This window comes from Hypanus sabinus, chromosome 5 (genome assembly GCF_030144855.1).
Source record: "Hypanus sabinus isolate sHypSab1 chromosome 5, sHypSab1.hap1, whole genome shotgun sequence".
NCBI lineage: Eukaryota > Metazoa > Chordata > Chondrichthyes > Myliobatiformes > Dasyatidae > Hypanus > Hypanus sabinus.
Genome location: NC_082710.1, coordinates 5566458 through 5638546, shown reverse-complemented (window position 1 = coordinate 5638546; position 72089 = coordinate 5566458). Strand labels below are relative to the sequence as shown.

At 41.9% G+C, this 72089-nt stretch overlaps 1 long non-coding RNA gene across 1 annotated transcript; it reads left to right on the top strand.

Annotated features, from left to right (window-relative positions):
* Positions 1 to 19912: 19912 nt before the first annotated feature.
* On the top strand, positions 19913 to 59245 carry LOC132393900 (uncharacterized). The gene is made up of 5 exons (XR_009512096.1): positions 19913 to 20066; positions 20554 to 20612; positions 46411 to 46598; positions 51137 to 51250; positions 58258 to 59245. It is a non-coding gene; the product is annotated as an uncharacterized LOC132393900 (long non-coding RNA).
* The last annotated feature ends 12844 nt before the right edge of the window (positions 59246 to 72089 follow it).

Genomic DNA, 72089 nt, shown 5'->3' with positions numbered 1-72089 from the left:
GATCTCCAGTGTTCACTGGGTGCTGCCCTCTGGTGTTTGAATGGAGCTGATCTCCAGTGTTCACTCGGTGCTGCCCTCTGGTGTTTGAATGGAGCTGATCTCCAGTGTTCACTGGGTGCTGCCCTCTGGTGTTTGAATGGAGCTGATCTCCAGTGTTCACTCGGTGCTGCCCTCTGGTGTTTGAATGGAGCTGATCTCCAGTGTTCACTCAGTGCTGCCCTCTGGTGTTTGAATGGAGCTGATCTCCGGTGTTCACTCGGTGCTGCCCTCTGGTGTTTGAATGGAGCTGATCTCCGGTGTTCACTCGGTGCTGCCCTCTGGTGTTTGAATGGAGCTGATCTCCGGTGTTCACTCGGTGCTGCCCTCTGGTGTTTGAATGGAGCTGATCTCCGGTGTTCACTCGGTGCTGCCCTCTGGTGTTTGAATGGAGCTGATCTCCGGTGTTCACTCGGTGCTGCCCTCTGGTGTTTGAATGGAGCTGATCTCCGGTGTTCACTCGGTGCTGCCCTCTGGTGTTTGAATGGAGCTGATCTCCGGTGTTCACTCGGTGCTGCCCTCTGGTGTTTGAATGGAGCTGATCTCCGGTGTTCACTCGGTGCTGCCCTCTGGTGTTTGAATGGAGCTGATCTCCGGTGTTCACTCGGTGCTGCCCTCTGGTGTTTGAATGGAGCTGATCTCCGGTGTTCACTCGGTGCTGCCCTCTTGTGTTTGAATGGAGCTGATCTCCGGTGTTCACTCGGTGCTGCCCCTCTGGTGTTTGAATGGAGCTGATCTCCGGTGTTCACTCGGTGCTGCCCTCTGGTGTTTGAATGGAGCTGATCTCCGGTGTTCACTCGGTGCTGCCCTTCGGCATTCACTTGGTGCTGCTCTGCAGTCCGGTGTTTGCTTGGTGGACGAGCAAGCTGGGCTAGGACAGAATCTTATGCACCACCATTCTGCAGGTCATGCCACTCAGAGACTTAGGTTATATATTTTTTTGTGACTGTTTTCTGCTATCATACCTATGTGTGCTATGTACTGTTGGCAATGTGGCTTGCACCTTGGCCCCAGAGGAATGCTGTTTCATTCAGCTATATTCATGTATCGTTGAATGATAATTAAATTTGAACTTGAAATTAAACATCTCTGACTCAAATGGTTCTGTTTATTATCAGAGAATCTGTACAGTATACAACCTGTAATACTTGTCTTCATAGACATCCAGGAAAAACAGAGGAACTCCAAAAGAACAAACACCAGAAAAACATTATAGCACCAAAGCCCCCTCCCCTTCCCCTGCACAAGCAGCAACACGCATGAATGTATCACTCTAGACCCTCCCTCTGCCTGTTTCAGCAAAAAGCGACAGCACCCACCACCCACCAAGTGACAGCAAAGCCCCCATGATCTGCACTCAACAAAATCTATTGTTTACCCATCAGTTTGACATGCCATTGTCTCTCTCTCTCTCTCTCTCTCACTCTCTCTCTCTCTCTCTCTCTCTCTCTCTCTCTCTCTCTCTCTCTCTCTCTCTCTCTCTCTCTCTCTCTCTCTCTCTCTCTCTCTCTCTCTCTCTCACTAACAAAGGACGGAGAGATATAATCCATTTCACAGTCACTGTTGTAATGTTACACTCCGCTGTGGCACCTTTTATTCTGAGATTCTCCGACTCGTGAACAGGCAGCAAACTCTCCCACCATCGAGAGAGAGAGAGAGAGAGAGAGAGAGAGAGAGAGATTGAGAGAGAGAGAGAGAGAGAGAGTGAGAGAGTGAGAGAGAGAGTGAGAGAGAGAGAGAAACAGAGAGAGAGTGAGTGAGAGAGAGTGAGAGAGAGTGAGAGTGAGAGAGAGAGAGAGAGAGTGAGAGAGAGAGTGAGTGAGTGTGAGAGAGAGAGAGAGAGAGAGAGAGAGTGCAACTGCTTGACCATAGGGACCTCCGTCCATACATCCGCCACAGCAAAGTCCTGACATTTCTTCTCCCATGACGCCTCAGTTGGCAACACTGACATGGAATCAGCTGTCCACCCCGGAGCACCACCTTCCAAGCCACACCTGGAGAATGTCATAAAATGGTTGGCTGGCAAGCTCCAGGAATGGGCAATAAGTTGCTGTAACAAAATGCAGTTTGAGTGTCTAGCAGATCAGGACCAGCCATCTTGACAAGGAAAAACGAGACTTCAAAGAACGGAATTTAAGCTGTTTGTGCAGATGAGCTTGAAGAGGCAGTCACTTGGTGCTACCTTAACTCCACCCTCTGTACTCATTGCATTGTGAATATTAGTATTTGATTAAGGGATGAATATTGAAAAAGACAACAGTGGTAAGTTCCATTCTCTTCTCCAGAAGCAGAATATTTCACACTCCCCAGGGAGACCAGGTGGGGTTCTCAACAACATTTCATCACAACTGAGGCTTCTGTGAAAGTGCAGTTCTCCCTCAACACTGCCCAGAAGTATTGTTCAGGATTTCTGTAATCGAGTCATTGGCATGGGTCCTAAACATGGGTGACAGTGGGTACTAAGTCAGCCACAACTGAAACTAATGTTTTTTTTAAATGAAAACTAATAATAACATCAATTTCTCCTTCTGGTGATTTTTTTTCCCCCTCTTCCTTGACCTCTTCTAATCCCCACTCTGAACCTTTCTCCTCACCGCCTAGCACCTCTCTCTGGTGCCCCTCCTTCTTCCCTTTCTCCTGTGGTACACTCTCCTCTCCTATCAGATTCCTTCTTCTCCAGCCCTTGACCTTCCCAACCCACCTGGCTTCACCTATTTCCCTCGAGCTGGCCCCTCTCCCTCCCACCACCTTTTTATTTTGGCAGTTCCTCCTTTCTTTCCAGCCCTGATAGAGGGTTTCTGCTGAAACGTTGACTGTTGATTCAATTCTGCCTGATCTGCTGAGTTCCTCCAGTGTTCTGTGTGTGTTGCTCAAGTGAAAATAAAATACAAAACGAAAAGCCTGTGACTTTAGAGCACTTATTATATATAACCCTTAGTGCATGGATCTTCCAACTGAACTTTTAGAATGTTTTCTATAGTAAATATGAATATAAATACATTAGACATTTTATTCTGTAGCTATTTAGTGTCAGCCACTGAAAAGTGAAGGGAGGTCGAAGATCTTGATTTATGACTGTATTGGGATTCTTTCGAGCAGGAAATTTGCAATTGCAGAGTCGGAGATGGTTTGAGTTCATTCGCAGAAATGGTGAAGATTAAAATCTAAGACCATAAGACCATAAGACATAGCAGCAGAATTAGGCCATTCGGCCCATTGATTCTCTTCTGCTATTCTATCATGGCTGATTTATTTTTCCTCTAAACCCCATTTTCCTGTCTTCTCCCCATAACAAGGCATTGGTAAGGCCAAATTTGGAGTATTGTGTACAGTTAGTTCTGGTCACCGAATTATAGGAAAGATGTCAACAAATTAGAGAAAGTACAGAGGAGATTTACTAGAATGTTACCTGGGTTTCAGCATCTAGGTTACAGAGAAAGGTTGAATAAGTTAGGGCTTTATTCTTTGGAGCGTAGAAGGTTGAGGGTGGACTTGATAGAGGTATTTAAAATTATGAGGGGGATGGACAGAGTTGACATGGATGGGTTTTTTCCATTGAGAGTAGGGGAGATTTAAACAAGAGGACATGATTTGAGAGTTAAGGGGCAAAAGTTTAGGGGTAACACGAGGGGGAACTTCTTTACTCAGAGAGTGATAGCTGTGTGGAACGAGCTTCCAGTCGAAGTGGTAGAGGCAGGTTTGATTTTGTCATTTAAAGTAAAATTGGATAGGTATATGGACAGGAAAGGAATGGAGGGTTATGGACTGAGTGCAGGTCGGTGGGACTAGGTGAGAGTAAGCGTCCGGCACGGACTAGAAGGGCTGAGATGACCTGTTTACGTGCTGTATTTGTTATATGGTTATATGGTGATAACCTTTGACATCCTTACTAATCAAAAACCTATCCACCTCTGTGTTAAATAGACCCAATGACTCAACCTCTGTAGCTGTCTGTGGCAATGAATTCCACTGATACACTGCCCTCTGGCTCATGGTAGTTCTGAATGAATGCCCCTTTACTCTGAAGCTGTGCCCTCTTGTCCTAGACTCACCCATTGTTAGCAAGCATCTTCTCTACATCCACTCCATTTAGGTTTCTCAGTAATTGAAAGGTTTCAATTGTTTGAGTCATAGAGTCATGGGATGCTACAACACAGAAGTACCTCCTCTTTGACCATGCTGAACTATTAATCTGCAAGTCCCATCAACCTGCACCTGGACTGTAGCCCTCCCTACCCTCCTACCTGTGTACCTATCCAAACTTCCCTGAACTGTTGAAATAAAACTGCATCCGCCACTTCCTCTGACAGCTTGTTGCCATCTTCTGCCATTCTCCGTGAGACCCTCAAATATTTCACCTTTTGTCCGTAACCCATGGTCCCTAGATCAAATCTCACCCAACCCCTGTGGAAAGAGCTGGTTTGCTTTTACCCTATCTACGCCAGTCATAATTTTGACCTCTAATTAATCTACCTCAAAGACATAATCAAGGCAGTTACTATATTATAAAAGATGAGTAGGAACTTTTATCAAAGTGAAACCATTTTTTGGATACACCTATAAAAATTCATATAAGTAATATTGAAACCATATCAAATCTTGGGGCCAATGTATGAAAAGTATTTGCAATCAACAATTATAAATTATCGCATATTATTCTATTTATAATAGCTTTTATTTTATCTTATTGTAGTTCTTAACAGTCTGGTATAACTTCAACTAAAATTGTTTGAAACAAAGTAGACACATCGTCATTTTAACCCATTTCCCTGTTTTCAAAGTTCAAAGTTCAAATAAATGTATTATCTCAGTCCATATATGTCACCATAGACGACCCTGAGATTCATTTTCTTGCAGGCATTCACAGTAAATACAGAAAACACAATGGAATCAATGAAAGACCGCACCCAACAGGACAGACAAATAACCAATATGCAAAAGACAATGAACGGTGCAAATACAAAAAGAAAGAATAGTAAGATGATGCTCCATGGAAGACACCCCCCCCCCCCCCCCCCCCCCCATGACCTGAGCAGACTAAACTCCAACAAGGACGTGCTGAGCTCCTGGCTCAGAGTTGGAGACCTCTTCCCAGAAACAGAGGGGTACTTTGTGGTGATACAGGGCCGGGTGGTTAACACAAAAAATGATCAGAATGATAAAGGACCGTCATCCTTTATTATGATAAAGCACCTACGCATTCAAGATGATAAATGCTGAAAATGCCAAGAGAAAGCAAAATATCCAACACATTAGAGGATCCTGCAGAAGTCTAACTCAATCAATACACAGGCAAACATCATTCACCAAAATTTTGCTTTAAAATACAAACACGTAGAAGACACCCTACTTTACTATAAACACAAGCCTCACCCAGTTTTAGAGTTTGAGTCTCATAAATGATACTATGACTGATCTATTAGTACAGATAGGACAATCTACAATTATTGTCCACATATAATTTTACAGGATAAACAAGCAAGAATAACTTGCTTAATAGATACAGACATTCCAAACACACACAACATACTGAAATCAATAAGTGATAAACACCAGGAATATGTTGAATTAAAAGAGGAAATTGAAAAACTTTGGAACATGAACAGGGTATAAATTGTCCCAACAGTAATATCTACAGCTAGTATCATCCCAAAGTCACTACACAATAGCATTAAACAGTTAGGGCTACACAGCGATATCTATGTAAACCTTCAGAAAGCCACAATATTAAACACATTTAGAACTGTCTAAAAGTTCCTAGCGATTGAGAAATGAGCACTCTTGCCTATGCTTGTACCTCAGGTTTTACCAGCTTGAGCTGAGAAACAATGTACAAAAAAGCAACGAATACTGAGAACATGAGAACATGCTATTGGGATCATCGGTGTATTTAATACGGAGGTTGCTAGGTTCCTGATAAGTCAGAATGGGAAAGGTTCGGGGGAGAAGGCAGGAGAATGTGTTTGAGAGGGAAATGGATCAGCTGTGATGGAATGGCAAAGCAGACTTCCTTATCTATGGTCTTTGAAAGTGAGTGGATAGGCTTTGGGAACAGTTCAGTGATGGGCCAAGTTGAGTAAAGTTATTCCCTTTACAAAATGCAATTAAATCACAAAAGAAACTCTTTAAGCTGCACTAACTTCAGGATTTCAAGCAGTCTATTCAACAATCAAAGCATGACACACGACAGTATTTTCTAGAAATTATAGCTGGAAAGAAATAAAACTAAGTCCAGAAATGTTTTGCAAATCTAAGCTGCATTACCAAATGAAAAAGAAGTTGCTAAAGATTCTCATTCATTCCATTGGGATATTTCTCTTCACATTTACTGAATTTGCTTTCCCTCATTAATTATTTATTAATCCATTCATCATCTTACAATGTATTAGTGACATCAAGATTATAAATTATCATGTTGCTTTGAAGAACCTTCAAATTAATTCATTACCAAGTACATTTGTTGCATAAATCAAAAATAATCTTTGGACAGGTAGCCAGTTTTTAAAAGTAAAGTCACAAGCCCTAACAGTCAAGAATATTAGCCTGTATATATTAATAAATGTTGCAAATTATAACAATTTTCGTGATACTATTTAGAATGTAGCATAAAGACAGGTTATTTTCCCAAAAACAGGCTTCTCCTTAAAGGCTAGCAGAACCTTATGTGCAGACACACCTGTGCCTAGTTTTAAATTATGGACATGCAACCAGTCTATGTATATAAGCTATTCTACGTATTTATAGTTAATGCATTTTTATTGTGTTTATTATCTTATTGTTTGGATATTGCAACTCTACAAATCTCTGGTGAGACCACACAGAGTATTGTGTTCAGTTCTGATCACCTCATTGTAGGAAAGATGTGGAAGCTATGGAGAGGGTGCAGAGGAGATTTACCAGGATGTTGCCTGGTTTGGAGAACAAGTCATATGAAGCAAGGTTAGCAGAGCTGGGACTTTTCTCTTTGGAGCGTAGAAGAATTAGAGGGGACTTGATAGAGGTCTACAAGATTATGAGAGGCATAGGTAGGGTGGATAGTCAGTACCTGTTTCCCAGGGCACCAATAGCAAACACCAGAGGGCATATGTACAAATTTAAGGGAGGGAAGTTTAGGGAAGACATCAGGGGTAAGTTTTTTACACAGAGGGTTGTGAGTGCCTGGAATGACTTGCCAGGGATGGTGGTGGAGGCTAAAACATTGGGGGTATTTAAGAGCTTCTTGGACAGGCACATGGATGAAAGAAAAATGGAGGGTTATGGGGTAGTGTGGGCTTAGTACTTTTTGTTAAGGATTAAATGGGTCAGCACAACATGAAGGGCTGAAGGGCCTGTACTGTGCTGTAGTCTTCTATGGTTCTGAATATAATATTGATGTAAATATAGAACAGGAACAGGCCATTCGGCCCACAACACTGTGCTGAATCAGCTAAAAAGCAAATCACAAACACTCAAACACTGATCCCTCCTACCTACACAGTGACTATATCCCCCCTCATATTCTTGTGCCTCTCCAAACGCCTCTTAAAAGCCTCTAATGTATTTGCCTCTACCACCACACCAGTCCGCGCATTCCAGCCATCCATGACTCTCAGAGTAAAACACTTACCCCTCACATCGCTCTTGTGTGCCGCATTGGATTCAGAGTAGCAACTATTTGGCTCTCCGTTACTCCTGTGTACTGGAAATGGCATTAAACAATCTAAATCACTTTAAAATACAATGCGGCATAAAGAAAGATATGACCCAAATTTGCGGGTCACTACTACCTCTATCTTTATCAGTGTTATATTCTGAGCCATTACCATTAGGTAAGTCTTCAGTGCACAGAATTAGGAGAACTAATATATCAGTCCAACTGAGTTAACATTGTCCAAGATGTCTGAACCGCTGAACAGATCTGGATCCCACAGAGAGTGTGAAATCACTTGACCCCTGGCATTAACCTTTACTGAATGAATAGACACTGCTTTCCACATCATGGGACAAAGGCGGAATAGCATTGACACCACATTCACTTGATATTAAACACGGGCTGAACTCACTCCTTGCATTCTCACTTCCAGGGGAGAGAGCAGGGTCTCGGGAGGATGCATGTTTGTAAGTCAGAGCAATATTTTCTTGCCGCTTTTTTTTTCTCCTCATATCAATAACCGATTGCCATGATCATCTATAAGTACAAATTTATTGTTGATTGTGACCTTTGTGTTCAATCACCTGAGGTGAGGGGTCACAATGTGTAACTAATATTGTCATGGTAGCTCTAGGCATAAATTGTTTTCCTGACCTTAAAGCAGCCCTTAAGAACGGTGCAAGATCCCATCAGGTTTGCCACGCACACTAAAAAAACTTAAAAGGCCTTTGATCTGCTATCAAGAAGGTATGCGGATTAGTCAGTTATATTTGGGCTGTGGATTACAATTCTTCAAAAAAATTGCATTACAAGATGCATATTTATGTGCCAAATACACCCCAGTGCAGTGCAATACTGTGAGGAATTGTTGATGTTTCATGCTTAGGTTCAGTATAATTTTGAAATTTTCCAGTCATGCACTCAATGGCCACTTTATTACTATCTTTATTTACTGACATACAGAGCGGAATAGGCCCTTCTGGCTCTGCAAGCTGTGCTGCCTGATCACCTGATCTAATCCTAGCCTGATCGCAGGATAGCTTACAACTACCAATTCACCTACTAACCGGCACGTCTTTAGACTGCGGGAGGAAACCGGAACTCCCAGAAGAAACTCACCTGGTCATGGCGAGAGCAACCAAGCTTCTTACAGAGAGCTGTGGGAACTGAATCCAGGTTTCAGATAATCTGAAGTGTTGTGCTAACCATGACACCACTGCGTCACCTTCTCTACCTAATAAAGTGGCCACAGAGTGTGTGTTCATGGTCTTCTGCTGCTGTAGCCCATCCACTTCAAGGTTCGACATGTTGTGCATTCAGAGATGTTCTTCTGCACACCTTCCCGTCAGCTTGGCCGTCCTCCCATTAACAAGGCATTTTTGCTCACAGGACAGCTGCTCACTGGTGTTTTCTTTTGTTATTTGCACCAAACTCCAGAGATCGCTATGTGTGAAAATCCCAGGAGATCAGCCATTTCTGAGATACTCAAATCACCCTGTCTGGCACCAACAATCATTCCATGGTCAAAGTCACTTAGATCACATTTCTTCCCCATTCTGATGTTTGGTCTGAATAACGGCTGAACTTCTTGACCACCTCTGTATGCTTTTCTACACTGAGTTGCGGCCACAGATATTTGCATTAATGAACAGGAGTACAGGGGTAACTAATAAAGTGGCCTCTGGGTATATCCATGTACAATTGGAATATTGCAAGGGATTGCTAATATTTTATATACAACTTCAGTATAGTAAGTTTTCCAGTCATATATGCAAGGTTTATAATGAAATAGAACATGATATCAATTCAATTAAAATCACATAATTTAATTTTCAAAGCAATAAACATTGACATTGTAAAAAACACTTATCAGCAGGTCAGGCAGCATCTGTGGTAAAGAATAAATGGAATTAAAATGGGTGGTCCCTGGGAGACCCCACTTTTTCTGGCAGATGGAGCATAGGTGCTTGGTGAAGCGGTCTCCCAACTTATGTCGGGTCTCACCAATACACAGGAGGCCATACTGGGAGCAGTATATGGCCCCAACATACTCACAGGTGAAATGTTGCTTCATCTGGAAGGACTGTCTGGGCCCCTGAATGACGGCGAAGGAGGAGGTGTAGGGGCAGGTGTAGCACTTGTTCCACTTGTAAGGATAAATGCTAGGTGGGAGATCAGTAGGGAGGGATCAATGGACAAGGGATTTGGGTAGGGCACAATCCATTTGGAAAGCAGAAAGTTGGGGGAAGGAAATATGTGCTTGGTGGTGGGATCCGATTGGAGGTGCCAGAATTCAGAGAATTATGTGGTGGACACGGAGGCTGGTGGGGTGGTAGATGAACACAAGAGGAACCCTATCCCTGGTAGGATGTGGGAGAATGGTGTGAGAGCAGACGTGCATGAAATGGAAGAGATGTGATTGAGGACAGCATTGATGGTGGAGGAAGGGAAGCCCCTTTCTTTGAAGAAGAAGGAAATCTCATTTGTGCTGGAATGAAAAGCCTCATCCTGAGAGTAGATGCGGCAGAGATGGAGGAATTAAGAGAAGAGGATGGTGTTTTTACATGTAACAGGGTGGGAAGAGGTTTAGTCCAGGTAGCTGTGAGAGTCTGTGGCATAGGCATCAGTGGATAAGTAGAATCCAAAGAGATTGAGAAAGGGGAGTGAGGGGTCAGAAATGGACCAGGTAAATTTGAGGGCAGGGTGGAAGTTGGATGCAGAGTTAATGAAGTAACGAGCTCCGCATGGGTGTAGGAGTCAGCAGCAATGCAGTCATCAATGTAGCATGATAAAAGTGGGGGATGGACTACCAGTGTAGACTTGGAACATAGACTGTACCACGTATCTGCAAACAGGCAGGTATAGCTGGGACCCACGTGAGTGCCGATGGCCATGCCTTTTGTTTGAAGGAAGTGAGAGTACCCAAAGGAGAAATTATTGAGAGTATGGACAAGTTCTGCTAGACAGAGTAGGGTGGAGGGGAATTGGTTGGTTCTGGTGTCCAGAAAGAAGCGGAGAGCTTTGAGGCCTTCCTGGTGGGGGATGGAGGTGTATAGGGACTGGTATCCATAGTAAAAAGATGATGGGGGCCAGGGAACTTGAAATCCTCAAAAAGATCCAGATCTAGTGATGTAGGTAGGAAGGACTGAACTAGGAGGATAAGACAGAGTTGAGGTATGCAGATATGAGTTCAGTGGGGCGAGAACAAGCTGAAACACAGTTGGACAGGCTGGTTTGTGGATCTTGGGTAGGAAGTGGAAATGGGAGGTGGAGGGTGCAGGAACTATGAGGTTGGTGGCAATGGATGGGAGATCCCCAGAGCTAATAAGGTCAGCGATGGTGTGGGAGACATTGGTCTGGTGCTCCTTAGTGGGGTCCTGTTCGAGGGGTAAGTAAGAGGAGGTGTCTGAGAGGTCAGTCTACCAGACTACTACAGCACCCCCCTTATCTTCAGGTTTGGCAGTGAGGTTAGGATTAGTGTGGAGGGAGTGGAGAGCAGAGTGTTTGGAAGGATTGAGGCTGGAATTGGAGAGGGGAGTAGTGGAATCGAGATGGTTGATGTCCCGTCAGCAGATGGCAATGAAAAGATCTAGAGCAGGTAGACGACCAGACCTTTGTGTCCCTGTGCACACACCTCTGTGAGTTCCACGCCCACCACGATGCTGAGCTCTTCTGCCTCCTCCATCTCAGTGCCTACTTCTTTGGCAATGACTCTCCAGCCTGCATCGATGACCTCTTCTCCCATTTTCAACCCTCCTCCACTTTCTGGACACCCTACTCTGGATAAGTACCAGGAGAGAAAACAGAGTCACGTGAGGAATGATTCCTACTTCTGGTGCTCCTCTGCCTTCCCTTTCTTCCATGGTCTTCTACCCTCTCTTATCAGAGTCCCTCTTCTTCTGCCCTTCATCTTTCACCTGTCAGCTTCCCAACACTCTTCCCCCTCTCTTGGTTTCAACTATCTCCTACCACCTGGTACTTGCTCCTCCCCTCCACCACCTTCTTGCTCTGACTCTTATCGTTTTTTCCCAGTCCTGATGAAGAGTCTCAGCCTGAAATGTTGACTGTGCTCTTTTCCATCGATTCTGCCTGGCCTGCTGAGTTCCTCCAGCATTTTGTGTTTGGTTCTCAGTTTAGGAGGAAGGGCTTTGAAACTCCTCTGCTCCAACTTCTCCCGACTTCGCAGGCCCTGAATCCATCTCACCCTGCCTCGACATTGCTCTGACCACTTCTTCTCGAACCTACCTTAAACTTTGATCCAACTATGCCTCGCACCTGCATGCCTCGGCCCTCCAGTCAGCCTTTGCTTTTGCTCGGCCCTTCATTGTTTGCAAAGATCGTTTACCTCAGTTTTCCACAGAAAAAAGTGTTATTAATAAAATACTTAATTGTATTTCTTACTTTAGGAATTGCCAGTAAACTGCCTCCCATCTTTTGTAGCATGGTCTTAAACCAGCAGCTTGTGTGCTGGACCCGTGACAGGTCGTCTGAAGTGATAACACCATGGAATTTAAAGTTGCTGACATTTTTCACCTGTGATCCACCAATGAGGACTGGCTCATGGATTTGCCAGCATTGAGTGAGAGGTTGTTGATATGGCACCACTCAGCCAGATTTTCAGTCTCCCTCCTATATGCTGATTCATCTCTTGGGCGAAGATCTTTTCTCTCCCAGGGTTGAGGTCTTTGGAGCTTCTGTTGGGTTTCTGTAGCTCTGGGTTTTTAAGGATGGTGTTGCTAGCCCCATGCCCGACTCTCCTCCTTTCACAGCCAGGCTTGGGATCATCCTTGGCAGAGTTATATACACATCCTTCAGTACAATACCAACACATCAAAGCTATTTTTTGAGTTGCTAAGTACAATTAGGCACAACTGTTGGACTTGCTACTGTTTTGCACTTCTAATCTGAGGCAAAAGAACAGCTTTTTACAGGTAGATTTGGCAAGTTTATCTTTGATCTTCAGTCATGATTCATAACCAAAATAAAAATGATCTATTGTTCAGAATCAAATTCAGGTTTAATATCACTGGCATATGTCATGAAATTTGTTGTTCTGCAGCAGCAGTACATTGCAATACATGGTAGTAAAATCTTTAAATTACAATAAGAAGGATATATAAAAAATAAATAGGTAGTGCAAATGTGAGCGAAAACATAGTGAGGTAGTGTTCATGAATTCATCATCTGCTCAGAGACCTAACGCAGAGGGGAAGAAGCTGCTTCATGAAACAGTGAATCTGTGTCTTCAGACTCCTCTATCTCCTCCCTGATGGTGGCAATGAGAAGAGGACATGCCCTGGGTGATGGGGTCCTTAATGATAGACGACTCATTTTTTGCCTTTTGAAGGTGTCCTGGGTGCTGGGGTGGTTCGTGTCCACGATGGAGCTGGCTGAGTTTATTCTGCAGCTTTTTCCAATCCTGTGCAGAGGCCTGAGGGTACTAGGGGGTGATGCAACCAGTTATAATGTTTGCTTTGGTGCCACTGTAGAAAGTTATGAGTACCTTTGGAGACATACCAAGCCTTTATTGATTACCTTTCATTATATTAAACATGTTTGAGCTTTCCATTTGATAATTTGATAAATTGGTTGATGACAAGCTGCAAAGGAGGAAACAGACATTTTGAGCCATGACACTCAGGTATAATTCCCTTTATTGACTGAAACCTCTCGCTGGTTCAGACCTTCTGTCTGAGCTTCTACAGGTACCTTTTCAAGATTCAAGATTCAAGTGACACCAGGCTGTACATAAGGTAACTGACAGGAAATAAAAACGTAGTGTTGGAGTGAGTGGGTAGAGATGTTGATCAGCCTTATACTTGTGAGTATGGGCATAGCCTACACTGTAGGCCTGATTTTCACTTCTGCGTAGGCTCCACGCCGTAGCGAGCATGCGTTGGTGTGCGCCAAAATGCTAGCTGGTGGTGGGGTTTCTATGCCACTGTGTTGAGCTTGTTCATGAGAGACATGGATGAGGAAATGCATTTCAAACATTTTCGCATGTCGGCAGGTATGTTTGACGATTTGGTTCATCTATTTTGCATCAGTGTATCTCCTATCTGATGGTAAGCGTGAGAAAAGGGCATGACCTGGGTGCTGGAGGTCCTTAATAATGGACGCTACCTTTCTGAGACATCGCTCCTTAAAGATGTCCTGGATACTTTGTAGGCCGGTACCCAAGATGGAGCTGACTAAATTTACAACCCTCTGCAGCTTCTTTCGGTCCTGTGGAGTAGCTGCTACCACCAACACCCCCCGCCCCCCATACCAGTCAGTGATGTAGCCTGTCAGAATGCTCTCCACGGTACATCTATAGAAGGTTTTGAATGTACTTGTTGACATACAAAATCTCTTCAAACTCCTAATGAAGTATGGTTGCTGTCTTGCCTTCTTTATGACTACATCGATATGTTAGGACCAGGTTAGATCCTCAGAGATCTTGACACCCAGGAACTTGAAACTGCTCACCCTCTCCACTTCTGATCCTCTATGAGGATTGGTATGTGTTCCTTCATCTTACCCTTCCTGAAGTCCACAATCAGCTCTTTCATCTTACTGATGTTGAGTGCCAGGTTGTTGCTGTGACACCACTCTACTTGTTGGCATATCTCACTCCTGTACACCCTCTCGTCACCACCTGAGATTCTACCAACAATGGTTGTATCATCAGCAAATTTATAGATGGTATTTGAGCTATGCCTAGTCGCAGAGTCATGGGTATCAAGAGAGTAGAGCAGTGGGCTAAGCACACATCCCTGAGGTACATCAGTATTGATCGTCAGCGAGGAAGAGATGCATTCCCAGTGGGTCAGTGACAGCTTTTGGAAAAAATGCTTCTGAAATTGCTCATGAAATTGCTCATGGTGCAGAAGCAAACATTCATATGTCATACGTATCGGCATTTAAAAAAAATGATGCCTACGTGCACCTGTAGCAAAGTGGTTAGCACAACACTTACAATGGGACATTGGAGCTCTGAGTTCCTACCCAATGTTCTCTGTACATTCCTGTCCATAAGTGCGTGTTCACTCTGGGTGCTCTGCTTTCCTCCCATGGTCCAAAGACATATTAGGTAGTAAGTTAATTGGTCATTGTAAATTTTCCCATGATTAGGCTATGGTTAAGTCAGTGGGTTGCTGGGCAGCGTAACTTGAAGGGCTGGGAGGGCCTGTTCTGCCTTGTATCTCTAAATAATAATTAATAATACTGTATGGTTCATATTATTAATGATAATAAAAAGATTGAAAAATAAAGAAAGAAATAATAATTAATAAAAGCTCATGTGGGCATTTTTAAAAATCCTCATCTGAGGCAATCTTGGCCCAAATATGCAAATAGTTTTCCTTATTGTGTGTCATCTACTATGTATCAATAGATATACTACTTATACAAAAAACTTCCTACTATTTACAGTCTAGTGCAGAGATTTGAAGATACAGTTTAGATGCGGTTATGGCGGTACTGTAGCATAGTGGTTAGTAATTACAGCGCCAATGAAGGGATTCAATTCCCACCGCTGTCAGTCAGCAGTCTGTATGTTCTCCCTGTGACCACGTGGGTTTTCTCTGGGTGTTCCATTTTCCACCCACATTCCATTAGTAGGTTGATTGGTCTAATCATGCAGTGTGGGCATCTTGAGCTAGAAGGGCCTGCTACGTCTCTAAATAAAAAACAAAATTGCATGAAAAGACTACAAACAGCTTCAGATGACAGAGTGCTATAGAATTAAGCACAAGGTTAGGAGATGATTATTCTCTATATAACATAATGCACTTAATCAAAACAAGGTTTGTAGCTCACAACCTGAATCTATTGTCATCGTCTCTGGCTGTCATCTGATGACAGAGACTAGATATCTTACACCAGATTAAACCTGGAAAGAAATAATACTGTTTGAAAGTATTGTGAAATAATAAAATAGTATGAAATAATAATGAATTTGCAGCAATCATAATATAAAAAAGAGTGCTGGCTGAATGATCAACTGTTCATTTATCTCCATGGATGCTGCCTGACCTGCTGAGTTCCTCCAGCATTTGGGGTGTGTTGTTCTGGATCTCCAGCATCTGCAGAATCTCTTGTGTTTATGAAGTTAAATTGAATTGTTAAGCCAACAAGTCTACAACTATATGTAATTTCTTACTAAAATTTACGGATTTCGTTATAATGTATTGCAAAGCACAGCTGCTGGAAAACTAAGTTTTACCACATATACCAGTGATATATTAAACCTGATTCTGATTCAGTGTTATTATAGGAATATTTACTTCAGGTCGCATTAAAATTCACAAACTATATAACTCTGTTGATTGGTAGTGATCATGGAAGTTGCGACCCAACTGTTTACATGATATGCAAGCCGGGGTATTACGATGCAGAGAGCAAGTTGTAGCTCATGCAGCAGGCTCCTTTTCTCCACACAGCTGATGAATCCAAAGGAACGGCAAGCTCAATACAATTTGGCACCAGCGGCATATTGGGAGTTACCAGTCAGTGTTGAGCTCGATGTAGGACTGCCTTGGGGACTAGCACTGGATTTTCCCTCAGGGTTTACTCCTGAAACTTCCCCATGACTGGGCACAGCTGCAAGACAGCGGATATTCGAGATCAGAGATTTCCTACTCCTAGATGAACTGCCAACCACGGCTGATGAGTCCCATCAGCCCGAAGCGACTGGTTTTAAGGTGCCAGTAACCTGTCTTTACCTCTTCTCCTGATAGTAGAAATGGCTGTGCTGGGTTTAGTAGCTAAGCTTCAAGTGAAGGCCAGGACCCGGACTTGGTTGGCAGAGGCTATTTGAGACACGTGTTATTGGGAACATTGAATAGGCAGTGGGAGCTTATCCCCACTACAACACCCTCCCAAACTTAAGGAACCCTTTGTTTGATTATAATAGTACATTAAATAACAGAGAAAAATTGGATGTTAAAATTAATGTATTATTGATTTTAATTGCAGTAAGACTCTCCCACGGTGGAAGAGTCAAGGCTCAAAGAGGCACAGCCTCAGAACTGAAGAAAATCCTTTTAGAACAGAGACGCGGAGGAGTTTTTTTAGCCAGAGGGCGGTGAATCTATCGGGTTTGTTGCCTCAGTTGGCTGTGGAGGTCAAGTCATTGGGTGTACGTAAAGCAGAAGTTGATATGTTCTTGATTATTAAAGATGGCAAAGGTTATGGGGAGAAGACAGGATAATAGGGTGGAGAGGGAAAATAAATCAGCCATGATCGAATGGCAGAGCAGTCTCGATGGGCTGATTGGCCTAGTTTGCACTTATGGACTGCAGAAGCAGTAATACTGTACGGGAGGGCATTCTAACTGGTTGCATCTCTCTTGTATGGAGGGGCCACTGCACAGGATTGGAAAAAGCTGCAGGAAGTTGCAAAACTCAGCCAACTCGATCATGGACACAATTCCTGATGTACTGCATATTGGTGATATTAAACCTAATTATGGTTCTGATTCTGACTGAGGTGCAGAATTGGGTTACCATTATGTAACGATATTGACTGTTTTCAACTTTAATGTAAATTAGAATAAGTAGAGTTGTCTACATCAAAATGTTGGTGATCATTACTTTTGTATAGGATCGGTTTCTGCGAGCTCATGGCCAAGAATTTAAAAAAGGATAAACTGTTAATGAGCCAGATTTTGTAAACAGCTTAGTTTGGCTTCCTCCAGCATTTTGTGTGTGTTGCTTTGGATTTCCAGCACCTACATTCTCAATTATCTGATGCAACTATTACCACTGCAAAATCTCCTTGAGGGATGCCTACCCTGAAAAAGTTTAACTCTTCCCCTCGAGAGTTCAGTGATCCCCTTTCTCACTGCTCCCTCTCACCTAGAACCTTGTTCTTCTTCCAGCCCTTTCCTCACCTTCTTACTCCGACTTCTCTTCCCTTCCAGTCCTGATGAAGAGTCTCATCCTGGAACACCGACGGTACTCTTTTCCCTAGATGCTGCCTGGCCTGCTGAGTTCCTCCAGTATTTTGAGTGTATTACTTTAAACTTCCAGCATCTATACACTTTCTTATGTTTATAGTTGGTTTGCTTACTTCAGCCAATCATTCCTACTGGAATACAGGCTGCTGACAGCTGCTCACCAGTGTGCTCTGTCCTGGGTCGAAGGCTGATCAGCCCTGCGACTTCCCCTTTCACCGCACAACTTTATTCATCTTCCAGATGAAGATCCTTCTTTTCCCAGGGATAAGAGCTTTGGAGCTTCTGTTGGTGTTTCTGTAGCTCTGTTGTTTTACGGGATGGGGTTGCTAGACCCCTCCTTTCATAGCCAGGCTTCGGACAGTCCATGGCAGAGTTCAGCTTAGCAGTGTGTGAATAGTTAGCATCTGGCCAGTGTGGGCCAGGCTCAGGTAGGAGATCTTGGCTGACATGGAGTAGTGAGTTTGACTTCTGCTCTCGGCTTCTACACCTTAATCACTTTTCAATCAATTAATGTCAATTGCATGCAAGCAATTAAAAGTAACACATTCATTTTAACATCTATTTTTTTCCTGTCCTAATGCTACGACATTACATCTATGAGTTCTAAAACCTTCTTAATCCACCTATAAGTTATCTTGCTTAGGTCACAAACAGGTAGAAATAGGCAATTCAGCCCCATTGAGCCTGCTCTGCCACTCTGATCCAGCATTCCTGAAGTCCGCTGTCAAGATCACGTTCAAATTCAGTTTATTGCCATTCAACTGTACAGGTGCATGCCACCAAATGAAACAATGTTCCTCTGGAACAAGTTAAACAACATGGTACATATAACTCATACACATCACATAAAGTAATATTACCACAAATAAATTAACAAATAATAACATGAATTTATGACACAAATTAAAAAGTAAACAGTATAAAGCTAATGGTGTTTCATATGTGATGAGACTCATATGTTGGCTGGGGGATCAGCAGTCTCACAGCCTGGGAGAAAAACTGGTTTCTCATCCTAACAGCTCATGTCCTAATGCTACAGTACCTCCTACCTCCTGCCATCTTCTTTGAAGATGGAAGGGCTGGAGAGTTTTGAGCTGAATGTGGGCAAATGGAACGAAGAGGAAGGGTGCTGTGGTCACCGTGGACTAGTTGGGCATAAGGGCCTGCTTCTGTTCTGTATTACGGGGAAAAACCTGTCTTGCATATGGTTCCTGGAGATGAAACCACTGCACAGTGCATTGAGTTAGAACAAGGTACAAGGACAATGCAGAATAAAGTGTAACAGCTGCAGAGAAAATTAAACAATAAAGTAAGATCATAAAGTGGATGAATCCTTTATATCATACTAGGGAACCTTTAATAGGTTTTTAAAGAAGGTTAGAAGCTGTCTGTGACCCTGCTGGTATGTGCTTTCAGGCTTGTTTATCTTCTGCCCAGTGGAAACAGGAGAAGAGAGAATGCCTGGGGTGGGAGGGGGCATTGACATTGCTTTACAGAGGCAAAGATAAACGTAGAAGTAGATAAATGGTTCCTATGATGTACGGACCTGTGTCCACAACTCTCTGTAGTTGCTTACAATCATGTACAGAACAGTTTGCCATACCAAGCCATGAAACATTCAGATAGGGTCCTTTCTACAGTAATTCGAGAAATATTGGTAAGGGTCTATTTTCTTAGGGATGGGATTCACTCACATTTGGAAAAGAAAGGCTTTGTATGGGGCAGGTTGTGATACACAAACCTGATAGCTTTTATTGAGGCTTTTCTTTTAGTAAGAATCCATTATAGTCAAGTACAAAATAGTTGGTCATACCAAGCCATCAGACATTCAGAAATGATGCTTTAATAAAAATTGGTAAGGGTTCATTTTCATTTCTTAGTTTTTATTCCAAAGGATTTAGTTACCAGAGATGAAGGCTGGTTAGAAGAGATAAGGCTGGATGCATAGCAGTTGTGCAGCTTTCTTCCTGAGCTCTTTCTGCTATTCCTCAACCAATTTCATTCCAAAAACTTCCTCAATAGAAGTAATTTTGACTGAGCTTTTAGTAATTAATTTCATGTAAGAAGTCCACGATAGTATTGGACCCACCAATTTGTGAAGAAAGAATACATATTTGTTTTTGTAGTTGCATCTGTCATGTTTTGGAAAAGGGAAGTTAAGCTGAAAGTGTCTCAAGTTAACCACCAGGTCTAGTGGAAATTAATGAGTTATCAGTTCACCGTCTGCCTACTGGCTGCGGTAAAAATTGCACTGCTATGTGAAGTCAATAAAGTGGTTCTTTAATTATTTCTTTTAGAGTAACAGTACTGTCGCGGTTAGTGCAACGCTATTACAGCTCGGGGTGCCGGATTTTGGAGTTCAATCCCAATGTCCTCTCTAAGGAATTTGTACGTCTTCCTCGTGGAATGTGTGGGTTTTCTTCAGGTCCTCTGGTGTCCTTCCACAGTCCAAAGACATCGGTAAGTACAAACATTTGTAGGTTAATTGGCCATTGTAAATTGTCCTGTGATTAGGGTAGGGTTAAATGGGAGGTTGCTGGGCGGTGTGGCTCTTTGGGCCGGAAGGGCCTATTCTACGCTGTATCTCTAAATAAATAAATTACAGGAGACTTGAAAATAGTCTGACGTTCACTGATAACAAAAGTCATTGCAAAGCTGTATGATGTACTCTTACAGAACTGTAATGCTGGCCCATTTGTCATCTGATAAACACCTGTGGCATAACTTAAGATTGTTAAAGTCAGGATGGGGTTATGGACCACCATCACCAGTAGAGATATTTAACATATTTATCTCTCCACTGCCAAGAACATATTCTGTTTATAATGCATGCTATGTTTTCAACTGGAAATAATGAATTTTAATGAGTATTCTTGTAGCCCAAGTAAGCCCTATTAGACTCTACAATTCTATAGAAATCTTAATCAGTTTTCACCCTCTCTACTAGCATACAACGATATATTTGGAATTTTTCTGGGAAGATATGAAGGCACCGTTGTCCCAGAAGTAAGTTATCATATTTACAAACATATGTTGAATAGAACAACTTCAAATCAAAATCAACTTTACTTTGAAGTGTATTAAATTAACATTTCCACAAACACAACATAATCCTCATATCTATTCTATTATCTCACACGCAGTCAGAAAACGATTTAAAGACCATTAAGTTTCTAGTGAAGATGTTGACTTTGCAGTTTAAACTTGGTTGCTGTGATGCAAAACAGCCTGAAGTTGTAGCTATCTTAAACAGATTTACCATAAACCAGGCGGATGCCGTGGATAAGAACTCACAAAAGGAAATAGCTCAAACACAAGATGCCTGGAAGAAAAGATGACCAGGATCTCATTAGCACTTAATCACAACATTTAGAAATTATAATAAAAAATGAATTAACCACTGGTAAATGAATATTTGTAAAGGTGCAAACTCAGTTTATGTGAGTAATTTCTGTAATGTGCTTTAATGTAGCAAATAATTTAAAAATGCTGCAGTAGGTCTTCAAAGTTTACCTTTAGCGTGAATGTTTTTAGCAGAATTCTGCATTGGTTCAGTTTGTCATTAATAATGGATGAGGAGTGCGGCAGTGCAGAGTGCTGGTGTACTAGAGAACTGTATCACACAGGAGTAAGATGTGAATGTGCCATCACAGTCTCCCATATGTCACATCCTCCATCTCTTCCATGCTGTCAGGAAATACCAATAGTATGCCAAGAATTTTTTTTTGATGACAGGGATGAAGGGACACCAGGAAGAACAAAAGAAGAAGAAAAGAGAAATCTCGCCATTGGGTATAAGAAGAGTTTATGTGACACACTCCATTTTACGCTAATTTATATCAGCATTGTCTCGGCAGCGACAGGAAGGAATGTTAGTCTCTGTTGCAGTTCCTTTGAATAGGGAACAATGAGGTGATCTATGCAAGACAGGTTACTGTGTTTTTGATCCAAGAGAGCCACGGTAGCACAGAATTCTATTTATTTATTTATTTATTTATTTATTGAACTACAGCGTGTCATAGGACCTTCTGGCCCTTGAAGCCATGCTGCCCAGCAATTCCCCCATTTAATGCTAGCCTAATCATTGGACAATTTACAATGACAAATTAATCTCCTAACTGGTATATCTTTGGACTGTGTGAGGAAACCGGAGCACCTGGAGGAGATCCATGCGGTTACTATAAATTGTCTTCTAGTCAGGCTAGGGTTAAATCAGGGGTTGCTAGGCAGTGCAACCTGAGGTACAGGAAGGGCCAAAATAAATAAAAATAAAGAGAAAGAGAAAGGAAGGAGCAAAAGCTCAGGAGAGATGATGAACATTAAAAAAACATATGGCTCCACTCAGCAGTGCACAGACTACAGACTGTTACAGAGATGGAATAATGCAACTCGTTTGATTTAGGTAGTGACCATAACACAGTAAAATGCTCCAAAAGAATGGGAGAACAATCAATAAGTGGAAGGACTTCACAAACGGTAAACCAAACTGCAATACATGGAATAAGTTATTGAACGTTTGGTTAAAGTGGCAACTGTTGAGGTCGTTTTTATGAAGTGAAGCTATATGTGGAAAGACAGAAGCTAGCTCCAGATATGCCTTGGATAACTCTGCCATGGAAGCTCCCAAGCTCATCTGCGAAAGGAGGAGGGTTCGGTATGGGGAGAAAATCCAAAAATCTGAGATGTAAAGGGACTTGGGAGTCCTTGTGCAGAACCTTCTAAAGGTTAACTTGCAGGTGAGGAAGGGAAATGCAATGTTAGCATTCATTTCAAGAGGTCTAGGATACATGAGCAGGGATCTGATGCTGAGGCTTTATAAGGCACAGGTGAGGATTCACCTTGCGTATTGTGAACACTTTTGGGCTCTTCATCTAAGGAAGTATTTGTCGGCTTTGGAGAGAGTTCAGAGGAGGTATACAAGGATGATTCCAGGAATGAAAGGGTTATTAGATGAGGAACGTTTGATAGCTCTGGGTCTATACCCACCGGAATTTAGAAGGATGGGGGGAATATCATTGAAACCTTTCAAATGTTGAAAGATCTAGACAGAATAGATGTGTAAAGGATGTTCCCCATGGTGGGGGTGTCTAGGACAAGAGGAAAGAGCTATAGGATAGAGGTGTGTCCATTTAAAACAGAGATGTGGAGAAATTTCTTTAACCAGAGGGTGATGAATTTGTGGAATTCATTGCCACAGGCAGCTGTGGAGTTCATGTCATTGGGAGTACTTAAGGCAGAGCTTGATCATTTCTTGATTGGACTTGGCATTGAAGGCTGGGGAGTGGGGCTGAGGAAGGGGTAAAAGGACCTATGGGCCAAATGACCTATTTCTGATCCTATGTCTATGCTCTTATGGTTTTATGGTCTAGAACCATGTAGTCTCAGAAACACTAACAGATCTTCCTAAAACCTCATCCCTGGGATGGAAGTATACACCAAGAAGGTTTGTTACACCTAGACTCAACATGAAAGACTGTCCAAGGACAGAGGACTCTGGTAGGCTGCTGTCAGTGGCCTAGGCCCCCCTGGAGGGGTGATGGGCTTAAGAAGAGGAAGAGTGATCTTGGATATGAAAGTTCTCCCACCAAAGGTAATACGATATAAGAGTGACACGGAGAACTACAGCACAGAAACAGAAGCTTCAGCCCATCTAGCCCATGCCAAACTATTATTTTGCCTCTTCCAAATGTACAGTGACATGTATTGTTTGCATATTATGTAAGCCTTGGCTGGTTGTGATAATTTCTTCCCAATACGTGGTACTCACTGCAGTCATTGTTCATCAGTGTTGAAAGGAGGGGGTATTTAGGTGATTGATGGGTTGACAGTCAAGTGAGCTGCTTTCACTGTTGTTGAACCTCTTGTCTGTTGTTGGAATTGTACTCTGTCAAGTAAGGAGCCATGAGTGTGTGTCGGATTTGATCCTTTGCAGGGTCAGGAGGTGAATTACTTAGAAAATAGAAATGGAAGAATACAGTACAGTACAGGCCTTTCAGCCCACAGTGTTATGCCAAGTTTTTAACCTAATCCAAGATCAATCTAACCTTCCCTCCTACAAACCCCTCCAGTTTTCTATCATCCATGTACCTAACTGAGAGCTTCTTAAATGGCCTTAATGCCTACCAGCACCTCTGGCAGGGTATTCCATGCACCCACCACTCCCTGTGTAAAAAAACTTACCTTCTTTCCCTATGCTTTCCTCCAATCATGTTAAAATTATGACCCCTCATTTTGGCCATTTCCATCCTGGGAAAAATGTTTGGCTATCCACTCAATCTCTGCCTCTTATCATTCAAGCTCAAGTTCAGATTTAATTATAATTCAACCATGCATGAATATAGCCAACCAAATCAACATTCCTTCAGGGCCAAGGTGCAAAATACGTTACCCACAGCACACAGCACTCTGTACACAGCACATGACAAAAATAGCACATATGCTTACGATTTCAAAAAAACAAAGATAAAAATAATGTAGCCAAGTGCCTGAGTGGCATGACTGTAGATTGTCCTGGCCCAGCTTGTGCTTCCCCTGAATCAACACTTGAGAGCAGCACCGAGCGAACACTGGAGAGCAGCAAGCCCCAACCCAGTATGGATTCCAGCACATCCTGCAGAGTCCTCTGCTCTCTCCCATACCATCTCCAGCTTCGCCACCCCTGTGAGACTGTAACAGGAAAGCCCCATGGCCTGGGCCTAGTCCTCACATTAACTGAGGCAATGCAGTTCTGCTGCCGTCCACCTCACCAATAAGCCAGTGAACAAGACTTGCCATATTCAATGTTAGCAATATTCAATAGGGTCTTGTGATCATGTCCAAGGCAATCACTCACTTCGATTGCTGCACACCTCGATCAAGTCAGAGAACATCCAGCCCCTTCTATTCGCAGCAAGTACATAACAGGTCCATGGAAGTTCCTGGCCAATGTTAAGCCCTGGGATGGAAATGCAGGATGATTCAGCTATTATTGAATGACCAAATGAGGGATGTTATTGCCTCCCAGCTGTGCGTATTGAATGTCACTTGCCATTTATCAGTGCAAGTCAGGGCATTTCACAATTAGAGTCAAGTTTAATATCATTGGCAGATGTCATGGCTTTGAGGCAGCAGTACACCACCATGCATAATAATTAAAAATTATGAATGACAATAGGTATATATTAAAAAAATATACCTATAGTGTGTGCAAAACAAAAGGAAAATAAATAGTGAGGTGGTGCCCATGGGTTCATTTCCATTCAGAAATCTGACAGCAGAGGGAAAGGAACTGTTTCTGAAATGTTGGGTGTGTGGTTTCAGGCTCCTGTAACTCCTCACTGATTTTAGCAAAGAAAAGAGGGTATGTCCTGGGTGAAAGGGGTCTTTAATGATGGATGTTGCATTTTTGAGGCATCACCTTTTGAAGGTGTCCTCGATGAGGCGAGTGCCCATGATGGAGCTGGTTGAGCTTACAACTTTCAGCGGCTTTTTCTGATCCTGTGGTGTGGTCCCACCATACCAGACTGCAGTGCAACCAGTTAGAATGCTCTCCACAGTACATCTTTAGAAATTTGCGAGAGTCTTTGGTGACATATCAAGTCTCTTCAAATTTCTGATGAAATATAGCCACTGTCATGCCTACTTTGTAATTGCATCAATATGTTGGGTCCAGGATAGATCTTCAAAAATATCAATATCCAGGAACTTGAAAGTGCTCACCCATTCAGCTGCTGATCCCTTGATGAGGACTGGTGTGTGTCCCCTCAACTTGCCCTTCTTGAAGTCCACAGCTAGTGCCTTGGTCTTACTGACATTGAGTGCAAAGTTGTTGTTGCGACACCACTCCACCAGCTGATCCAGCTCAGCCACATATTGTCTCCTATTAGAAAAATCCTTTAGAATCTGAACTATTGACTGTCAAAGGGTTGCAGTCTAACTACTTATTTTGTCCTTTATGCATTTAAGCAATGTGCATCAAACCCTTGGTCACAATGAATTCCTGTTTACACCTAATTGTTATGATGAAAATTTGTATCATTATTTCCATAATCTAACGTTAAATTGTAATAGCAGTTCCACGTACTAATTTGCAGTTCAACACTTTACATTTTAATTTCAAATTCCCTCAATTCATTAGTTTTTTTGTGATCTGCATTTATCTTTTTCTCAACTGATTTATAGAGGGAAAATGGGTCAGCCATGATAAAATGTTGGAGAAGACTCAATGGGCCAAATGGCCTTACTCTTATGGTCTTGATAGGCCTGACAGTTTTAAAAATTAAGCACGAGAGATTTTACAGATGCTGGAAATCCAGAGCAACACACACAAAATGCTGGAAGAAATCAGCAGGTCAGGCAGCATCAATAGAAATAAATAAGCATTTAACGTTTCAGGCTGAGACCCTTCATTAAGGCTGCATCATCAGGAAAAGTTAACTTATTTTTCTCCATATTAGAAGTAAAACTTGTGTTTATTCAACAATAGCTTGTTCATTCAGTTTTAAATTGGAAATACGTATTCGATAAGTTTAATATTAAAAAGGGCATATTTCTAAAAGATGTTTATCTTTGCTAAACAATATAGTCTTTACAATTCCACAGGATTTAATTTCACTTCGAATGCCAGTCTCCCATGAAGGTTAAATTTTAATTCCTAGTAATAAAGCCCTTTAGAAAATAACTAAAATTACATTTTATATTATTTAGTTTTGACATTTAAAATGCATTTCAAGATTTCAAGATTGTTTAATGCCATTTCCTGTATACAAGTGTAAAGGAGAATGAAATAATTGTTACTCTGGATCCAAAACAGTACCTAAACACACACAATAAGGTAAAGACCACAATAATAATTATAAATAAAACATAATAAATATAAATATAGAAACATTGAAAACTTACAGCACAATACAGGTCCATCAGTCCACATTGCTGTGCTGAACATGTACTCACTTTAGAAATTACTTAGGGTTACCCATAGCCCTCTATTTTTCTGAGCTTAAAAGACCCTATCATACCCGCCTCCACCACTGCCCCCGGCAGCCCATTCCATACACTCACCACTCTCTGCATAAAAGACTTACCCCTGACATCTCCTGGATGATTGCCTGAGAGGAAGCCAAACATAATTTCATTGCATCTTTGTATAATGACAATAAAGATCATTCATTCATTCATTCTCTGTACTTACTTCCAAGCACCTTAAAATGATGCCCTCTCGTGTTAGCCCTTTCAGCCCTGGAAAAAAGCCTCTGACTGTCCACATCACACGATCAATGCCTCTTAGCATCTTGTACAGCTCTATCAAGTCACCTCTCATCCTCCATCGCACCAAGGAGAAAAAGTAGAGTTCACTCAACCTATTCTCATAAGGCATGCTCCCCAGTCCAGGCAACATCCTTGTAAATCTCCTCTGTACCCTTTCTATAGTTTCCACATCCTTCCTGTAGTGAGGTGACCAGAACTGAGCACAGTACTTCAAGTGGGGTCTGAACAGGGTCCTATTTAGTTGTAATATTACCTCTTGGCTCTTAAACTCAATCTCACAGTTGATGAATATTCTGCATCATAGTTGACCTACAAAAATGAACCACCCCACACTTATCTGGGTTGAACTCCATCTGCCACTGCTCAGCCCAGTTTTGCATCCTATCAATGTTCTGCTGTAACCTCAGACAGCCCTCCACACTATCCACAACACCCCCAACCTTTGTGTCATCAGCAAATTTTCTAACCCATCCCACCACTTTCTCATACAAGTCATTTATAAAAATCACAAAGAGAATGGGTCCCAGAACAGATCCCTGAGGCACACCAATGGTCACTGACCTCCATGCAGAATATGACCCGTCTACAGCCACTCTTTGCCTTCTGTGAGCAAGCCAATTCTGGATCCACAAATCATATTATGCATCTCCAAATGTTCATAAATCCTGCTTCTCAGGATCTTCTCCATCAACTTACCAAGCACTGAAGTAAGGCTCGCTGGTCTATAATTTCCTGGGCTATCTCTACTTCCTTTCTTGTACAAGAGAACAACATCTGCAACCCTCCAATCCTCTGAAACCTCTCCCGTCCCCATTGATTATGCAAAGATCATTACCAGAGGCTCAGCAATCTCCTCCCTCACCTCCTACAGTGGCCAGGGATACATCTCATCCAGTCCCGGATTCTTATCCAACTTGATGCTTTTCAATCCTCTGTATTTCATCTCTACAATTGCCATAATCCTTTACCATAGTGAATTCTGTGGCAAAGTATTCATTAAGTATCTCTGCTATCTCCTCTGGTTCCATACACACTTTTCCACTGTTGCACTTGATTGGTCCTATTCTCTCATGTCTTATCCTCTTGCCCTTCACATAATTGTGGAATGCCTTGGGATTTTCCTTAATCCTGTCTGCCAATGCCTTCTCATGGCTCCTTCTAGCTCTCCTAATTTCATTCCTAACATATAAGAATGAAATATATTCTATATATATAGAATCTAGGCTGCAGAGATCGTGGATGCATTGGTAATCATTTTCCAATGTTCTATAGATTCAGGAACAGTTCCTGCTGATTGGAGGGTGGCTAATGTTGTCCCACTTTTCAAGAAAGGAGGGAGAGAGAAAACAGGGAATTATAGACTGCTTAGCCCGACGTCAGTGGTGGGAAAGATGCTGGAGTCAATTATAAAAGAGGAAATTATGACACATTTGGATAGCAGTAGAAGGATCAGTCCGAGTCAGCATGGATTTATGAAGGGAAAGTCATGCTTGACTAATCTTCTGGAGTTTTTTGAGGATATAACTATGAAAATGGACAAGGGAGAGCCAGTGGATGTAGTGTACCTGGACTTCCAGAAAGCTTTTGATAAAGTCCCACATAAGAGATTAGTGGGCAAAATTAGGGCACATGGTATTGGGGGCAGAGTACTGACATGGATTGAAAATTGGCTGGCTGACAGTAAACAAAGAGTAGCGATTAACGGGTCCCTTTAGGAATGGCAGGCTGTGAACAGTGGGGTACCTCAAGGTTCGGTGCTGGGACCACAGCTGTTTACAATATACATTAATGATTTAGATGAAGGGATTAAAAGTAACATTAGCAAATTTGCTGATGACACAAAGCTGGGTGGCAGTGTGAAATGTCAGGAGGATGTTATGAGAATGCAGGATGACTTGGACAGGTTGGGTGAGTGGGCAAATGTATGGCAGATGCAGTTTAATGTGGATAAATGTGAGGTTATCCACTTTGGTGGCAAGAACAGGAAGGCAGATTACTATCTAAATGGAGTCAAGTTAGGAAAAGGGGAAGTACAATGAGATCTAGGTGTTCTCGTACATCAGTCAATGAAAGCAAGCATGCAGGTACAGCAAGCAGTGAAGTAAGCTAATGGAATTCTGGCCTTTATAACAAGAGGAATTGAGTATAGGAGTAAAGAGGTCCTTCTGCAGCTGTACAGGGCCCTGGTGAGACCCCACCTGGAGTATTGTGTGCAGTTTTGGTCTCCAAATTTGAGGAAGGATATTCTTGCCATTGAAGGAGTGCAGCGTAGGTTCACGGGGTTAATTCCTGGAATGGCAGGATTGTCTTATGTTGAAAGATTGGAGTGACTGGGCTTGTATACACTGGAATTTACAAGGATGAGAAGGGCTCTGATTGAAACATATAAGATTATTAAGGGATTGGACACATTGGAGGCAGGAAGCATGTTCCCGCTGATGGGTGAGTCCAGAACTAGAGACCGCAGTTTAAGAATAAGGGGTAGGCCATTTAGAACAGAGATGTGGAAAAACTTTTTCACCCAGAGATATGTGGATATGTGGAATGCTCTGCCCCAGAAGGCAGTGGAGACCAAGTCTCTCGATACATTCAAGAGAGAGTTAGATAGAGCTCTTATAGATAACGGGGTCAAGGGATATGGGGAGAGAGCAGGAACGGGGTACTGATTGTGTATGATCAGCCATGATCACAGTGAATGGCGTTGCTGGCTAGAAGGGCCGAATGGCCTCCTGTCTATTGTCTATATGAATATATATAAAATATTTTTTAAGAATATATATATATCCTTAAAAATATAAGGGAACTAAAATAAATAGATTGATTTATGTCCATAGAGAGACACCAGACTGACAGGAAATAATAAAGTAGTGGTGGAGTTAGTGGAAGGAGGTGTTGATCAGCCTCACTGTTTGGGGAAGGTAATTCTGTTTGAGTCTGCTGGTCCTGGTGGGAACACTACATAGCCTCCTCCCTGTAACTTATGTTACAAATCCAATCTTGGAATGGTTTTCCTTCAAATTAAGTAATGTATTATTTATTACTTTAGCAGTGAGGCATAATATACAAACATACATTGCAAAAACAAAGCCTTAATGCATTCAGATATGGAAAATGTCAACCCCTCAGTGACTTCAATTTTATACTTATTTGATTTAAAGGTGGAAATGAGAGTTGGGGGGGGGGTTCTCATTGAAACTGATTGCATATTGAAAGGCCTGGATTGAGTAGACATGGAGAGTGGGGGTTGTGGGGGGGGGGGTGGAATTCTAGGACCATAAGGCACAGCCTCAGAGTTGAAGGACATCCTTTTAGAATAGAGATGAGGACCTTAGGCAGAGGGTGGTGAATCTGTGGAATTCATTGGCTGAGACAGCTGTGGAGCTCAAGGCATTGGGTGTATTTAAATTGGCGGTTGATAGGTTCTTAATTAGTAAGGGTGTCAAAGGTTATGGGGAGAAACCAGGAGAATGGGGTTGAGAGGGATAATAAATCACCTATAATGAAATGGCATACTAGGCTTGATGGGCCAAGTAGTCCAATACTGCTCCTTTATGGTCTTGTGGTGTTAAAATAATGCATTATGAGATCCGTTAAATATTCTTTGTTTGTGTCACATTATTTCACCTTTACAATTCATCATTGTAACAAACTATATGGTTAATTGATATGATCATACTGTGGTAATAAAATGTTAAATAGGCCAAAACCTTTGTTCAGGTAATGGAACTACTTAAAATTTTGACCATTCATGTGATTATTTTTGTCTGGTAGTTCAGGTTTGCTTATATGTATATTGATTTTGGAGTAAAAGTTACTGTGTTGCTGTTAGTGCAATCGTTTTATAGCACGAGTGATCACTGATCAGGGATTGATTCTCACTGCTGTCTCTAAGGAGTTTGTACTTTCTTCTGCAAGCCATGTAGGTTTCCTCCGGGTGCTCTGGTTTCCTCCCACATTCCAAAGAGGTGTGGTGTAGGAGCCATGTGCCTGTTTCTTGTCTGCATTGTATTTTGCGCTTTGTGTTTATTATGGGTAGTTAGTCTCGCAGGGTGGGGTGTCGCAGAAGCAAAGAGGTTAGTTATGTATTCATTTATTCCCTTTGAAGTTCAGTAGTGCTAGGGTTTTTCGTTGCCCGCTGAATTTCGCTTAAGTCCGTTTAAGTTAGCTTAATTACACTTAATTACATTGAAGCAAACTCAAGTACGTTTAATCTGCTAAGACTGTTTATTTTTCACTACATTTAGTTTCATTAGCCTTTATCATTTCAAGATTGTTTGTTTTGCGAGGATTGAATGTACTCTTTGGCTTTGGAACCTTGCTGTTACAGGATTGGAAAACGGGTCATACAAGATCAACCCCACCCCTGTGCTTGCTCTCCAAAAGGTTTTGGTTTGTTTGACTTAGGGTTTGGGTAAACGAGTTGTGGATGCTATGTTGGTGCTAGAAGTGTGGCAACACATCTGCACTTCCCCTAGGCAATGTTGCAAACGAAACATTTCTTTGCATGTACATGTGGCAAATAGAGCTCTTCATTATCTTTATCATTATCTTTATATCTGCTTACTCTGAGGACGACGACTTTGTCGTGGTTTGGAGACTTATGTGTCTCAATGACCTGGAGAGCTATGCTGGCTGGAGTTAGGAATTTACGCCTTGGCTCTTGGTACGGTCACCCATGCCAAACAGGTCAAAGGGCAGAGACCAGACTAGGAGTGGTCCACCAGTCCTCCAGCTCAAGGCAAACAACCTTGTCTAGTAAAAGAAAACTGCTATCGAGTCAGCAATGAAGAATCCTGCTATACAGACAGAGATGGAGGACCTTTATTGCTGCCCTAAGTGTCAATGGCATAATGGACAGGAAGTAAGTTGTATACTGTATATTTGTGTCCCATAAATTTATGATTTTGCAGAAACAGAACCATTGTAAATTGAAATTCTTCTCCCAGCTGCTTTTAACATGCATGCATCAATTTAGGTTCCTCTGGTGTTTGGGGGAAAGTATTTGAGTTAACAAATCATGTTGTTCCTAGGTCAGTTTATTAACAAACACAGGTTAAACTAATGAGACTTGGGAATAAAACGTATTTAAATTAAACTGTTGGTTTTAAACACCAAGTCTTTTTCTGCCATCTCAATAATGAGGCTACTCCTGAGATATCAAAGACTTTTTCAATGTTTTTCTCTTTACTAACTTTCTCTGGAGCTATGCTTATGGTAATTATGACTTCCATATTTATTATTTATTAGCCTTATTAGCTGGCAAGATTATTCATTTGATAAAAAAGAAATCTATTAATTCAATACAGATGCAGAGCAGAGAGCACCCTAGCATGCTGCATCACTGCGTGGTACTGAAACTGCAATGCAGAGGACAGGAATGCTCTACAATGGGTAGTCAAAACTGCCCAACGTGTCACTGGTACCAACCTACCAGTCACTGAGGACGTAGATACAGAAAGATTCCGGAAGAGGGCTGGTATCATCAAAAAGGATCCCAGCCACCCTGCTCATGGACTCTTTGTCACACTCCCATCAGGGAGGAGGCTACAGAACATCCACACCAGAACCACCAGACTCAAAAAAAGTTACTTTTCACAAGCAGTATGGCTGATCAATACCTCCACTCACTAACCCAACCCTCCAGACCCTCAACCACTACTCTATCACTCTATCAGTCACCTTATGTACCTAGTGTCACTTTATGGACATACAATCAATCTACGTATATAAGCTTTTTGTATATTTATATTTCGTGTTCTTTTTTTAAATTATTGTGTTCTTTAGCCTATTGTGTTCTTTTTTGTGCTGCATTGGATCTGGAGTTACAATTATTTTGTTCTCCTTTACACTTGTGTACAGGAAATGACATTGGACATTCTTGAATCTTGAAGTAAACATTTACATTTCTTGAGGGAAAAAGATAATACTTAAGATATTTGACAAGCCAGTAAGAGAGAAAAATATATTAGTGCTGTAAAGAACAGACAGACAGACAGACAGACATACTTTACTGATCCCAAGGGGAAATTGGGTTTCGTTACAGTCACACCAACCAAGAATAGTGTAGAAATACAGCAATATAAAACCTTAAATAATTAAATAATAATAAGTAAATCATGCCAAGTGGAAATAAGTCCAGGACCAGCCTATTGGCTCAGGGAGGAGTTGTAAAGTTTGATGGCCGCAGGCAGGAATGACTTCCTATGACGCTCAGTGTTGCATCTCGGTGGAATGAGTCTCTGGCTGAATGTACTCCTGTGCCTATCCAGTACATTATGGAGTGGATGGGAGACATTGTCCAAGATGGCATGCAACTTGGACAACATCCTCTTTTCAGACACCACCATCAGAGAGTCCAGTTCCACCCCCACAACATCACTTATAATTCACAACAATAAATTGTCTTTTTCTTGTAGAATATTGTCTGTCCTGCTATGCACATTTAACTTCCATTCACAAATATTTCAGTTTTCCAGTATTGCATTATTTCTGAGTTGTTTAATGAGTGAAAATAAAATCCTGCTCTGTATTCTGCAAGCATCGCTCTTCTCATCTATTTTGCTGAGTAGATCTGGTGATGACTTACAGGTTTATGTTTTTATTTTATATTGTCACTTATCCATGATGTAAAATCTATTCCACAAATATTAATTATATTATTCAAAAGTGATATATGATTTTACTAACATAATTAATGATAGACTTCAGTATCCCTGCTTACTTGAAGGAAAAGTGACAATCGATAGTGTAGACTAATAATGGTATAGGAAGCAAGAGGGAGCAACTAGATGACTTTAATTCAAATTGAGTTCTGTATTGTAAACTTCTATTGAACATCTGAGTTTAAAATTCGTCCGCTACATAGCTGCAATTTTTTCCATAATTCTATTAATTTCCCTACAAATAAAAAGTAATGTCCATCATGAGTAAACCCCTCTCAACCACTGAGCACACCTATATGGTTCAAAGGATTCGAAGTACATTTATTAGCAAGGTACAGTATGTATGTATTCGAAGTACATTTATTAGCAAGGTACAGTATGTATGCAATATACAACCCTGAGACTGGTCTTCCCCACAGGTAGCCAAGAAACCAAAAAAACATGGATCCATTTGAAGAAAAAACATCAATTCCGTACCCCCATGCATAAAACAAATTATGCAATGGCAACAAAAGAGACTGAGTAAAAACACAGAAAACAAAGCACTAAATCAAAAGAGTCCACATTCATTTTGGCTCAGCACACATCATCTGCAAGGACCCCTAAATCAAAGTTGCCCAGAATAGCAAAAGAGAAAGGAGTGATCAAGAACTACAGTGCAATCCACAAACTGCAGACCTACAACTTCGGTACCATTGTCCGACAGCATCGAGGAAGAGAGGGAAGGTGCCTTCCCTCAGGAGCAGTGAGCGAGGGAGAGAGAGACCACCGCTCATAGACATATTCCTCTGGCAGCAGCAAGCGACAGGGTGGTAGGCAGCATTGATCACTCTCTCGCCTTCTGCACTTGCCTTGATGTTTTCAATCTTCTTCAACAATGTAATTGGTGAGATTGGTGAGAAATGGAGTTGATCGTGGGTTTGCGCCTTGTCTCTAAGCTTTCTAGCCTGGAGGCCACTCACCTTCTCGATCCTTGTTGGAGAGAGCAAAGCGCCACGTTGCTCTATCAACTCAGAAACATACCATCAAACTATTGATCAGAGGCTCCAAAGTACCAGAGCCACATTTAAAAGAAAAAAAGATGTAAAGCAAGTTAAATAAACAGTTTGTGCCCATCTCGAGAATGCTGTCTGTGGTAGCGTAGTTTATTGGATCAGATGAAGAATGCTTTAAGGAAGTGCAAGATCAGACCTGAGCACCTGGAGGACGTTGCTGCTGACCGTAACACTTGGCGACAGCTGTGTAGGGATGGGGTTTGTATTCTGGAGATGGAAAGAACAACCAGCAGACAGCAGAAGAGAGCCAGGAGAAATGCAGCCATGGTTGCCATCACTACCACCCCACCGCATATACATGTCCCACCTGCAATAGAGCTTGTGGGTCCAGGATAGGACTGTACAGTCATCAAAGATCTCACTGTTCAAGGCGTGGGTGTCATCATCGGATTCCAATGGACAACTGAAGAGAGAAGAGTTTACTGGTGCCATCTTCGTCCGAAACGCTGTTGCAGGAAAGCGGCATCCATGATCAGGGATCCCTCCCCCCCCACCAGCCATGCCATGTTTTCTTCTCATTTCTTCTCACTGCTGCCACCAGGAAGAAGGTACTGGAGCTTCAGGACCCTCACCACCAGATTCAGGAACAGTTACTACTCTTCAACCATCAGGCTCTTGAACCAAAGGGGTAATTTCACTAAACTTCACTTGATCCATCACAGAATTGCTCCCACAACTGATGGACTAATTTTCAAGGATTTTCATCTCATCTTCTCTATAATTATTGCTTATTTATATTATTATTTCTTGTTTCCTATTTGCACAGTTTGTGTCTTCTGTACGCTGGATGAATACCCAAGTTTCATTGAATCTGTTATGGCTATTATTCTATAGATCCATTGAGTATGCCCTCAAGACAATGTATCTCAAGATTGTATATGGTGGCATATATGTACTTGGATAATAAATTAACTTTGATCTTTTAAACTTTGAAATGTTAGAGAGTTATCACGATGCTGTCTAGACTAGAGGGCATTTCTTACGAGGATAGGTTGAACGAGACAGGGATTTCTCTCTGGAGAAAAGGAGGAATTGATAGAGGTGTGCAAGATAAGAAACATAGAAACATAGAAAACTTACAGCACAATACAGGCCCTTCGGCCCACGAAGTTGTGCTGAACATGTCCCTACCTTAGAAATTACTAGGTTTACCATAGCCCTCTATTTTACTAAGCTCCATGTACCTATCTAAAAGCCTCTTAAAAGACCCTATCGTATCTGCCTCCACCACCATTGCCAGCAGCCCATTCCACACTCTCACCACTCTCTGAGTAAAAAACTTACCCCTGACATCTCCTCTGTACCTATTCCCCAGCATCTTAAACCTGTGTCCTCTTTTGGCAACCATTTCAGCCACAGGAAAAAAGCCTCTGACTATCCACACAATTAATGCCTCTCATTATCTTATACACCTCTATCAGGTCACCTCTCATCCTCCTTCACTCCAAGGAGAAAAGGCTGAGTTCACTCAACCGATTCTCATACGGCATGCTCCCCAATCCAGGCAACATCCTTGTAAATCTCCTCTGCACCCTTTCTATGGTTTCCACATCCTTTGAAGAGGCACACATTGAGTGGTTAGCCAGCCAGTTTTCCCAGGGCAAAAATGACTAATACAAAGGGACATAATTTTAAGGTGACTGGAGAAAAGTATAGGGTCAAGGTCAGAATAGGTTGTCTTTATACAGAGAGTAGTGCGTGCACAGAATGCAATTCTTGGGGGGGGGGGTGGAGGCAGATACATTAGGGATACTTAAGAGACTCTTTGATAATCACATGCATAAAATATGATAAGACTAGAAGGCATATCATGATATAAAAATGGGCTATGCGAGAGGGAAGAGTTAGACTGACTTTACAGTAGGTTAAAAGGTCAGCACAACATTGTGGGCCGAGTGGCCACTACTGTGCCGTAATGTTCTATGTTTTATGACTGACCAGCTGCCATTCAGATATCAGAAGTTTTGAGAGGAGGGGATTTCAACCCAGTCCACTGCTTGAAGATAATAGGCAGCAACAGTTCGGTACAGTGAAAAAAACCAGTTGGCGTTTGGGATTTGCAAGAGCAAGTTAAAGGAAGACGGGTGTAAGTGAGTGGCGGCCATTGCAGCGGCTGTTGTCTGAGTGGACATAGTCAGAGTGGTGATCTTAATGCTTTAGCACTTTGAGGGTTCAGAGAGGAGAGGCTACGGTCAGAGAAAACAAAGAAAAACTCAAGCATTTTCATTCTCTTCTTTATATCTGCTCAGCTAAACAGTAGAAATGCAGGATAGTGGATGCTCTTCTTGCGGGATGTGGAAAGGCAGGGAGACCTCCAGTGTCCCTGATGACTACAACTGCGAGAAGCACATCCAGCTGCAGATTTTATCAAACCGCGTTAAGGAGTTGGAGCTGGATGAACTCCAGATCATTTGGGAGGCTGAGGGGGTGATAGCTAGGACATATAGAGAGGTAGTTGCACCCAAGGTGTAGGACACAGGAAACTGTGTGACAGTCAGGAAGGAGAACGGGGTTAAAGAGCCAGTGCAGAGTACCCCTGTAGCCATTCCCCTTAACAACAGGTATATCACTTTGAAGACTGTCAAGGAGATAACCTAACAGTGGAAAGTCAAAGTGGTTGGGTCTCTGGCACTAAGTCTGCCTCTGTGACTCTGAAGCGTAGGGGGAGAAGAGACATACTGTGGTGATAGGGGATTTGTTAGTTAGGGGAATGGAAAGCAGGTTCTGTCAGTGAGAATGCCATTCCCAGATGGTATGTTGCCTCCCGGGTGCCAGAGTCTGGGATATCTCGGATCGAGTTTTCAAGTAGGAGTGTGAACAGCCAGAAGTCGGGAAGCATGCAGGTACCAATGACGTGGGTAGGATGAGTGATGAGGTACTGCACAGGGAGTTCAGGGAGATAGGTGCTATGTTAAAGGAAAGGACCTCCAGGGTTGTGATCTCCGGATTGCTAACCATCCCATGTGCTAGTGAGGCTAGAGCAAGCATGGGCAAACTACGGCCCGCGGGCCATATGCGGCCCGTTAAGCTTTTTAATCCGGCCCGCAGAACTTGATGAAATTATATTAATAAACCTTGTTAACGTTTTTTCCCCACAATTCTGGCATTTTCCCAATAGATGACGCACTCTATATACATTGACCTTTGTTGAGGTGCAGTGTATTACCCCACATTTGCGCTTTACTTTGTGACCTTGTGGCGACCCATTTCCTGGCACATCCGAACCGGCTCACAATTAGCCAGCGTTCTGGCTAAGGGAGATAGCCTGCGGGGATTTGCGAGCACAGAGCTCCGCATATTGGCGCGCTCTCACTGTTCTGTCATTGTGCGGGTCGTTGTTGAGTTTTGGCACGGGGACAATTGAATAAGAAGGGGCAGGACAAGTAGACCTGCATCTCCTACCGTTTTTGAAATAAAGACAGTCAGGAGGAGAGTGATGATGATAATATCTTGAAGGATAACAGAATTTTCAGTGCTTTAAAATAATAACTGTTACTATTAAAAAAGCTGTATTTTATTCATTTAATTTTCAGTGTTTTAAAAGACATTTCAATAAATAGCTAAATACCATGGGACTTCAAAGACAGATATTTTGTTGTAATGCATTTGTTCATTTTCAATTGAAATTAAAGCACATGTTTTCTACATATCCCATGATATTTTATTTTCTCTTATGAGGTGTATTACCAAAACACTCATCCATCTGCTCCTGGTCCGGCCCCCCTGTCAAATTTTAGAACCCTTTGTGGCCCTCAAGTCAAAAAGTTTGCCCACCCCTGGGCTAGAACAAGGAAGTTTAATGCATGGCTAAGGAGTTGGTGTAGGAGGGAGGGCATAAGATTTTTGGATTGTTGATCTGGCAGCTCATTCCACACTCCTACCACTCTCTGTGAGAAGAAGCCCCCCCCCCCCACCAATGTTCCCTTTAAATTTTTCCTCCTTCACCCTTAACCCATGTCCTCTGGTTTTTTTTCTTCCCTAGCCTCAGTGGAAAAAGCCTGCTTGCATTCACTCTATCTCTACCCATCATAATTTTATATACCTCTATCAAATCTTCTCTCATTCTTCCACGCTCCAGGGAATAAAGTCCTAACCTATTCAACCTTTCTCTGTAACTCAGATTCTCAAGTCCCGGCAACATCCTTGAAAACCTTCTCTACACTCTTTCAACCTTATTAATATCCTTCCTGTAATTTGGTGACCAAAACTGCACACAATATTCCAAATTCGGCCTCACCGATGTCTTATACAACCTCACCATAACATTCTAACTCTTATACTCAATACTTTGATTTATAAAGGCCAATGGACCAAAAGCTCTCTTTACAATCCTATCTACCTGTGATGCCAATTTTAGGGAATTTTGTATCTGTATTCCCAGATCCGCCTGTTCTACTGCACTCCTCAGTGCCCTACCATTTACCTTGTATGTTCTGCCTTGGTTTGTCCTTCCAAAGTGCAATACCTCACACTTGTCCGCATTAAACTCCATCTGCCATTTTTCTGCCCATTCCTCCAACCGGTCCAAATCCCTCTGCAAGCTTTGAAAACCTTCCTCACTGTCCACTACACCTCCAGTCTTTGTACATCAGGAAATTTGCTGATCCAATTTACCACATTATCATCCAGGTCATTGATGTAGATGACAAGTGTGCTGCGTCTGCGAGGCTGAGTCGGGCGGCGCCGTGGAAGTCCATAGCGGGGGTATTCCCTTCTGCCGCCTGCGTGGGATGGCAAGTCTGTCGGGACCCTGGGGACTTGTGGAAACTGTGTGGTGATTTCTTTTGAACTTATAGTCCTTTAACATCTTTGGACTATTTTTACTGTGCCCATAGTCTGTTTTTTTTATCAATTATGCTGTTGTTTGCACTGCTGTAACTATATGTTGTAACTATGTGGTTTTGTGCAGGTCTTGTAGCTTTAGTTTTTGGTCTTGTTTGTCTGGTGGGAATGGAGCTCCTTTCCGGGGAACACACCAAGATGGTAGCACGATATTAATACGCAGCAGCCTCTCTGGACTCTGGATTGGGGATTGCCAAACGTTATGTGGATTTTCTAGTGTATTCTGTTTTGTCATATGCTTTTGTGATATCATTCTGGAGGAACGTTGTCTCATTTTTAACTGCATTGCATTTGTGGTTTCTAAATGACAATAAACTGAATCTGAATCTGATTCTGAAGTAACAATGGGCCCAGCACTGATCCTTGTGGCACACCACTAATCACAGGCCTCCACTCAGAGAAGCAATCCTCCGCTACCACTCTCTGGCTTCTCCCATTGAGCCAATGTCTAATCCAGTTTACTACCTCACCATGTATATGTAGCGACTGAACCTTCCTAGTTAACCTCCCATGAGGGATCTTGTCAAAGGCCTTAGTGAAGTCCATGTAGACAATATGCACTGCTGTCCCTTCATCCACTTTACTTGTAACTTCCTTGAAAAACTCTAACAGATTTGTTAAACATGACCTACCACGCACAAAGCCATGTTGACTCTCCCTAATAAGTCCCCGTCTATCCAAATACTTGTAGATCCTATCTCTTAGTACTCCTTCCAATAATTTACCTACTACCGACGTCAAATTTACCGGCCTATAATTTCTCGGATTACTTTTAGAACCTTTTTTAAACAATGGAACAACATGAGCAATCCTCCAATCCTCCGGCACCTCACCCGTAGATACCAACAATTTAAATATATCTGCCAGGGCTCCTGCAACTTCAACAGTAATCTCCTTCAAGGTCCAAGGGAATACCATGTCATGTCCTGGGGATTTTTCTACTCTGATCTGCCTCAAGATAACAAGAACCTGCTCCTCTTCAATTTGTATAGGTTCCATGACCTCAATATCTGTTTGCGTTATTTCTATTGACTCCAGGCTAGTTTCCTTAGTAAATACAGAATCAAAAAACCCATTTAAGATCTCCCCCATTTCATTTGGTTCCATACATAGCCGACCACTCGGATCTTCAAGAGGACCAATTTTATCCCTTACTATCCTTTTGCTCTTAATATACCTGTTGAAGCTCTTTGGATTATCCTTCACCCGGACTGCCAAAGCAACCTCATGTCTTCTTTTAGCCCTCCTGATTTCTTTCTTAAGTATTTTTTTGCACTTTTTATACTCCTCAATCACCTTATTTGCTCCCTGTTTCCTATAGATGTCATACATCTCTCTCTTCTTCTTTATCAGTTCCAATATTCCTTGAGAACCAAGGTTCCTTATTATTATTCATTTTGCCTTTAATCCTGACAGGAACATACGAACTCTCAAAATTTCTCCTTTGAAGGCCTCCCACTTACCAATCACATCCTTGCCAGAGAACAACCTGTCCCAACCCATGCATTTTAGAACCTTTCTCATTTCTTCAAATTTGGCTTTTTTTTTCAGTTTAGAACCTTAACCCAAGGACCAGATCTATCTTTATCCATGATCATGTTGAAACTAATGGTGTTAATGTCACTGAAACCAAAGTGTTCCCCTACACACACTGCTGTCACCTGTCCTAACTCCTTTCCTAATAGCAGATCTAATATTGCATCCTCTCTAGTTGGTACCTCTATATATCGATTCAGAAAACTTACCTGAACACATCTTACAAACTCTAACCCATCTAGACCTTTAACAGTATGGGAGTCTCAATCAATATGAGGAAAATTAATATCCCCTACTATCACAACTTTATGTTTCCTGCAGTTGTCTGCTATCTCTCTGTAGATTTGCTCCTCCAATTCTTGCTGACTATTGGGTGGTCTGTAATACAACCCCATTCATGTGGTCATACTTTTCCTGTTTCTCAGCTCCACCCATTTGGCCTCAGTAGACAAGCCCTCTAATCTGTCCTGCCGAAGCACTGCTGTAATATTTTCCCTGACTAGCAATGCCACTCCCCCGCCCCCACCCTTCATCCCTCTATCTCTATCACACCTGAACTTGTAGCACACTTGCAAATCGACAGGTATGATGTTATACGCATCACTGAATCATGGCTGAAAGAAGATTATAGCTGGGAGCTTAATGTCCAAGGATACACATTGTATTGAAAGGACTGGCAGGAATGCAGAGGGAGCGGTGTTGCTTTGTTGTTAAAAAATGAAATTAAATCATTATAAAGAGGTGACATAAGGTTGGAAGTTGTTGAATTAATGTGGATAGAGCTAATGAACTGAAATGGACAAAAGACCCTTGTGGGAGTTGTACACAGACCCCCAAACAGTAGTAAGATTGTGACCTAGAAATTACAACAGGAGGTAGAAAATGTTTGGCAAAAGGGCAATATTACAATAGTCATGGGGATGTTAATACTCAGGTAAATTGGGAAAATCAGGTTGGTGCTGGATTCCAGGAGGGGGAATTTCTAGAATTTCTACAAGATGGCTTTTTAGAGTAACTCATGGTTGAGTCCACTGGAGAATCAGCTATTCTGGATTGGGTGTAGTGCAATGAACCAGAAATGATTAGAGAGCTTAAGGTAAAAGAATCCTGAGGGGCAAATGACCATATTATGATCACATTCTTCCTGAAATTTGGGAAGGAGAAGCTAAAGTCGGAGGTATCAGTATTACAGTGGAGTAAAGAGAATTACAGAGCAATGAGAGAGGAGTTGGCCAGAATTAACTGGCAAAGAACACTGACAGGGATGATGGCAGACCAGCAACTGCTTGAATTTATGGAATCAATTCAGAAGGCACAGGATATATACATCCCAAAGAGGAAGAAGCATTTGAAAGGAAAGATGACACAAGTGTGGCTAACAAGAGAAGTCAAAGCCAACATAAAAGTCAAAGAGAGGGCATATAACACCGCAAAAACTCGTGGGAAGTTAGAAGATTGGAAAACTTTTAAATATCAACAGAAAGCAGCTTAAAAAGTCATTAAGAAGGTAAAGATGGAACATGTAAGTAAACTCGTCAATAATATTAAAGAAGATCCCAAATTTTTTTCAGATACGTAAATTATAAAAGTAGTGGGAATGGATATCAGACCACTGGAAAACAATGCTGGAGAGGTAGTAATGGGAAACAACAAAATGGCAGATGAACTGAATAAGTATTTTGAGTCAGTCTTTGCTGTGGAAGCTCCAGGTGTCAGGGGGCATGAGGTGTGTGAGGTTACCATAACTAGAGGGAAGTTTCTTGAGAAACGGAAAGGTCTGAAGATAGATAAATCACCTAGACCAGATGGTGTACACCTTTGAGTTCTGAAAGAGGTGGCTGAAGAGATCATGGAAGCATTATTAATGATCTTTCAAGAATCACTAGATTCTGGAATGGTTCTGGAAGACTGCAAAATTACAAATGTCACTCCACTCTTCAAAAAGGAAGCAGAAGAAAGGAAACTATAGACCAGTTAGTCTGACTTCAGTGGTTGGGAAGATGTTTGAATCAATTATTAAGGACGTCTTAGGGTAGTTGGAGGCACATGACAAAATAGGCTGTAGACATCATATTTTCCCAAGGGAAAATCTTGCCTGACAAATCTGTTGGAATTACTTGAAGAAGAAACAAGCAGGATAGACAAAGGTGAATCGGCTGATGTTGTGTACTTGGATTTTCGGAAGGCCTTTGACAAGATGCCACGATGAGGCTGCTGAACAAGCTACAAGTCTATGGTATTACAAGAAAGATTCTAGCATGGATAAAGCAGGGGCTGATTGACAGGAGTGGGAATAAAGGGAGCCTTTTCTGACTGGCTGTCAGTCAGTAGTGATGTTCCACAGGGGTCTTGTTGGGACCGATTCTTTTTACGTTATATGTCAATGATTTGGATGATGGAATTGATGGCTTTGTTGCAAAGCTTGAAGACAATATGAAGATAGGTGGAGGGGCAGGTAGTTTTGAGGAAGTAGAGAGGCTAAAGAAGGATGTAGACAGATTAGTAGATTGGGCAAAGAAATGGCAAATGGAATTGTATGGTTATGCACTTTGGTAGAAAAAAATTAAAGGGTTGACTTTTCTAAATGGAGAGAAAATACAATAAAAAAACTGAGGTGCCAAGGGACTTGGGAGACCTGTGCAGGATTCTCTAAAGGTTAATTTGCAGGTTGAGTCTGTAGTGAGGAAGGTAAAGCAATATTAGGATTCATTTCAAGAGGACTAGATTATAAAAGCAAGAATATAATGTTGAAACTTTATAAAGCACTGGTGAGGCTTCTCTTGCAGTATTGTGAGCAGTTTTGGACCACTTATCTTAGAAAGGATGTGCTGAAACTGGGAAGGATTCAAAGGAGATTGACAAAGATGTTTCCACGATTGAATGGCTTGTCATATGAAGAGTGTCTGATGGCTCTGGACCTGTATTCACTAGAATTCAGGAGAATGAGAGGTGACCTCATTGAAACCAACCGAATGGTGAAAGGCATTGATGGGGTGGATGTGGAGAGGATGTTTCCTATGGTGGGCGACTCTAAGACCAGAGGACACAGCCTCCAGAGGTGTGTTCTTTTAGAATGGAGATGAGGTGGACTTTCATTAGTCAGAGCGTGGTGAATCTGTGGACTTCTTGCCACAGGCAGCTGTGGAGGCCAAGTCTTCATGTATATTTAAGGCAGAGGTTGATAGGTTCTTAATTGGTCAGGACTTGAAGGGATATGGGGAGAAGGCTTTGTACTTATGGTCATTGAGGGATCAGAAGTGGAAGGGGACAGTAGTTTCAAATTCCTGGGTGTCAACACCACTGAGGATCTATCCTGGACTGATATTTTGATGCAGTTATGAAGAAGGCATGACAGGGGCTATATTTCTTTAGTAGCTTGAGGAGATTTGGTACGTCTGCAAAGACACTCGCAAATTTCTACAGATGTACCACAGAGAGCATTTGAACTGGTTACGTCACCATCCAGTATGAAGGGGCCACTGCATAGGATCAAAAGAAGCTGTAGAAAGTTGTAAACTCAGCCAGCTCCATTGTGGCACTAGACTGCCCAGCATTGAGGGCAGACGATGCCTCAAAAAATCTGCAGCCATCATTAAGGACCCCCATTACACAGGACACACTCTCTTCTCACTGCTACCCTCAAGCAGGAGGTACAAGAGTCTGACAACACATACACTCAAATTTTCAGCAATAGCTTCTTCCCTTCTGCTATCAGATTTCTGAATGGACAATCCCATGAACACTACTTCAGTTCTTTTTTCCCTCACTTTTTACACTATGTATTTAATTGCAGTTTTTAATATACAGTATTTCTTATGGTAATTGATGTACTGCCACCAAACAACAAATTTCCTGACATATGCCAATGATATTAAATCTGATTCTGTTTCTAAAGGTGAAGTACTTTGGGGGAAAAATCACATTGTACAACAAAGGAGGATTGTTTCATAAACACATCATTGCATTAATATGCAAAACTTTCTCAAAATTGCAGGTGACAAATTAACACAAGAGTCTTTTCTTCGATATGATCAACCTCAATGATTTCTTTTTCGTTGCTTGCTTAATCAAGTTGCAAAGCCAATCTAAAAGATGCAATCAATAAAAATCTCCTGTGAAGATCTGGTGAAGCTCACTAACTCTCCTTGAGGTGATAGTGAAATATTCTTTACGAATAGAAGAGTGGAGTTCAGATTGATCTCACACTTTCCTTTGAATACTTTCTGTCTCACAAAGTGCATTTGGCAACACCACATGATGTAACCAGTCACATGGATTTATGACCTACAATATTTTAGCATGACAGATTATACCAGTGCCAAGAATTGGCTACATACTCTCTGTGTAGAAGAAATGCCCTATTTCAGGGTGTATAAAGTGATTTTAAGGTACAGGGGCCGAATTAGGTTATTTGGCCCATCAGCTCTGCTTCACCATTCCATCATGGCTGATTTATTATCCCTCTCAACACTATTCTTACTAATTAAGAACCCAATCATTTATAAGTAACAGAAAATTCTTTTCTGTTTTACTGAATAGTCTCGACTCAGTGTCGACTGCTTATTCCCCTCTATAGATGCTCCTGACATGATGAGTTCCTCCAGCATTTTGTTTGTATTGCTCAAGATTTCCAAAATCTGCAGAATTGCTTGTTTTTAGGAAATACTCATATGAAAGCACTAGAGCAAGAATAATGGAGCACTTTAGCATAGAAACAGGCACTTTGGCCCATCTAGTCCATGCCGAACTGTCATTCTACCTAGTCTCATCACTCTGCACCTGCTTCATGGCCCTCCCATCAAATGTTGAAATTGAAGTTCTCCTATGTTCCTCTTAAATATTTTGCCTTTCACCCTTAATGTATGACCTTTAGATCTCATCTCACTTAGCCTCAGTGAACCTAAGTGAGACGAGACAAGCGGTCATAGTTTAAGAAGCCTGAACTTAAAAAGTTTGCTTGTGTTTATCCAAACGATTTACAGTATGCATTTTATTGTTTAAAAAGAAACTGGTGTACTGTATGGAAATGTGTTTATCCTTCATTGATCATGTCAATTGTTTTTTATCTTTGTTTCTGGTAAGATATGATAATAGTCTGGATTTTGAGGTCGGACGTGAAACAGTAGGATATTCCATAGTCCTGAAGGAAGTTGCCGTGAATAGTCTCCCCTCTCTCCTTCTCTTTTTTCCCACTCCTGACTCTGGCTCCCCTCCTACCTCCTTCTGTTCTCCTGCTTATTGCCTCCTTCTGATGCTCCTCCTCCTTCTCTTTCTCCCATGCTCCGCTCTCCTCTCCTATCAGATTCCTTCCTCTCCGGCCCTTTACCTGTTCCACCCACCAGGCTTCAGCGATCCTCCTTCCTCTCACCCCACACTTCTTTCTATTCTGGTGTCTTCCCCTTCCTTTCCAGTCCTGAGGAAGGGTCTAAGCCTGAAGTGTTGACTGTTTATTCCTCTTTACAGATGCTACCTGGTCTGCTGAGTTCCTCCAGCATTTTGAGTGTGTTACCGTGAACAGTTTACAGTTACTGTGGGTACCCATCTGTTGTGTTGCCAGCTGTGACAAAAGTCAGCCATCTGGGATCCAGTGATAATGACCTCATCCAGTTGGCCAAGATGCTGAGTCATTCTCATCAGCAGGAAAATAAGAAGTAAGAAAGTTTACAGGTATTTTATTTTATTTTATTTATTTAGAGAAGCCGCATGGAACAGACCCTTCAGGCCCTTTGTGTTGTGCTGCTCAGCAACCCACCAATTTAATCCTGGCTGAAGCACACGACAATTTACAATGACCAATTAACCTAGTCACTGGTACACCTTTGGACCATGAGAGGAAACCAGAACACCCTGAGAAAACCCACACATACCACGGGGACTATGTACAGACTTACAGAGCATGCCAGGTTTGAACTCGCATTAACCACTTTGTTACCATGGCAAAAGTTCAGCAAGAGTCAAGATATTATGAACGAATTAAAAGAAAAACAAATATATTATTTAAAAACCATTATGTTTAGAAATACATATTTATATCAAGACAATGTACTGAGCCAACTCACATTTTTTTAATCCAAGGAAGTTTTCTTAGAACAATTTATGATGTACTGTACTACACAATATTCCTTGTATGTGATGCAACAGATTGAGAGTGTTTAACAGCAGGGACTTTTTGTACATTCAAAAAACAAAATACTGAGATCTCTCAAGATTATTTTTCAGATTGCAAGCAGTGTGCCCTGTAGAGAAACAGAGAATTATTGACAGAATCTGTGGGAACTATTGTTCTAGTCTAGACATTTAAGTAAGTTTTATTATGCTCGAATGGCATTCAGTGCTGAAATTTTCATTGTCATTATAACTGTAAAAGTTAGGCCAATAACAATAGTTCACAGTAAACACCCAGCATTTATTTAAAAAAAACACTTTATTCTTATTTTGCAAACATGCCAATAATTTCACAAGTAATGAATTTGTTTTTGAAATGTCATAAGAGCTGAGGGGTAATGTTGCAGCTCTATAGGACCCTGGTCAGACCCCACTTGGAGTACTGTGCTCAGTTCTGGTCACCTCACTATAGGAAGGACGTGGAAGCCATAGAAAGGGTGCAGAGGAGATTTACAAGGATGTTGCCTGGATTGGGGAGCATGCCTTATGAGAATAGGTGGAGTGAACTCGGCCTTTTCTCCTTGGAGCAATAGAGGATAAGAGGTGACCTGATAGAGGTGGATAGTCAGAGGCTTTTTTCCAGGGCTAAAATGGCTAGCATGAGGGGGCATAGTTTTAAGGTGCTTGGAAGCAGGTACAGAGGAGATGTCAGGGGTAAATTTTTTATGCAGAGAGTATTGAGTGCGTGGAATGGGCTGTCGGCGGCAGTGGTGGAGGCGGATACAATCGGGTCTTTTAAGAGACTCCTGGATAGGTACATGGAGCTTAGAAAATTAGAGGGCTGGGGATAAGCCTAGGTCGGGGGTCGGCAACCTGCGGCTCCCGAGCCATTTGTGGCTCTTTCACCTCTGTGCTGCGGCTCCCTGTGGCTTTGGGAAATAATTGGTCAGTATTTAATTAAAATGTATTTTATGTTAGTTTGTTAGCTTTTGAAATGTAATTCTAAATTTGAAGATTATGGTGATCTTGTACAATCTAAGTGTGGCGACATCCGAAACGGCTCACAATTAGCCAGCATTCCGGCTAAGGGAGATAGCCTACGGGGGTTTGTGAGTACGCGTCTTTTGCAGCATCTGCGTCCATGGGGGCTGGGTTGAGAGAGGCTTAAAAGCAAGGCTGTTTAGTTCGAATAAAGCTATCTTTGACTGCAGTTTACTGACACCGCTACAACGTGTTTTTATCGCTGGCTGTCCAGACGGAAGGTGCTGAAACGCTTTGTCGCGTGTCTGGAAGAAGTGAAAACTTTCCTGGGCAGCAAAGGGCTCACCTTTCCTGAGCTGGAACAGCCAGAGTGGCTGGAAAAGCTACACTTCATGGTAGACATGACAGCGCACCTGAACACGCTGAACACAGCTCTTCAGGGGTAAGGACGTACAGCCCTGCACATGTTGGAGGATGTTTTGGCATTCGAGCGCAAGTTGACAGTGCTTGCCAGAGATTTACAGAAAGGCACTTTGTCTCACTTCCCCAATTTGAGAGAGTTCAAACAAGGTCACGACATGATAATTTCGGAGTATTTACATTCTGCAATCATCGCAATGCAAACATCATTTGGGAAACGCTTCTGTGAGTTCAGAGAGGAAAAAAACACATTATCCTTCCCGGTCACTCCCTTAAGCATCGATCCTTCCCTACTGAATACGACTGCATTGGCAGGTGTGAGTCAACCTGATCTTGAGATGGAACTGGCCGACATAGCCGACAAAGACATATGGGTGTCCAAGTTTAGACGCTTGACAGCAGACCTTGAAGATGTTGCCCGTTCTTGCTCAGAAACACAAATGGAGTGATATTGAAAACCTTCCAAAACCGGACAAACTTGTGTTCGAAACATTTATGTAAACATTAAAAAGTATGCGCTTTGAGTCCTGTCGATCTTTGGATCCACATATGTAAGTGAGCAGGTGTTCTCCAACATGAACTTTATTAAAAACAAACATGGCGCATGCCTCACAGATGACAGCTTGCGATCCTGTGTAAAGATGAAGGTGACGTCATACAGCCCTGATGTGCAGACGCTGTGCGCTGAGGTCCAGGAGCAGAAATCCCATTAACCAAGTATGATAAATATTTTAATTGCCTATTATTTTATGTGTATTCATATTTTTTCATTGTTCAGTGAAATAGTCCTTTTATTTTTCAGGCTGACAGCTGGCTGATGTTATTTTTGGTTTGCTGCTGGCGGAAAATTTAAGTTCGGCGTTTTTCATAAATACAAGAAGGACTCAAATAGACATTGAGTATTTTACTTTAAAGTAACTTTCAACCCAACGTCTTTTTTTCGGAGTTCAAAATGTTTTTGTTGCATGCAGAAATGTAATTTCGTTTTCTCTGCAGGAGTTCATCAATTTCATAAATGCAACACATTATAGTTTGTTTATACATAGCATAAAGGCAAAAAAAACGTTGTATGCAGTGTTATTTCATTTTAAATGTCAAACGGGTTTTGCGGCTCCCAGTGTTTTCTTTTCTGTGGGAAACGGGTCCAAGTGGCTCTTTCAGTGGTAAAGGTTGCTGACCCCTGGCCTAGGTAGTTCTAAGGTAAGGACATGTTCGGTATACCTTTGTGAGCCAAAGGGCCTGTATTTTGCTGTTGGTTTTCTATGTTTCTATGTTTCTGTCTCTTGTTTTGCAGATTTGCATAGAACATGAGCTTCTTAAAGAATGCTTCCTTGGAAAAATAAGGCCAAAATATCCCCAAAAAACTGAAAGTCACAAACAAATGATATTTTTACAACATTCCATTATTCTACAGCATAATCCATTGCGATTTTATATTCTTTTGAGTGATTGGAAATTGTCCTTTCTAAATATATTGAGGGATCAGCAGTGGAAAGGGTGATCAGTTTCAAATTCCTGGTTGTCAACATCTCTGAAGATCTACCCAGGGCCCAACATAAAGAAGGCATAACAGAGGCTATATTTCATTAGGAGTCTGTATGACTTGGTATGTCAACACTGTGAATGTGTGGGTTTCCTCCAGGTGCTCCAGTTTCCTCCCACAGTCCAAAGACGTACAAAAGGGTATGTTATTGGTCATTGTAAATTGCCTTGTGATTTAGTTAGGGCTAAATTGGGGGTTGCTGTGTGGCACAGTTTGAAGTGCTAAAAGAGCCTGCACTGTGCTGTATCTCATAAAATAAATAAATTCATGGACACTGGTGAACAAAAGTTGGTGCCTCAACACAGCATCCAACATTAAGGACCCAATCAACCTGGACATGTCCTCTTCCCATTGCTACCATAAAGAGGAGCTACAGAGCCTGAAGACACACACTCAGTGTTTCAGGAACAGCTTCTTCCTCAACGTCATCAGATTTCTGAATGGCCAATGAACCCATGAACACTACCACAGTAATTTTTTCCTCTCTCTTTGCTCTACTTTTTAAATTTAAATTTTTATATACTGATGAAATTTATAGCGTTTTTATTATAATAAATTACATTATACTGCTGTCACAAAACAATGGATTTCACGACAAATGCTAGTGGTATTAAACTGGATTTTGATTCTGATATATTTATGAATTGGCGAAGAATGAGTATCTCCCTGATCCCATGTATTACATGGTTTGACATTGTAACAAATTAAATCAATAAGATCACTTACAGTGATATTCAGGAACAGTGAAGTGTGCAAGTAGAGAGGACTGTTCTGTGCTGTATCTCTAAATCAGATAAAATAAAATAAATTATGGCCTGGAATACAGCCAATGATCAACAATGCTCCATTTATAGATTTTATTTTCTTCAATGTTTACTGCTGTGGATTTTATGGAGCCATATATTTTTCTCCAATTGTTCACATTAAAGTGTCAGTTTTTCTTTACGTATAACTAATGACCAAGTTAAATCTAGTTCAGGAACAGTTATTACCCTTCAACCATCAGGCTCCTAAACCAGTGTGGATAACTTCACCCAACTCAACACCAAAATGATCACTGAACAAAATCTATGGACTCAGTTTTAAAAACTCTACTGTGCATCTCATCTTCTCAGTATTATTTATTTTGTATTTGGACAGTTTATCTTCTTTTGCGCACTGTACCCGCTTCCTGATGGCAGTAGCGAGAAGAAAGGTGGCCTGGTGGTGGAGGTCCTTGATGATGGATGCTGCTGTCCCGTGACAGCACTCTGTGTAAGTGTGCTTAATGTGGGGAGGGCTTTACCCATGATCGACTGGGCTGTGTCCATTACTTCTGTAAGGTTTTCAAGGATTTTGTTGGTACATTTGCTCCAAAGCTTTCTCTAAGCCGCTCTTGTCCTTACCCATCACTCCTTCCTTTGTAGCCCTGTACATATTTCACATATATTTATCTAATTTCCTCTTGACCAATCAGCAGAACCTGCTTCTAAGGTTGGTACATTCCAAATTCAAACCATCAGCTGCATGGACGAATTTATCAGAATGTCACTCTTACTTTTCTTCTTTATTTTATGCCTGCGGCCTCCGGGTGTTGATCGACCTCAGCCAAAGGGAGAACCTGTGAATTTCACAACGGCTACAATTCCTTAATGTACAGAACTCCTCAGTGTTCTCAGTAGAACATGGTTCATTTAAATGCTGAAATTCATGTGTAGGTGTTAACAATTACTGAAGTGGATTCAGGTTAATCGGGCCATTGTTTAATCAGGGCAACTACTTATTCGGGACAAATCTGAAAAATCAAAAACTGATGAAGAAAATAGCTAGGATACTATGCTGCTTAATTAGGATAGGAGACTATCCGGCCCACAATGTTGTAAACCAGCTACAAAGCACTTCAACTAAAAGCAAACAGCCAGTAGAGCAGGAAAGGTTTAAAAAGGCAAGAAATCTTCAGCGGTTTTTGATTCGGAGCAAGAAGGCTGCGGGTAAATGGTTAAGGATTTCTGGAGTGAAAGCAGTTTTGCTACTTGGGGTAAAGGAGAGGCAAGGCCATGCAGATGCGTGATGTCAGCCAGTAGAGCGGGAAAAATTTTAAAAGAAGGCCGCCATATCCAGTGGGCAGCATCGGAGTGGTAGGGCTTTGGCTCAACAGGCTTAGGTGGTAACGGGACGAGGTGGGGTAGGTTTAACTGTGCTAATTGCGGAAAGGAAGTAGTATGTCTGTGAGGCCAGTTTTCTGTGCTCGGTGTCAGATGTGAGAAATCCTGGAGTCTCCCAGACTCCCGGACGGCCACATCTGCACCAGGTGTGTCGAGCTGCAGCTCTTAAGGGTCCGAGTTAGAGAACAGGAGATGCAGCTCGATGACCTTCATCTTGTCAGGGAGAGCGAGGAGGTGTTAGAGAGGAGTTATAGGCAGCTGGTCACACCAGGGCCACCAGAGACAGACAAGTGGGTCACAGTCAGAAGTGGGTCACAGTCAGGAGGGTGAAGGGGAAGAGTCAGGTACTAGAGAGTACCTCTGTGGCTGTACCTCTTGACAATAAGTACTCCTGTTTGATTACTGTTGGGTGGGGGGGGGGGACAGCCTACCTGGGGGAAGCAACAATGGTCGTGCCTCCGGCACAGAGTCTGGCCCTGTGGTTCAGAGAGGTAGGGGAAGGAAGAGGAAGGCAGTAGTGATAAGGGACTCCAGACAGGCGATTCTGTGGACGCAGGAAAGAAACTCAGATGGTAGTTTGCCTCCCAGATGTAAAAGATTGCGTCCAAGATATCCTGCAGTGGGAGGGAGAACAGCCAGAGGTCGTGGTACATATTGGTACCAATGACATAGGTAGGAAAAGGGAAGAGGTCCTGAAAAAAGACTACAGGGAGTTAGGAAGGAAGTTGAGAAGCAGGACCACAAAGGTAGTAATCTCGGGATTACTGCCTGTGCCACGCGACAGTGAGTATAGGAATAGAATGAGGTGGAGGTTAAATGCATGGCTGAGGGATTAGAGCGGGGACAGGGATTCAGATTTCTGGATCATTGGGACCTCTTTTAGGGCAGGTGTGACCTTTGCAAAATGTACAGGTTGCACTTGAATCCCAGGGGGACCAATATCCTGGCAGGGAGGTTTGCTAAGGCTACTGGGGAGAGTTTAAACTAGAATTGTTGGGGAGTGGGAACTGAACTGAAGAGACTGGGGAAGAGGAGTTTGGCTCACAAATAGAGAAAGCTTGTAGACAGTGCGAGAGGGAGGATAGGCAGGTGATAAAGAAGGGACGCACTCAGACTGAAGGTTTGAGATGTGTCTATTTTAACGCAAGGAGTTTTGTGAACAAGGTGGATGAGCTTAGAGCGTGGATCAGTACTTGGAGATATGATGTTGTGGCCATTACAGAGACTTGGATGGCTCAGGGACAGGAATGGTTACTAAGGGTGCCAGGCTTTAGACATTTTAGAGAGGACAGGGGGGGAGGTAAAAGAGGTGGCGGCGTGGCACTGTTGATCAGAAATAGTGTCAAAGCTGCAGAAAAGATGGACGCCATGGAGGGATTGTCTACGGAGTCTCTGTGGGTGGAGGTTAGGAACAGGCAGGGTCAATAACTTTACTGGGTGTCTTTTATAGGCTGTCCAATCGTAACAGGGCTATCAAGGACCAGATAGGGAAACAGATCCTGGAAAGGTGTAATGATAACAGAGTTGTCATGATGAGAATTTTAATTTCTCAAATATCCACTGGCATCTCCCTAGAGCGAGGGGTTTAGATGGGGTGGAGTTTGATAGGTGTGTTCAGGAAGGTTTCTTGACACAATATGTAGATAAGCCTACAAGAGGAGAGGCTGTACTTGATTTGGTATTGGGAAATAAACCAGGTCAGTTGTCAGATCTCTCAGTGGGAGAGCATTTTGGAGATTGTGATCATAATTCTATCTCCTTTACAATAGCATTGGAGAGGGATAGGAACAGACAAGTTAGAAAAGAGTTTAATTGGAGTAAGGGGAATTATGAGGCAATCAGGCAGGAAATTGGAAGCTTAAATTGGAAAGAGATGTTCTCAGGGAAAAGTACAGAAGAAATGTGGCAAATGTTCAGGGGATATTTGTGTGGAGTTCTGTATAGGTACGTTCCAATGAAACAGGGAAGTTATGGTAGGGTACATTAACCGTGGTGTACAAAGGCTGTAATAAATCTAGTCAAGAAGAAAAGAAAAGCTTACAAAAGGTTCAGAGAGTTAGGTAATGATAGAACTCTAGAAGATTATAAGGCTAACAGGAAGGAGCTTAAGAAGGAAATGAGGAGAGCCAGAAAGGACCATAAGAAAGCCTTAATGGGCAAGATTAAAGAAAACCCCAAGGCATTCTACAAATATGTGAAGAGCAAGAGGGTAAGACATGAAAGAATGGGACCTATCAAGTGTGACAGTGGTAAAGTGTGTATGGAACCAGAGGAAATAGCAGAGGTACTTAATGAAAACTTTACTTCAGTATTCACTATGGAAAAGGATCTTGGTGATTGTAGTGATGACTTTCAGCAGACTGTAAAGCTTGAGCATGTAGATATTAAGAAAGAGGATGTGCTGGAGCTTTTGGAAAGCATCAAGTTGGGTAAGTCACTGGGACCAGATGAGATGTGGCTACAGTGGGAGGCGAGGGAGGAGATTGCTGAGCCTCTGGTGATGATCTTTGCATCATCAATGGGGATGGGAGAGGTTCTGGAGGATTGGAGGGTTGCAGAAGTTGTTCCTTTATTCAAGAAAGGTGATGGAATAAATGCATCAAAATGCATTATAATACATTTCCCAACATTGTATTCCATCTGCCACTTTTTAAATTGTTCTTCCAATTTGTCTAAGTCCTTCTCAAATCACATTGTTTCCTCAGCACTACCTGTTCCTGAAACTACCTTCGAATCATCCACAAACTTTGTCACAAAGCTCTCAATTCCATTATCTAAACCATTGTCAAACAAAGTGAAAAGTACAGGTCCCAATACTGACCCCTGGGAAGCACCACTAATCACTGGCAGCCAACCAGAAAAGACCCCCTTTCTTCCCACTTGCTGCCTCCTGCCTGTCAGCCATTCCTCTATCCATGCTGATATGTTTCCTGTAATACCATAGTATTTTACCATGTTAAGCAACCTCATGTTTGGCACCTTATTAAAAAAAAAACAATTGGCAGACGACACAATAGCCACAGCTCTACACACCTTTCTTACACGCCTGGAGAAAAGGGATACTTACGTGAGAATGCTGTTCTTTAATTACAGTTCAGCATTCAACACCATAATTCCCTCCAGCTCAGAGACCTTGGTCTTCACCATGCCTTGTGCAGCTGGATCCAATCCTGGACTTCCTGTCAGATCGTCAGTAGGTGGTAAGAGTGAGATCCCTCACCTTTGCCCCCCTGACCCTCAGCACAGGAGCCCGCTGGGGCTGTGTCCCAAGCCCCCTCCTTTACTCTCAGACTCATGACTGTGTCGCCATCCACAGCTCCAATCTGCTAATTAATTTTCAGATGATTCTACACTGATTGGCCTTATCCTAAGTAATAATGAGGCAGCCTACAGAGAAGAAGTCATCACCTAACACAGTGGTGTCAAGAAAACAACCTCTCCCTCAATGGTGTAAAATCAAAGGAGCTATTTGCGGACTAGAGGAGGAATGGAGGCAGGATAGCCCCTATTGACATCAATGGATCTGGGGCTGAGAGGGTGAACAGTTTTAAGTTCCTCAGCATCCACATCACTGAGGATCTCGTGTGATCTGTACATACAGGCTGTGTGGTGAAAAAAGCACAACAGCACCTCTTTCACCTCAGATGGTTGAAGAGGTTTGGCATGGGCCCCCAAATCCTAAGTAGTTTCTACAGGGGCACAATTGAGAGCATCCTGACTGGCTGCATCACTGCCTGGTATGGGAACTGTACTTCCCTCAATCGCAGGACTCTGCAGAGAGTGGTGCGGACAGCCCAGCGCATCTGTAGATGTGAACTTCCCATGATTCAGGATATCAACAGCGACAGGTGCATAAAAAGGGCCTGAAGGATCATTGGGGACCTGAATCACCCCAACCACAAGCTGTTCCAGTTGTTACCATTCAGGAAACAGTAAGGCAGCATTAAAGCCAGAACCAACAGGTTCCGGGACAGCTTCTTTCACCAGGCCATCAGACTGATTAATTCATGCTGACACAATTGTATTTCTAAGCTATATTGACTGTTCTGTTGTATAGCTTACTGTAAATACGATTTCAAAGGTTCAAAGGTCTAATTTAATGTCCAAGACATGTATAAAATATACATCCTGAAATGCTTTTTCTTCGCAACCATCCACGAAAACAGAGGAGTGTCCCAAAGAATGAATGACAGTCAAATGTTAGAACCCCGAAGTCTCTCCCAGCTCTTCCCCATGTGGCAGCGAGCAACGATCCCCCTCCCCCCACCAGCAAAAAAAAGCATCGGCACCCGCCACTGAGCACTCAAGCTTGAGCAAAGCAACAGTAAAGACACAGACTTACAGTACCCCAAAGACTTCAACATACCACAGGCTCTTACTCTCCCATTATCCCAGCGAGCAGGGAGATGTAACAAACAACTCACTGGTTTATGATGTTAGAAGTCCATTATGTTGCTTTTTTTCAGGTTCTGTCTCCAAAGATCTTGGGTCTCTGGGCACACAGCAGTAGATGTTGCGATTTTCCCCATGACACACAGGTCTCCTGCTGTGACACCGGCCCTCAATCCACCCGTCTCCAGAGCCCCGAGATCTTGGGCTTCCAAATCCGAGCCGGACTCTTAGGCCAAGTCCTTGGTGTGCCGAACAACGGCCAGTTATGAAACCCCCAAGATGGTTCCCATTCCCAAAAGTCAGCATGTAACTCCAGGTCAGGGTCTTCAAAAGAACCATGAAAGAGAAAAACAGAGATATTAAAGATGGAAATAGAGCTGTTTCTGAACATGTAAGCTAAGGAGTCACCATTTAGAACCATTGTTACTCCGCTCTGCTCTATTTATTACAAATATAAAGATTTTTACTCCTCCTGTATGTGAAGGATGTAAGAAATAAAGTCAATTCAATTCCTCACCTCAGAACACCTTACTGATCCATCCAGAACCTTAGACCTCCTGACTGTGGGTTCTGGATTTCCTCACTTGTAGACCCCACTCAGATATTGGCAAAAATATCAGCACAGGAGCACCTGGTGGATGCATACTTCGCTCCCTGCTACACCTGTGACTCTGTTGCTAGGTACAGCTTCAACACCATCTACAAGTTTGCTGATGACACCACTGTAGAGGGCCGTATCAAAGGTGGTGATGAATTAGTATACAGAAAGGAGGCTGAAAATTTCAGCTGATGGTGTAATAACAACAACCTCTCTCTCAATGTCAGTAAGACCAAAGAGCTGATTGTAAACCTCAGGAGAGGGAAACCAAAGGTCCATGAGCCACTACTCATTGGAGAATGAGAGGTGGAGAGGGTCAGTAAATTTAAATTCCTGGGTGTTACTATGTCAGACGAACTTTACTGGACCTATCATATAAATATTATTGTGAAGAAAGCACGATAGTACCTCTATTTCCTCAAGATTCTGTGGAGGTTTGCCATGTCATCGAAAACCTTTAGATATGTGGTGGAAAGTGTGCTGACTGGCTGCTTTATGGCCTGGTATGGGAAAACCAATGTCTTTGAGCAGAAAGTCCTGCAAAAGGTAGTGGATTTGGCCCAGTACATCACGGGTAAAACCTTCCCAACCATTGAGCACACCTACATGAAACGTTGCCATAGAAAAGCATCATCCATCATCGAAGATCCTCACCACCCAGGTCGTGCTCTTTTCTCACTGCTGCCATCAGGTAGAAGGTTCAGGTGCCTCAGGACTCACACCACCAGATCCAAGAACAGTTACTACCCCTCTGCTATCAGGCTCATGGACAAAAGGGGATAACTGCATTCATTTAAGAACTCTGTTATATAGATATTTCATGCTCATATTTTATTGTTATTTATTTATATCTGCATTTGCACAGTTTGTTTACAATTAACAGTCCCTGATGTTTACAGTTTACAGTTACTGTTCTATAGATTTGCTAAGAATGCCTGCAGAAAAAGAATCTCGGGGTTGTATGTGGTGACATGTATGCATCTGATAATAAATTTTACTTTGCACTTTTGACTGGTCAGTCATCAACCTCAGACCACCTGACTGATCCATTCCCATTCAATGTGTACAGTTACATCCTTTTAGTGTGTACCATCTGCAGTTACTGATGCATTCTACTCCGACCTTAGGGCCCCAAACTGCTCCACCATGCACACTCACCTCTGCAGCAGTAAGCACACCTTCAAAAGGTGAAGCCTCAAAAAGTTAAGGATTCCTATCACCCAGGACAAGCTCTTTTCTCATTGCTACCATCAAGGAGGAGATACAGGAGCCTGAAGACACACACTCAGCGTTTCAAGAACTGCTTCTTCCCCTCACCCATCAGATTTCTAAATGGACAATGAACCCATGAACACTCCCTCAATATTCCTTTTCCTCTTTTTTGCACAACTTATTTAAGTTTGATATACAGATTGTAATTTATCGTTTTTTTACAGTTATGTATTGCAATATACTGCTGCCTCAAATCAATGAATTTCACGACACATGCCAGTGATATTAGACCTAATTCTGATTCGGAAACTCTTAGACAGGCAAATTTGGAATGAAAAGGTTTGTGTATGAAATGTTTGTTGGTTACTGGCTCTAACTGGAATTTAGAAGACTGAGGGAGCATCTCATTAAAACCTATCAAATGTTGAAAGGCCTAGACTGAGTGAACATGGGGAGGATGTTTCCAAAAGTGTGTGATTCTAAGACCTGAGGGCGCTGCCTCAGAATAGAGGGACTTCCCTCCCTTTAGAACAGAGATGGAGAGAAATTTCTTAAGCCAGAGTGTGGTGAATCTGTAGAATTCATTGCCACAGATGGCTATGGAGGACAATTCATTGGCTGTGTTTAAAGCAGATGTTAATAGGTTCTTGATTAGTTAGGGCATCTAAGGTTATGGGGAGAAGGGAGAAGAATGGGGTTGACAGTGAATCTAAATCAACCAAGATGGAATGGCAGAGCAGTCTTGCTGGGTTGAATGGCTGCATTCTGCTCTTTGTTTTATGGAAGATAAAGAAATGGATGGCTATGTGAGTGTGAAGCATTACAGTGATCTTTGGTTAAAAGGTCATAACAACATCATGGGCTGAAAGGCCTGTACGTGCTGTAATTTTCTGTATTCTATAATGGCGATGAAATAACACAGATGTCATGACTATGCTTATTAGCCACAAGTTTGATTAGAAATTGCATTGGTGTTTAATATTTTAAACTTACTTACGGGACTTATTCATGTAAGAGATGTTTTCTCAGAAAGATTGGATTTTGATCCAAATCTCAGCTATAAATTACAGCATTCATGAAAAATGTGTTGTGTTCTTATTCATTGAATTAATGTCATAATGCATTATTAGGATGAATGGAGTACTAGGAACAATTCATTGACTATAGTTCTTGGTATGGAAACACCAATACCCTCGAACAGAAAACCTTACAAAAATAGTGGATACAGCCCAGTCCATCACAAGCAATTACACCATTACATGAAATGCTGACACAGGAAAGCAGCATCCATCATCAAGGACCCCACCATCCAGGCCATACTTAGTTCTTGCTGCTGCCATCTGGAAGATTCAGGAACAGTTATTACTCCTCAAGCATCAGGTTCTTGAATCAAAGGGAATAATTTCACTCAGCTTCACTCACTCCAACACTGAGCTGTTCTCACAACCAATGGACTCATATTCAAGGACTCTTCATCTTAGGTTCTTGCTATCTATTTATTTATCTATCTATCTATCTATCTATCTATCTTCCATCCTTGGACTCACTTTACGCCACACACTGTCGGAGCAGTGCTGCCAGAATAATCAAGGACAAGACCCACCCAGCCAACAGACTTTTTGTCCCACTTCTCTCCAGGAGAAGGTTCAGGAGCTTGAAGACTCGTACGGCCAGATTTGGGAACAGCTTCTTTTCAGCTGTGATAAGACTGCTGAACAAATCCTGACCCGGTTCTGGGCCGTACCTTCCAAATATCTGGACCTGATTTGCACTACCTTACTTTCTCTTTTCTAGTTTTCTAGTTATGATTTATAATTAAAATTTTTATTGTATTTACTTTGATTTGTACTTTAGGGAGTGCAAAGTGCAGAAACAAATATCACTGTGATGATTGTATGCTCTAGTATCAATTGTTTGGTGACAATAATGTATAAAGCATAAGTATCTGTTTGTCTGTCTGCCTGTCATCTATCCATCTATCCATTTATGTATTTATGTATATATATGTATGTATTTATTTTCTTCCTTCCTTTCTTTCTTTTTTTTGTATTTACACAGTTTGCTGCCTCTTGCACACTGGAGATTTGTCCATCCTGTTGGGTGTAGTCTTCATTGATTCTATTGTGTTTCTTGTATTTACTGTGAATACCCAGAAGAAAATGAATCTCTGGGTTGAATATAGTGACATACATATACTTTGATGGGTTGCTGGGATGCAGGGATGACAGCCGAGCAAGAATGGTTTGAGTTTCTGGGAGAAATTTGGAAGGTTCTGGATAGATGCATTCCAATGAGAAAGAAATATTCCAAAGACAGAATGATGCAACTGCGGCTGACAAGGGAAGTCAAAACCAACATAAAAGCCAAAGAGAGGGCATATAATAGAGCAAAGATTAGTGTGAAGTTAGAGAATTGGGAAGCTTTTAAAAGCCAAAAGAAGACAACAAAAATATCATAAAGAGGGGAAATGTGAAATATGAAAGCAAGGTAGCCAACAATATCAAAGAGGGTGCCAAAAGTTTTTCATGTGTATAAAGAGTAAAAGAGAGGTGAGGGGAGTTATTGGACCACTGGAAATGGTGGACAAACTAAATAAATATTTTGCAACAGTTTTCTGTCAAAATACCAGAAACTTAAGAGCTTCGGGGGCAGAATTAGTGCAGTTGTTATTACACTAGAGGAGGTGCTTGGGAAGCTGAAAGGTCTGAGGGTAGATAAGTCACCTAGGCCAGGTGGATTACACACCAGGGTTCTGAAAGAAGCCGGTGAAGAGATTGTGGAGGCATTAGTAATGGTCTTTCAAGAATCAATAGATTCTGGCATGTTTCAGAGGACTGGAAAATTACAAATGTTACTTCACTCTTCAAGAGTGAAGGAGGCAATGCAAAAGAAAGGAAATTAAAGGCTAGTTAGCCTGACTTCAGTGGTTGGGAAGATGCTGGATTCAATGGTTAAGGATGTGATTTCAAGGTACTTGGAGGCACATGATAAAAAAGGCCTGACAAATCTGCTGTGATTCTTTGAGGGAATAGCAAATAGGATAGACAAAGTAGAAACCGTGGATGCTGTTTACTTGGATTTTCAGAAGGCCTTTGACAAGCTGCCACACAAGAGGCTACTTAGCAAGATAAGAGCCTACAGTATTACCCGAAAGGCATGGATAGAGCATGGGCTGACTGAGCATGAATGGAGGGAGCCTTTTCTGATTGCCTGCCAGTGACTAGCAGTGTTCCACATGGGTCGATGTTGGGACTGCTTCTTTTTATGTTGTATGTCAATGATTCAGATGATGGAATTGATGGCTTTGTGGCCAAGCTTGCAGGTGAAATGGAGATAGTTGGAGGTGCAGGTAGTCTTGAGGAATCAGGGAGTCTGCAGAAGCACTTGGACAGATTGGGGGAAAGGGAAAAGAAGTGGCAAATGGAATACAATGTTGGGAAGTGTATGGTCATGCACCTTGATAGAAGAAATAAAAGCAAAGACTGTTTTTTAAATGGGTAGAAAATTCAAAAATCTGAGATGAAAAGCAACTTGGAAGTCCTCACGTAGGGTTCTCTGAAGGTTAACTTGTTGGTTGAGTCGGTGGTGAGGAAGCCATATGCAACGTTAGCATTCATTTCCAGAGCACTAGAATCTAAAAGCAAGGATGAAACGTTGAGACTTTATAAAGTACTGGTGAGACATCATTTCGAGTATTGTGAGCAGCTTTGGGCCCCTTATCTAAGAAAGGATGTGTTGACATTGGAGAAGATTCAGAGGAAGTTCATGAGAACGACTCTGGGAATGAAAGGGTTATCATATGAGGAGCATTTGATGGCTCTGGGCCTGAACTCGCTGGGGTTTCAAAGAATTAGAGATCATTCCAGAAAAGGATCTTGGCGATTGTAGGGATGACTTACAGTGGATTGAAAAGCTTGAGCATTTAGATATTAAGCAAGAGGATGTGCTGGAGCTTTAGGAAAGCATCAAGTTGGATAGGTCTCCAGGACTGGACGGGATGTACCCCAGGCCACTGTGGGAGGCGAGGGAGGAGATTGCTGAGCCTCTGGCAATGATCTTTGCATCATCAATGAGGACGGAAGAGGTTCCTGAGGATTGGAGGGTTGCAGATGTTGTTCCCTTATCCAAGAAAGGGAATAAAGGTAGCCCAGGAAATTATAGACCAGTGAGTCTTACTTCAGTGGTTGGTAAGTTGATGCAAAAGACCATTTGGAGAGGCATAATTTGATTAGGAATAGTCTGCATGGTTTTGTCAAAAGCAGGTCTTGACTTACGAGCCCGATTGAATTTTTTGAGGCTGTGACTAAACATGTTGATGAAGGTAGAGTTATAGATGTAATGTATATGGATTTCAGCAAGGCATTTGATAAGGTACCCCATGCAAGGCTTATTGAGAAAGTAAGGAGGCATGGGATTCATGGGGACCTTGCTTTGTGGATCCAGAACTGGCTTGCCTACAGAAAGCAGAGTGGTTGTAGACGGGTCATATTCTGCATGGAGGTTGAAGACCAGTAGTGTGCCTCGGGGATCTGCTCTGGGACCCATTCTCTTTGTGATTTTTGTAAATGACCTGGATGAGGAAGTGGAGGGATGGGTTAGTAAATTTGCTGATGACACAAGGTTGGGGGTGTTGTGGATAGTGTGGAGGGTTGTCAGAGGTTACAGCGGGAGATTGATAGGATGCAAAATTGGGCTGAGAAATGGCAGATGGAGTTCAACCCAGGTAAGTCTGAGGTGGTTCATTTTGGTAGGTCAAATATGATGGCAGAATATAGTATTAATAGTAAGACTCTTGGCAGTGTGGAGGAACAGAGGGATCTTGGGATCCGAGTCCATAGGACACTCAAAACAGCTGCACAGGTTGACTCTGTGGTTAAGAAGGTATACAGTGCATTGGCCTTCATCAAACATGGGATTGAGTTTAAGAGCTGAGAGGAAATATTGCAGCTACTTAGGACCCTGGTCAGACCCCACTTGGAATACTGTGCTCAGTTCTGGTCACCTCACTACAGGAAGGATGTGTAAACTATAGAAAGGGTGCAGAGGAGATTTACAAGGATGTTGCCTGGATTGGGGAGCATGCCTTATGAGAATAGGTTGAGTGAACTCGGCCTTTTCTCCTTGGAGCGGTGGTGGATAAAGGTGACCTGATAGAGGTGTACAAGTTAATGAGAGGCATTGATCACATGGATAGTCAGAGGCTTTTCCCCAGGGCTGAAATAGCTAACATGCAAGGGCTCAGTTTTATGGTGCTTGAAAGTAGGTATAAAGGAGATGTCGGGGTAAGATTTTTTATGCAGAGAGTAGTGAGTGCATGGAATAGGCTGCTGGCAATGGTGGTGGAGGTGGAAACGATAGGGTCTTTTAAGAGACTCCTGGATAGGTACATGGAGCTTAGAAAAATAGAGGGCCACGGGTAACCCTAGGTAATTGCTAAAGTAAGTACATGTTCGGCACAGCATTGTGGGCCGAAGGGCCTGTATGGTGCTGTAGGTTTTCTATGTTTCTATGTTTCTATGTTCTATGATTCCATTGAAACCTATCAAATGTTGATAGGCCTCGATAGATGTTTCTTTTAGTGAGGTAGTCTAGGACCCAGAGGGCACTGCCTCAAAATAGAAGGACATCCATTTAGGACGGAGATAAAGAGGAATTCCTTTACCCAACTGATGGTGAATTTGTGGAATTCCTTGTCACAGACAGCTGTAGAGGCCAAGTCATGAGGTTGATAAATTCTTGATTAGTCAGGACATGAAGAGATACAGGAAGAAGACAGGAGATTGGGGATGAGAGTGAAATGGATCAGCCATGATGAATTGGCAGAGCAAACTCAATGGGCTGAGTGGCCTAATTCTGCTCCTAGGTCTAAATGTCTTATACTTGTTAAGGACTGTATTCAGGGATTCATCTTTGAACCTGGATGAGTGTGCTGCAGTTGTTATCAACATTAAAACCTGTGTGGATCAGTGTGTGCCTACAAAGACTCTGTACATTCCCAAACCAAAAGCTGTGAATGAACCAGGAGGTACATCGTCTGCTAAAGGTTAGATCTGTGGCATTCAAGTCTGGCGACCCAGGCCTGTACCAGAAAACAGGGTATGACTTGCTATTTCAAGGGTGAAGAGACAGTTTCAAATGAGTTTGGAGGTGATGTCGGATGTATGACAACTCTGGCAGGGTTTGCAAGACATTACTGCCTACAAAGTAAAACCCAATAGCATGAACGGCAGTGATGCTTCACTACCAGATGAACTCAATGCCTTCTATGCCCGCTTTGAAAGGGAGAACACAACTACAGCTGTGAAGATCCCTGCTGCACCTGATGACCCTGTGATCTCCGTCTCAGAGGCTGATGTTAGGCTGTCTTGAAAGAGGGTGAACCTCGCAAGGCAGAAGGTCCCAATGAAAACCTGTGTCAACCAACTAGCAGGAGAATTCAAGGACATTTTCAACCTCTCACTGCAATGAGTGGAAGTTCCCACTTGCTTCAAAAAGGCAACAATTATACCAGTGCCAAAGAAGAATAATGTGGGCTGCCTTTATGACTATCGCCTGGTAGCACTCACATTGACAGTGATGAAATGCTTTGAGGGGTTAGTCATGACTAGATTGAACTCCTGCCTCAGCAAAGACCTGGACCCATTGCAGTTTACCTATCGCCACAATGTCAATGGCAGACACAATCTCAATGGCTCTCCACACGGCTTTAGACCACTTGGACAACACAAACATCTGTGTCAGGATGCTGTTCATCGACTATAACCTCAGCATTTAATACCATCATTCCCACCATCCTGATTGAGAAGGTACAGAATCTGGGCCCCTGTACCACCCTCTGCAATTGGATCCTCGACTTCCTAATTGAAAGACCACAAACTATGTAGATTGTTGATAACATCTCCTCCTCGCTGACAATCAACACTGGTGCACCTCAGGGGTGTGTGCTTAGCCCACTGCTCTACTCTCTGTTTACACATGACTGTGTGGCTAGGCATAGTTCAAATACCATCTATAAATTTGCTGATGATACAACCATTGTTGGTAGAATCTCAGGTGGTGATGAGAGGGCGTACAGGAGTGAGAGATGCCAACTAGTGGAATGGTGCCGCAGCAACAACCAGGCACTCAACGTCAGTAAGACAAAAGAGCTGATTGTGGACTTCCAGAAGGGTAAGGCAAAGGAACCCATACCAGTCCTCATAGAGGGATCAGAAGTGGAGAGAGTGAGCAGTTTTAATTTCCTGGGTGTCAAGATCTCTGACGATCTAACCTGGTCCCAACATATCGGTGCAGTTATAAAGAAGGCAAGACCGAACCCTTCTTCATCAGGAGTTTGAAGAGATTTGGTTTGTCAACTAAAACACTCAAGAACATCTATAGATGTACGATGGAAGAATTGAAAGACTCGTAGCTGGCGTTTATAACCTGTGATACTTGCCAGAGCAGGTGTTACTAAGGTGTAGTAACTAAGGTTACTAACACAGTAAAGGCGTTACCACACAGGGCGACCAACTTTCGCTTCCGGCCCTTTTCCTTTTTTGTTATTTTGAAACTGTAAAAGACGGAAATAAAAACTAATCTTGCTTAAAATATTAAAGAGATGTGTCATCTTTAACTTTAAGCCTTTTGGAAATCAGGTCATCTTTTACTCGCTTAGCGGCCCTCCGTATCCGCGAGGGTTTAGTTCTGGGACCCCCCCCCCCCCCCCCGTGGATACCAAATTCTGCGGATGCTCAAGTTCCGTTTATAAAATGGCATAGTATTTGCATATAACCTACGCACATCCTCCCGTATACTTTAAATCATTTCTGGATTGCTTTTAATACCTAATGCAATGCAAATGCTATGTAAATAGCTGTTATGCTGCATTGTTTAGGGAATAATGACAAGAAAAAAAGAGTCTGTACATGCTCAAGCAACGAGTGTTGGAGAGAGACTTCCGTTTTTTCTCGATCTCGATCCGTGGATATGGAGGGCCAACTGTATTCACAACAGCAATTTTGACCAGAGGCACCCAGACTTTTGCATGCCACTGTATATTATTTCTGTTAATTTGCACCATATTTAATCCTTTCAATATATGTATAGCGTAATTGATTTACTTATTTATTATTTTATTTTTTCTTCTATATTACCTATTGCATTGTCCTGATAATGCTAAGTTAATAACTTTCAGGACACATGTCTGTGATAAAAAACTGATTCTGAGAATAAATTTACTTTCAACTTTGAACTTTGAAACGCACATTTGGACATTGTAATATCGTTTAACTATTGAAATGGAATTGACACCGGCCAGATTTCAGTGTGTTTTCGTTTCGCAGATGAGAATGCCGGCATACAGCAACTGTCTAAAGTGTAAATAGAACTCAGCCCATGCAACAGCCGATGCCTCAAGTGCTGCAAACTTGATTTGAGCATTTTATGGTGCTTCAGTCAGCTGCCTATTGAGAGTGTGATCAGGTAGTTTAAACTGCGAGTGGCTGTGTCAACAGAAGGAAAGTGGAGGATTAGTTGTCATGGCAACTGCAAAGTATCCCTGTTTGGAGACAGACAAATTCTGCTACATCTGAAACTGATTGACAGGTCTATTCCTTTGCAACTGACCCATAGAAATTAGCAAGTAAAAGTTATTATACTGGGCTGTATTGAAGGGTTCTCAATATCTTAAAGTGCTCTTGTAAGTTCTTCTTCTGCATTTGCATGAGAAACCTGGCAGGGATTGTTCTGAGGTTCATATGTATGGTTTGATAGTTTCTTTGTAGCGGAGTGCTACTGGTGAGAATAACTCAATTTTCCGTTCTCTCTCTGACAGACTATTGGAGCGTGGACGGAGGGGGGAACGCATTGATATATAGCAAAGAATGATTTACGATAATATTCTGTTTCAGAACAACAAATGCAATTAATCTATGTAGATAAGCTATTTTATGTATCTGTATTTATTGTGTTTTTAAATTAATTTTGTGTTCTTTACCTTTTGTGTGTTTTTTTTGCTCTGTATTGCATCCAGAGTAACAATGATTTCATTCTCCTTTACACTTCTGTACGGGAAATGACATTAAACAATCTTGAATCTTTGCATGTTTTAACAGTATTTGGGCCTTTTATTAATATACGAAATAAAAAAATATAATCACTAGATGAATGCATAAGCATCTGTTTCAGATTTTCTGCGCGGCCAGGCAGACATAATTAGAAGTGTTAAGGCTATAAAGTAAACGATGAAAACATTTTTAAATGTGTGTGACGAAGAACTGTTTGCTAATAAAAGGTATTCCTCCATCTCCAGAACCGATAATGGGGTTAATATGGTAAATGGTTCTCGAAAAGGAGAGGATTTTTACCTTCCTTGGCTACTTCAGGACACCTAGCAAACAAGAAAGGAAATATCTATATTTTAAAATGCAATGCAATTTAGTACATTGCCTTTGGAACAAAATGCATTATGTAATAGACCATTTTTTAAGTTATTTGCCTGAAAGGCTTGCAATTATCCTGACACCTAAATCAGCTTACATATCCACAGCACTTCTTAGTGTGGCCTAACACTCTGAGGGGGCCTGTGCTTATCCTATCAGGAACCTGATCAAGCCAAGCACTGTTGAGTTTTTTTGTGTCCTCTGACAGTCCGGCCTGCCATGCCATTCACAAGCTAATTATTGTTTTGCAGGGGTAGGGGGGGGGGGTGGTGCAGTCACTACTTGAAAGGATGCACAAACTCTTCGCTTCTCCTCGAGTTGCCTGAAAAAAGCTTTTTTCTCCCCCCAAATGCACGAGTGTGATACTGAAAGAAATAGCAGAGATTTGAGATTTTGAGGACGATGGAATGCAGGGGTTAACTGTACAGTTTGCACCAATCGGCTGTCAATCGACAACTTTAACAATGATGGGATGCAATAAATATTTATACACATGTAGATGGATGAGCATTATAATTAACTGCTGATAGCTCAAGTGTATTTTTTTTCTGCATTGCCTAAAAGAGGTAGTGGATTCAGCCCAGCACATCACAGGTAAAGCTCTCCCAATCATTGAGCACATCTACATGAAACAGTGTCATAGGAAAGCAGCAGTCATTGTCAGAAATCCCCACCACCCAGACTGCTCTCTTCAAGCTGCTGCCATCAGGTAAAAGGTACAGGAGCCTCAGGACCTGTGCCACCAGGTTCAAGAACAGTCACTACCCTTCAACCATCAGGCTCTTGAATAAAAGGGGATAACTTCACTCACTTTCCATGATCCCGCAACCAATGATCTCTCCCGCAACCAATGATCTCACATTAAGGACTCTTTATCTTGTTATCTCATGTTCTCATTATTTATTGCAATTTATTTATTTGTGTATTTGTACAGTTTGTTGTCTTCTGCGCTCTGGTTGATCTTTCATTGATCTTGTTATAGTTACAATTGTGCAGATTTGCTGAGTATTTCTGCAATAAAATGAGTCTCTAGGTTTTATATGGTGACATATATGTACTTAGATAATAAATTTACTTTGAACTTTGAATTTTTTATTTCTGTTGAACATTAATCTGCCATGGATAGATACAATTTGGAGAGGATTTAATTCACTGGCGACTCTGCTGTGATTTCTTAACACATTTTATATTTTATAAAAATTAGTGTTTCGGGGCATCAAATCAGAATGTCTGAAAGTAAGATTTTGTTTATTTCAAACATTTTGGAAAACTGAAAGCTCTTGTTTCAATTAGTTATTTAAATCAGTTGGTAAAATAATTCATATTTTTGGTAAACGGGTTGAAAGAGAGGTCAATCTCTCTAATAGCCGTCAATTTCATAAATCTATTTTGACTTACTTCTCAAACAATGGCATTGATCGGATAACCAAAACCTCAAGGATTAGCTTTATTGGTGAAAGGTACATCGGTAATTTACTGCAGAAAGTTGTAAATTCATCTAGCTCCATCATGGGCGCTGGCCTCTCCAGCATCCAGGACATCTTCAAAGGGCAATGCATCAAAAAGGTGTTCCTACATCATCCAGGGCATGCCCTCTCCTCATTGCTACCAAGGAGGAGATACAGGAGCCTGAAGGCGTACACTCAACATTTCAGGAACAGCTTCTTCAGTTCTGCCATCAGTTTTCAGAATGGGCAATGAGTCCAGGAACACTACCTCACTATTTTTATCCTATCTTTTGCATTACATTTGATTTAGTTTTACATATACTTATTGCAATTTAATTTTATTATGATTATCAGTATTATGCATGGCAATATACTGCTGTCACAGAACCACAAATATCATGATGCAGGCCAGTGATATTAAACCTGATTCTGACTCTAATTAAAGGACACAGTAAAATGTTGTTAGCATTAAATCAGATCAGTGAGGATATTCCTGGGCAGCTCACAAGTGTCACCATGCTTCCAGTGCCAACACAACTCACTAACCCTAACACGTATATCTTTGGATTATGGGAGGAAACCGGAGCACCCGGAGGAAACCTGCAGGGTAACGTGGAGATCTGACAGTGCCTGGAATTGAACTCGGGTTGCTGGAGCAGCAAAGTATTCCGCTAACCGCTATGCTGCTGCTGCTCCATCTATTAAATGCTGTTTAAAAGCAATGCCAGACACATGTCAGAATCAATGATGTATGTTGTGAAACTTAACACTTCGCAGCAGCAGTACAGTGCAATACGTAAAAAGTTACTACAAGTTATAATAAAAAATATAAGTAACTAGTGTAGAAAGAGCAAGAAGAGGTAGTGCTCATGGGTTCAGAAATCTAACGTCAGAAGGTAAGAGGGTGTTTCTCAGCCATTGAGCGTGAGTCTTTGTTGAGTATATCTTGGATTTGCTTCCAGATGTTGTTTTCATACTCCTCTCTAAGAATGACTGCAGGTTCCCTTTGCTCTGTTATTTGCACGGCATCCTGTAAGTTTTTCAGTTTCTGACTGTGTGTGCTGATCACATCAGCTTGCATGAGACCGTAGGATATCGGAGCAGAAGTGAGCCATTCAGTCCATTGAGTCCGCTTCACCATTCCATCATGACTGGTTTATTATTCCTCTCAACCCCGTTCTCCAGTCTTCTCCCTGTAGCCTTCTTCACCCTGGCTAGTCAAGAACCTTTTAACCTCTTCGTTAAACATTCTCAGTGACTTGGTCTCCACAGACATCCATAAGAATGAATTCCACACATTTACCATCCTCTGGCTAATGAAATCCCTCCTCATCTCTGTTCTGAAGGGATGTCCCTCTATTCTATGGCTGTGATTCACTCTCAATAGGAAACACCCTCTCCACATTCACTCTATCTAGGTCTTTCAATATTCAATAAGTTTCAATAGATCTCCCTCATTCTTTTAAACTCTAGCAAGTACAGGTCCAGAGCCATGAAATACTCCTCATATGTTAATCTTTTCATTCCTGGAGTCCTTCTCAGGAACTTCTTCTGGACTCTCTTTAATGCTAGCACATCCTTTCTTAGGTAAGGGCCCAAAACAGAAGGTTTGAGGTTAGAAAGGCAAACACCATAATACAATATCATAAGAAATTCCCCCTCTGTTATCTCAGCAAACAGAAATTGCAACCAGCTGGACAGTTTGGATTGTTTTTTCTATTTCAAGATAAAATATTCTTTGTACGAAGTTATAAAACGTATGGGATTGTGCTGTTTATCTGAACAACAGTAGAGGGCAGTATTGTTCCACGATTTGGATGGGGCATTATTCTGTTTTACGTATTTTAAACTTACTAGCATCAATGCTTTTGTACAGATGCTGGTGAAAGCATTTGAGTGTTCTGTAAGAAATTATTGATAATGGTGCTGGTAGGTAAACTAACAAAAAAGAATTTATAATATTCTTCTTCCCTTTTCTTTTCATATATTTTGATATTCTGTAGGTATATTCAGTAGTTTATACTTGCAAACGAGACTACCAACAACTCATTCTGTTTTAAATCATTAAAATTTAACAATGGCAAATGCTTAATTCAGACTGAAAATAAACATGACTGCATTAAAAAATAAAATATTTTGTTGTAAATGATACAAATTATTCCTGAACAGAAATGGACCCAGTTTGGAATTGCCTGTGTTAAGAAAGGATGGTTTCTAGGTGTTAATATTTAAACAGTTAAGATTTAGATTTAAGATTGCTTGATGGCATTTATGTTGCACAAGTGTAAAGGAGAATGAAATAATTATTATCCGATACAGCAGAAAATAACCACAATAAGATAAAAAACACGATAATAATAAAAACACAATAAATATAAATTCATACGGTTGCTTGTAACTATAGATTGATTGTATGTCCATAAAGTGGGTCTAGGCTGTACATAAGGTGACTGAAGGAAACTAATAAATTAGTGGGTGGAGATGTTAATCAGCCTTAGTGCTTGGGAAAAGTAACTGTTTTTGAGTCTGGTGTTGCTGGAGTGGACAAACGAAGGATTACAAGCCTGAATACATGTCGGAGTATTTCTTTATCAATTGTAAAACATGGCGTCACTCTGACACTGCTCTCAAATACCTAAAAATATCCTTTCTATCCCTGCTTCCCACTCAGAGGCAGGAGTTGATGTGTTAAGTTGAATGCTCAGTTCAGATGGGCCGGGTTTGGGAAAGTTAATCTTCTCAACTGTTTGAATGATTGAATTTGCATTTGTTCATCAATGAGAACTGGAGCCATTTCTAAACTTACTATTGGAATTCAGCTCATTATCCATGACTAATACCTTCTGAAGTTATTTGACTTAAACATAGCATCACCAT